Below are 72,089 nucleotides of genomic sequence, written 5' to 3'. Positions count from 1 at the left end.
GACTGTGTATTCGTGAACACCTGTGATGAACCATAATGGGGAGCAGATTTGACAGGTACTAAAGATTAGCTGACTTGGGAGCTATGGGATGCGTCAGGACTTGGCCATTCTACCTAGAAGTCTAGACCACATAGATTATTTGATCACTTTATTTATTTCCGCTGCGAGTTGTACCTTAATTTATATTAAGTTCTTGTTGGTTAATTTGTAATAAACATGTAATCGCTAAAGTTTTATTTAAAGTACTTTGGTTTGTTTTACTTTGTTACTCACTACCTCGGGAAACCGAGATGATAATGCTCTCATTTACTTGGGATGTCTAGCTAAAGGCTCCTGAATAAATGAGGGTGTTACAATACTAGCTTCAACTATAACTTTATCACCAGCTCAGAGTTGTGCTAATTCCAGCTATAACATCGAGCCATAATCTCAAGGTTATACTAGTTTTAGCTATAACTCTAGCCATATTTGTCAAACAATTTGGACTAACACACGACCAAAACCAAGTTAAATCAAAATGATTTATAATCAAGAGACAATTCATAATTGCTATTTAATTGAACAATTAATCCAAAACAAAGGAGACTTGATATCTTAAAGAATTGCTTTAATATCCCGACCAAAGAAACCATTTCCCCTACTCGAGATATAAAGCAAGTGTCCAAAATGATTCGTAATTGTAAAACAATTCATAATCATAATCAATTTAGTGTTTAGACAAAATACAACAAAACCAAGGCCAAGCAAATCGATTTTCAAATAAAATCAATAGGTTTTGATAGAAAACAGGCGGACACGACCATAATATGACCGGCTCCTAACTGGCCTTGGCCTGCCCAACTCGGAACCGGAAAGAACACAGCCAAACCATTCTAATTAAATCGGAAACCGAGCTAAAACATGTTGAACGTGCTATAATGTTAAACATAATGGTTCGCTTTGAAATAAACCGGTTTTTAAAACCTTAAACCGGTTCCCTGACCATTAGGGTCCAATTAACTTGGAACCGGTCCCTTTACCATAAAAAACAGCTCAAAACTAGTCGAAATAATTTTGACAATTATTATCATGCTAAACCGATTTGTTCAACCCTTTAAACCAATCAATTAAGCCACGTTTTGCGACTCTTAGATTATGGTTTTGGCCTCCCTTCATCTTATTTCATTTGAGTCTTGCCTTAATAATATTAGGGCTCATCATCAATAATGAAATAGCATCTTAGGATTTTAGAAAAACGATTTTAGGGCAAAAAATATACTCTAATTCAAAATTAGAGTTTATATAAAATCCAATTTCATAATTTACAGTATTAAATTCGCAAATTGAAACTACCCTAAATAAGTTTTTAATAGATCTACAAATATTCATATTCATCATATCAATTGAATCTCCCATAATCAATTATGGGGCAAGATTCAAGTCGATTTAAATAATACTACGCGACAAAGGCTCTGATACCACTGTAGGGTTTTGAACACCCTATGAGCCCGGATCTAATCACAAGTAATATACAAATTGACATAGGAAATAAGATGAATCACATACCTCTTAGCGCAGCGGAATAATAACGATAATAAGAAGTATATTTGATGAAGAAATCGGAAACCCCAAACGAATAATAAGCACCCCAGATGTGATGTCTCTACCAGTATCCACACAGGTACGATGCTCCACCTAGTATGCTAGTACTTGAAGGGAAGAAATCTAACTTAGAGAAAACTCTCTCTCTCTCTCTCTCTCTCTCTCTCTCTCTCTCTCTTAGTGTATCAGACAAAAGAATAAAACCCTAATTAGGGTTGTCACACAAACCCTCTTTATATAGATGAGATACATAAGTTAGTTTCCTAAACCCTATCAGATAAGCGCAACTGAACCTAATTATTATTAGAGCCCGGTTAGTATTAATTATAAGTCGGACCTATAATTATACTAATCCCGTACCTTTTTGTGTGTGACCCAATAGGCCCACTTAAGACTAACAGATATATAAACCATCTTTACGCGTCAAACTAACATTGGCCTCTAGCAAGGCATATTAATTACATAGACTCATGTGAGTTAATTCGTATAAGACAGTGGACCTAACTCCTTCAAGAGAGGGGGGAATGGGACATCGGTTGACAGTGGGTCGATGGTAATGGTGATTGACGGCTGTTCGTAGGTGCCTCTGGTAAAGATAATTGCTTGCAGATTTCCATTCGTGGTCCTGATTTTGCAATTGTGAAATGTCTCATCAAAATTTTGCTTTATAGTCAAACATGTTTTCCCCTTTTCGTTTACTGATTTCTTGTTACACAATTAATTTGTTCACTCAAATTTGAAACTCATAATTAATCATGTTCTAATGATTCATATTTAGTTAGGTTTGTAAATTGTAATACAATATCAATTCGAACCTTAATTTTGTCAAATTTTTTTCTTAAAAAAAGAACATTAATTTAGATCGATTAAAAGACGGGTATTATAAAAAGTGTTAATAAAACGGAGAAATTATTTGTTATATATGCGAATTACGATCCATAGTTGTCGAATTATTAACGAATTGGTGAAACTTTGGGTGAAAGGAGGGAGAAAACTCTTTTAAATTACTAGTTTTAAATCCATGCGAATTGCACGAGATTGCTTTTTAAATTTTGTTATTAAAAAGATGTACAAAATAATAACCATATTTAAGATTTTTATATTTTATTATAAATAACTATTATGTTTTGATTAGTCATTTGCGGATATACATTATTATTACCTAATACGAAGATTATCAGTGTGTGGTTTGGATCATGTACTGATGTACACAAATATTATTATAAGACGGTTTTACAATAAGATTATGTGAGATCGACTCATATAATTGAGTAGTTTCTTAAAATTATTATTATTGTTATTATTATTTTTTGTTAAAGTGGGTAGTTATAATATATCACATAGTCTTTAACCCGTGCAAATTGCACGGGTATGCTGTTTTAAATTTTGTTAGTATAAAATTATTAATATCAGGATAAGTTTTATAATGATTATCTCCTAGAGTTAATTATACTTAGAATTATCTTTAAAAACAAATTTTTAAAATAAATAAAATGATAAATTATTTCTACCGTTTGTTAAATAATTTTCAATTATACATTGAGTTATTAAGTTATATTTAAGTTTTTAGATTTGAAAATTATAATTTTTATTTGTAATTAGTGTAAATAATGTGTTAGGGTCAATTTGTCGAGTAGTTCTTATAGTATGATACATCTTATTGCTATCTAAATTTGAGTTTTTACTCAGACAGTTTTATATAAACTAGACTTTTATATCAAACAGAATTATTCGGATGAAAATAAGTAAATAATACAAAATTAGTAAAATAGCACGGGTCTAGATAGTTGTAAACCCGTGTAGATTGGTAAACCTGTCTTTCATTTAGTCAAACTCGTGCACGTTCGTAGGACTCATGCACAAATAAAATGAAAATTATGACCCGTGCACGTTTAAAATAAAAAACTTTGACCCCTGTTTCATTTATTTCAGACTGTTAAGTAGTGAAATATGATAATAATGAAAGTTGTGACCCGTTCACGTTTAAAATAAAAACTTTGACCCCTATTTCATTTATTTTATATTGTTAAGTAATGAGATAAGACAATAATGAAAGTTGTGACTCGTTCACGTTTAAAACGATTTAGTTGGATTGTTAAATTTTTGAACTCGCGATATTATTTTATAAATATACTCGTATGTTAATTAAAAAGTAAACTGTAGTGTTGAATATTTCAGAAATTTTATTAAAATATAAGACAAACTATCAATAATATTATGTGTAATAAGAATCGTATACATCATCATTTATATTCACCTTACCTAAAAAGACAATTTAAATAATTGACAAATTACTATTTCAGGTTAATATATTTTCTGCTTGGCTCGTAAAGATCACTATCATAATTATCGAGTTGAGGTTGAACAATTCTGAGAGAGCAAGATTGAAATCATCTAGAGTAATTAATTTGAGACATAAACACGGTTCCTTAAATTTAGGGAAGGCAAAGGACCTTTGAATTGTTGACTTTTAACCACAGAGTGACACCTAAGCTCTGTGGTTGTTGGTTTAATAAAGAAGATTTTTTAAGATGAAGGGTAATTGTGGAATATTAAGGCAAAGTGTGTAGGATAGTAATTTTGTGTGCGGGATTTAGCAAGTACGATTTTTTTTGCGTTCTATAAAATTTATAAATTACATTTTATTTTTCTGACGTCAAAACTCAAAAATTTCTGATCTTATATGTAATTTTTTTGAGTTATAATATAAATTTTTGAATTTAATGTTCAAATAAATGAACTCAAATTTTTTATAATAAAACTCATAATTTTTAGTACAAAACTCAAAAATTTTGTCTTAATGGTCAGAAACTATACAATCTGGCTGAAAATAATAATAAGAAAATTACCTCATATACATATCCATAATACATAAATTAATCTGGTTGAAAATAAAAGGGACATGCTAAATCCCGCACACAATTTTACTAAATTTCGCACATTTTTTTTTCAACTTATTCCGAATTTAACCCTCTCATTTCTTACCCTAATTTCTCACTCTCTTACCTAGGAGAAATTAAAAAAAAAAAAAAAAAACTCCAACACCCTCCCCCCACCCCTGCCACCGCCGGCCACCCATCACCGCCCCTATACCCACGCCGATCTCCCCGTCCCATATTCGCGCCGACCACTCTCTTCCCACCATGTTCGTCACCTCGACTGAGCTGCAATCATCATTCAATCCACCTTCAACCGCAACGAAAGTGTTGGATCGACGACGAGGCTGGTATGGAATTGATGGCGAGGGAGGCAGGAGGTCGGCACCGAGCCATCGAGGGCAGGCGGTCAGTGCTAGTGGAGGGTGATTGGGCTGTGGGGAAGGGGATCGTGGTTGAGAATTGTGGGTGTTTGATTTTTTTTTCTTTTTTTACTAAAGGGTAGTGGTCGAAAAATTAGGTAAAATGTGTTGGATTGAGTAAAATGACGTGTTGAATTTTGCAATTGCGAAATAAAATTGCAAAGTAACCAAAATCAAGCACAGATCAAATTTTAAATTATTTGTTTCTCCATTTATATAATTTTTTGATTTAGTTTTAGATTTTGTAAGACATTGTGGCACTAAAACATTTGAAAAAGATAGGAAGAAATGCAATTAATTAAGAAATGAGGACACAGAAACAACATAAAAAGGATTAGTTTACCGTTTAAGTCCCTCCCGACGAAAATATCAAGTCTATTTCTCTTTCACTTAAACTGAATCGCACAATTTACAAAGGTCAAAATCAAACACCACCACCATCACCACCAGTCCACCACCACTATTACTACTAACACTAAAACATAAAACCCTAATTTGCGGCAAAAATGGCGGACACCACATTGTCGGGATTGCAAGATCATCTTAAATTAGCTAGGGAGTATGCTGTTGAAGGACTTTACGATACCTCCGTCATCTTCTTCGATGGCGCCCTTGCTCAGATCAACAAGTACATTTCTGATCTCATTTCTTAATTGTTTATTGTTGATTCGTGTTTCCGTTTCTGATAATGTAGTAGGATTGCGGGATTGTATGCGCTATTGATTAGTTATAGGATGATTTAGTATTAGGGTTTGTTGATTTGAGATTCTTGACTGTAATGTTGTTAATTTGGCGTTGGAGGATGGATTTTGAGTCAAAAGAGCTTCCTGCAGCTGATTTTTGAGGTTTGGGAGCTACTTGGGATATGTTTACTTACGCATTTTGTTCAAGTTGCTTATATGGTGCCGGATCTTAATGCAAAACCGCGGACCCTGCCCAATCCCTTAAGATCCTCTCTGCTGACATGGATTTCGATGCTCCTTTATAAGGATTAGTTTTGCTGAAATAGTTCGGCTGTGGGAATGTAGGATATACTTGTTCTTTCCAGGGATTCCACATCTGTGTATTTGAAATATACTTCCACTTGAGGGTACGAGAGAGAATCCCAAATGTAATTGGCATTCAACCAATGCAATTTTTAATGAAGACCCTCTATACTACATAAGCTTTACGAAACACTGATGTTTGGCCCATTGTTGAAGACTCGAAAAGAAAAAGAAAGACATAAGCTTCGCGTGTGATGCCTTGAGATGTTCTAGGTCCATAAATATTAGTCAAATGAATTCACTACATTTTTGTTTTGGGGTACGAAATAACCCACAAATTACTCTCTTATGAGTATTGGCCTCAAGTTCCTCTCTCATATGTTTTTCTCATCTAAGATCTTGTACCAAAATAAAATGCAGTGAATTGGAGTTAGTACAAGGTTAGCTATGCTTCGTTGTTGTGAGTCTCATCGATATTGTTGCATTTTTTGCCAATACATTTTAGAGCTCAAATTTAATGATAGAAGTTAGTAAGGGAGTGTTAAAAGAGAAAACTTGAAGAGACTTATGATGGAGTCCTAGCTTTAACAAAATTGATAATTAAAATGGAAACATTTGTATGTAATGATGCATCATTTAAAGAAATTATCTAATCCATTTTAACTTTAATCACGGAAAATTCACGTGGTACCACTTCCGCACAAAATTTCCATGGTACTCGAAATTTTAAGGTTGTGATTATGGTTTCCTCTAATGTTAAAATTTTCATGCCCATTGTGACCCAATCATCACTTCCGTCAAGTTTTGCGGTTTTGTTGTTGATTTGCCATCTATTAATATGTGAGTAATTTTAGAGGGAAAATAAGTTACTTATCTAATAATAAAAATTTGTTTTGTACACATGGTAGCATTTCCTTTTGTCCACGTGGTGCCCCTAATGTTTTTTATTCTGTATATTAAACAAACCACAGGGATTTCTCATACACAATGGGTACCACAGGGAACGTGTCAAACAACAGGGGTACCATTGAATTTTCTGTTTTAGTTATACCATGTTGAAATCCCAGATTATCAATCCTATTTCCTCGAGGCAATCGAGTTACTTGTATTGCTTGTTCACTCTTTATTGCATTTTTAATAGTTATAATGATACAAGATGGTTGAAGTCATAGGATGTTTTCTTAAAATATCTTCAGGCACATAAATACTCTTGACGACCCGTTAATTCGTTCAAAGTGGATGAACGTTAAGAAAGCTATCACTGAGGAAAGTGAAGTTGTAAAGCAGTTGGATGCAGAAAGAAGGTCATTCAAGGATACTCCTGTGGGTCGACGTCCTCCTTCACCACCAATATCCTCCAAGTCTTCATTTGTCTTTCAGCCTTTGGATGAGTATCCATCCTCTTCTGCTAATCCCATGGATGATCCTGATGTCTGGAGGCCACCAAGTCGTGATACAAATAGAAGGTCAACTAGGTCTGGTCAAGCGGCCACGAGAAAGTCACCTCAAGATGGAGCTTGGGCTCGTGGTCCTGCTAAACCTGGTACAACAGGTCGTGGTACAAAAACAAGTAATTCTTCAAAGTCTGGGTCTGGAACCCGTTCATCAGCTAGCGGACGGAAAGGTGCTGGATCTTCAAAATCAGGCAAAGGAGATGCTGCAGTAAGTCACTGTTGGACTATTTATGTTATCCCTCGTCTTTCCTGTTAATGTGCATGAATGTCTTGCTGTTTTTTATTTTTATCCGTGCTTGGTAACTGATTTACATTTGTATTTTGGTTTTGTAAATCATTTTAATAACCAACATTTGTGTGGAAATGGAACTCTATTTTCTGTTCAGTATCTTAAGGTGAGTTTCATGCTGTCATTTGAAATACATCCTTATCATGCTTCTTTGTAAGCTTCATCAGCCATGCTGTACGGCTTGATTAACTTTCTTAGCTCTTTCCTTTTACCTTTGTCTATTTCTCGTATTGCTCCTACTAGTCCTGGTCTTGAAAATTTGATTCAATCTTCCCATTGCATCAGTTTACGGCTTTACAGCTGCTTGGTTGTGAAAGTATTGATTGGTCCTTCACTCCTTCCATCATTTCTTGAGTGAGTGTAAAAATCAGTATTAAGGATTGTAAGTCATAATGGGATCTAGGACTTCTACTGCGTGTTTTCTCCCACTAGCACACAGACTTGAAGTAAACTATGATACATAGTACAATATCTCTTATACGAGAGAAAACTTAAGGTGCCTCAGCAGATGCCACAAGGCCTCGGTCAGAACCAAACTTGTATTCTCCCTACACAATTGGCAAAGGAAACTCACTGCTTTGGGAGTTATTGATGTTGTCGTGTGGTGATATTATCCTTCCTTTTTCACAAGTAACTCTGGTATAAATAATGGTAAAGGGAGAGGCAATACGGGTCAATGGAAGTCTTAGTTCAAGAACTACACTTTGTTTAAATTTCTAACTTTTGTGTCCCTAGAGTTTTCCCCCTATTATTGTTTGTAACTAATAACTTCCACTCTTCCCTTGTAATCCCAATGCCCTATTCTTCGCATCCATTCAACTTCTCTGAATCTCGTCTTGCCCCACCTTTTTTGGGCAGTTCCCTGTTAAATCATCCCTTCTCCCTCTTTTAGTTCACTTTCTACTATTTTCTCATTTATTTTGCTATTTGATTCCTAATTTGTAAACTTGCTAGAGTGGTGATTCTGAAGATGGAAAGACGAAAAGGGGTCAGTACGAGGGCCCTGATGCAGATTTGGCTGCTATGCTTGAGAGGGATGTCTTGGATTCTACTCCTGGTGTAAGATGGGAAGATGTTGCAGGGCTGACGGAGGCAAAGAGACTACTTGAGGAAGCGGTTGTACTCCCACTATGGATGCCAGAATATTTCCAGGTATTCATTCTTTGGTTGTGTATTGCTTGTACAAAAGAGTCAACAAATTACCTCCCTGCTCAATAAAAAGGAGAAATTGAGTGAAGAACTACTCATTATCTGGTTCAAATTAACAATTGAAATTGTGAGAACATAATTAGCTCGGTCACTGCTTAGATATTAGAGGGTTTAAAGGTCACCATGTCTGTATTTTTAGGCTCTATAGTTCACATTTTGGCTGCAACAACCATTTCCTCTGTTCCGAGAAAAACTGAGATTTACTACCTTGGAAATTAGTGTTCCTGAAGGTGAGAATATTACCATGCTATTAATCCCACATTTAATTGTAAATTTTGTGCTTAGTAAAGTCCTTTTATGACCTTATATGGTCATGCCAATGCGATTCAAAGATTCTTATTCTAAGATTCTAATTTAAAGAGAGAAATGATAAGTTAGACTAAATAAGTCTCAATGACTTTATCACTAAGCTCGGTGGGATGGGAATACTCTAGGTGGCATATATTACTCGGGTTATGCACCCCGTAACATTTGTTTTTGGATTTTTAGTATCTGGATACTAAAATGAGATTACGTTACCCTTTATTTTTTTTATTTCAAACTCAGAGAAGTTACTTCTTCGCTTTTCTACCCAACTCTTGTGCAAAAGTGTTGCAGGTTTTGCTGCACCTTACTTACAAAAAACATCAATTGTAAGACAATACACAAACATGCTAGTTCTTCATTTTCTCAATAGTTTACATTTAGTTTTGGGGTGTAATTTGAAGGAAGAAGACATTCATCCTCCATTTTTATTATCCAAGTTTATTACTTTCCTCTTAATAGGTATAATTCTCATCTTTTATTTACAATTACTTCATTAGTTTACATTTATTGTTCTTTACTTAATGTTTTCATAGAGAATGACTTTGATCAAACTGTAGGTATCCGATTTCACTGCAAGTGATTGAAGTTCTACCGTGAAAGTCTCTCTAGTGTCAGGAGTCCATAGAAATACCACTATGTTGGCACGAATTACACTCTGATTACCGGGAATTGGGTACATAGGGGATAATGTTGAGAAGAGAATAGGAATAATGTTGGCTTTCTTTCCATGCATTCCTGTTGGCTTTCATCCCATGTCTGCGATTTTGTTTTTCTTATAATCGTGGTATGCTGTAAGTGAAGCCTTATTGAAACTTTAATTTCTGTGATATTATTACAGGGAATTAAGATACCCTGGAAACTGGTTTTAATGTGTGGGATTATTTTTTGTATTATAATCGTGGATATGCTGTAAGTGAACCCTTACTAAAACGTGAATTTCTTAAATATTATTACAGGGAATTAGGAGACCTTGGAAAGGGGTTTTAATGTTTGGGCCGCCTGGTACTGGAAAGACACTTTTGGCAAAAGCTGTTGCCACTGAATGTGGGACAACTTTCTTCAACGTGTCTTCTGCTACATTGGCTTCAAAATGGCGTGGAGAGAGTGAGCGCATGGTTCGTGTCCTGTTTGAGCTTGCTAGAGCTTACGCTCCTAGTACAATCTTTATTGATGAAATCGATTCTCTCTGCAATGCTCGAGGGTATGTCTATTGTTTCTTCTCAGATTTGCATGTGCCGAATGCCTGAACTTTCAGATCTTAATTCAAGTACTTTTTTTTCTCATATTTGGTGTGAAAGTTAATTTTGCTTTCTTTTTTTCTTATTTATGAGACTGACTGGTTTCCATTTCAAAAGGAGTCGAAGATTAACTATTCATTGCTTTGGAATGAGTAAATGGCTCACTAAAACTTCATGTTTCTTCTTTATTCTGAAGTAGTAGTCCTTGATGCAAATTCCGGCAAAGATTCTATTATGTATCATCCAGAATCAGTCTCTATGCGCTTTTATCACAACAAAAAGCATTCTGTATATCTGACAATCCGACCCTTTGAGGCATAAGGGTAATGTTGTTATTGCTGTCTTAATGTATGAGACTACTCATGTAGATACATATAGTCTCATTAATGGCCATTGGTTAATTTTGTGTCCCCTTCCTCCCAAATGCTTTTGTGTATGTCTCTACACTGTTACTTTTGTAGTTCTTATTCCTTTTTACCTCCAGCCCCATGATGCATAGGTGTGGTGCATAGTTACTCTCCTTATTCTTTCCATTTGAAAATAAATGTCTGAATTTGGCTTAGCATTTGACTGCTTATAATACTCTTTTCAGGGCTTCAGGTGAACATGAATCATCCAGGAGAGTTAAATCTGAGCTGCTTGTTCAAGTTGATGGTGTAAATGTCAGTTCTTCTGGTGAAGATCGTAAGATTGTAATGGTGTTGGCAGCTACAAATTTCCCTTGGGATATTGATGAGGCACTGAGGTACAGTATTACTTAAGCTTTTCATATTGTATAGCTCTCAGCTCTGAAATCAACAGTGTAGCTTATGCGTATGTTCCCTCAAGGTTTAGTTTTCCTAACTTGTGTACCTTTTTAATTGCTGTTGATGTAATTCAGGAGACGATTGGAAAAACGTATTTACATTCCTCTCCCAAGTTTTGAGAGTCGCAAAGAGCTTATAAAGATAAATTTGAGAACTGTTGAGGTGAGATTTAGATCTTTGTTTAGATTTTGCAATTGATTATGTTTATTATACATTTTATCATATACAAGTGGATGTCGTTATGTGATACAATATCATCATAAAACTACCAGCACTTCCAAAAGGGGGGAATAGAGAATACTTTGTGATGGACTAATTGTGAGAACTACAGTAGTGGTGAGGACTCCTGTCTCTGCTGGGTAGTATGTGATACACTCATCCTTTACACAATACTATATTTTAATTAAATGTCGTGATAGAATATACTCAAAGACAGAGTGTTCCGTTATTGTCAGGAAGGGAGCAGATCCGGTGACCCATGTATTAATACGAGTAGTATAAAATTAAAAGAAAAATCTTTATCATTTGATGCTCTCCTCATTAAATCTATCACCACCTCGCCACAACCATACATCCACCATGCTATCTTTGGACTTCGGTGAATTCCCCGATCATCAGGCGAATTCCCAATCATCAATAATATTGTTGGTGTTAGAATCAAGATGCATAGTTTGGCAACCATGTTTCCTAATTGTACTTCCTTACATCACGTGAGAAAAACAAATAATTTTCATAATCCCTTGAAAAAGAGTTTACTCCTTCCCTTCTACGGTGTCATTAGGTTTAGGAACCAATGGCAGCGCTAATGGAGAAATCCAAAAAAGGGTTTAGGGTAATTTCTATTGGCGTTGGTAATTCATACCCTGAACCCTTTTATCGTAACCTTGTATGAGACTGAGATATTGACGCTGGTTGAGTTAAGATATGTGGCCGGCATCCTGACATCACTCTCATCCTTGGTTAGCACCGCCTAAAGCACGACTATTGTTTGTCGTTATCTTGAGTGAAAAGGGAAGAGGTCATAATTTTATTCAGGATGTTGGCGTTTTGGAAAGAGGGAGGAGGAAATATCAGGTGCGTTGATGGTGTGACTGGTTTTAATGAACTGACGACAGGAGAAAGTTTAGTTGGCTGTGTAGAGAGGAAGATTGGTTGATGATATGTTTCCACGCGTCAAGAATTCAATCTAAACTTTTTGAAGTTGTCTTATAGTTGGAGCCAAGTTGCTTCCACTTGGATCATGATAACATGAGAGCATAATTTTGTTCTCATTTTGTATATGGACATCGCCTTTATGATTTCTGTTTGTATATTGATGTCACCCACAATATATCTTTTTTTGTATATGGGCGTCACCCCTTGGTGTCTTTAAGAACACTGCTATTTTTGTAGTTGTCGTATAGTTGGAGTCAAGTTGCTTCCGTTTGGATCATGATAGCGTGACATCAACTATATGCCTTTTTGTATATCGGTGTTGCCCACAATGTGTGTATTTTATATATGGGCGTCACCCCTTGGTGTCATTAAGAAGACTACTTTTCTTACTTATGAAAAGGAAGTTGAGCGAAATGAAATGAGAGGAATAAGGACTAAGGAGTTGGAATGGAGGCCACAGCTGTGGGGCGGTCGGGAGGCAAAATAGGGTTTAGTTGTGTACTTGTGTCTTAATAAGAAATGCTGACACGTCGAGTCGTCTCTTAGGTGAGGAAGTCTGACCCCAGAATTAATCGAGGGGTACTCATGCACTTCAGCCATGTAAACTAGGATGTATGTGCTGTGCTGATTCTATTGAAGTAGCATATTTCTTTTTCCAGATTGATTATGTTGAGCTTGTATTTAATTTATGTTGCATAGTTTGTAGCCCTAGTCCCTGCATTCAAACAAGCTGGGTACATTTTCTTTTGGAATAGAGTTATAGGTATATCAAGTACTAGTGTGGTTGTCGGCCATCTTTGGAAGTACATTACTTTTATGCCCTTGTGAAATGCATAGATATAACTTGTTGGAACGGCCCAAATAGAATATGGATATAACCTGCTGGAACAAAGGGAGTTACTATGTGAAAGGAAGACTTTATGCTATAGAAAGTTTAGAAAGTTTAGAAACTTAAAATATCGAAAACACATTCTCGAAAACACATTCTAAGCCTTTAGTTATCCGGATACAAAAAGCCACGGAATATAGTAAATGGGTAGGGACGTAGAGTTTCATACTGTTATGTTTGAGAAATGGGAATTATTTTAATGAGATATTTGGCATCTACTTGATTATAGATGTCGCCTGATGTGGACATCGAGGAAGTGGCTCGAAGGACAGAAGGCTACAGTGGAGACGATCTGACCAACGTTTGCAGGGATGCTTCCCTGAATGGTATGAGGCGTAAAATTGCGGGCAAGACGAGAGACGAGATTAAAAGCATGTCTAAGGACGAAATTTCAAATGACCCGGTCGCAATGTGCGACTTTGAAGAAGCATTGCGGAAAGTTCAGCCGAGTGTCTCGGCTACTGATATTGAGCGCCATGAGAAATGGCTTTCTGAATTTGGTTCAGCTTAGAATGGGCAGTTAAGTTTCTGCTATCAACAGGCTTCTTCTGGGGCTAGTTTTGTAATTTTTCCAGTATCGGAACATGTTGGAAAGTTCAGCAAGTGTGATGGTTGAGTGGGGTTTTTTTTTTTTTTTTTTTTTTTAATCTTTCGAAGAAAAATTGTAATCACATGTATCAATGGCAATGCATCAGTTTCCTGTTTACACCTGCAGCAAAAATGCATTATGTATTATTTGCGTTATTTACTGTATAATTCCGACTGTCAATCTTCCAGCTATTGGTACTCGTAGGCTTATACATTATTTCCTCCTGTTCATACGTCGGACTTTTTCACTTTTTCCATTTATTTCAGATTCACTACATTTTTATACGCATGTTTCAGTACAGGTATTTTTCCTTTTCTTGTTTTTCTGAATAAAAGATCAATTTCATCAATCAATCAATACTATATATTAAATCCAGAAATCAAGGGACTTCAATGTAATTAAAGAAAGTTATACTCCCTCCTATTCACTATATTCTTCCCTATTTCCTTTTTCGGATTATTCGAGTTTTCTTTCATATTTCTTTTTTTGGGTTGATTTGTGTGGTCCAAATTGAATTGCAGGTCAAGTAGGGTGTTTTGTGTGATCCAAATTAACTTTCTTATTTCTTGTGCAAAAAGAAAAGGGGGAGAATATAGTGAATAAGAGGGAGTACAAACTAATTATACTATATAGTTTTAAATCAATAGCATCGTGTGATGGACTCGATTAAGGGATCTCAATGTAAATATTATATAGTTTAGGTTAAAATTAAATTATATAGAAGTTAGGTAATTTTCCTAAACATGGTCAATGATCTTAAAATAAAATAATTAATTAAGATGGTTAATGATCTTAAAATAAAATAATTAATTAAGATGGTCAATTTCAAGGAGACTAAAAGAAAGAATATGCCTCGTAATTTTCCTAAATATTTATAGAAGACTAGAAGATGGTCAATTTCCTTAAAATAAAATAATTAATTAGTATAAACATGCACACTTATGGTATTAATTATTATGATCATAAAATTATATATTAAATTTAAAATCTATGAAATTCTATTAAACTTTATAGTTTATTAGATTTATAGAGATGTTAATTATTTAACATACAAAAATATAATAAGTAGGTTATAAATAATTCAAGTTACTATTCTTTCGATTTGATTTAATGCATATATGTAATATATTTATATAAATATATAATCCTCTTAAAATTGCATGCCTAAGTAGTAAAAGTAATTTCATCAGTAAAGAAAAGAATTGTAGTAACGTTGGATATAATTATATGATAGTAATCACTCATTTGAATAGTAAAAGTAACAATATTATCAACAAGATTAGTGAGAGTGGTAGAAACAACGAGAGTAGCGAAATAATCAATATTAATGCGGTAATAGTGAAAGTAACAATAATTACGCCGGGAGTAGTGAAATTATCAATATTAATGCGGCAGTAGTGACAGTAACAATAATTACGGCGGGAGTAGTGAAAGTAACAATGATACGGTCAAGTAGTGAAATGTTATTACTATTGTTTCATTAATAAGAGTAAAGTATTAATAGCGGGAGTAGTGAATTTGTCTAAAAAATTATTTCATCGTAATTTTAGAATATGTCATAAAAAATATATTAATGATAAATTTATGGGTTAAGTAGAGGTAGCCCGGGCGAAGCCGGGTACCAATACTAGTATTATATATTAATTTCAGAAACTAAGGGACTTCAATGTAATTAAATAAATCTATACAAATTAATTATACTATATAGTTTTAAATCAATATCACTGTGTGATAGATCTGATCAAGGGACTTTAATGTAAATATAATATAGTTTTGGTTGAAGTATAAATTTAGATAACATCCGAATATGGTAATTTTCCTTAAATAAACACGCCCCACTTATGGTATTATTTAATATAAATATGTTAATTATTTTAACATAAACAAATATAATATAAGTATATTATATTTTGGAAACTACTAAAATGTAAATACATCAAGCTAGATTTCCAAAAAATATAAAATTCCATAATTATTTCGATTTGATTAATGTAACGCATACATGTAATATATTTAATGCAGTAATAGAATTAACATTGGATATAGTAATATGATAGTAATCACTCATTAGATGCTTAAATAGTAAAAGTAATTTTGTTAGTAGTGAAAAGAATTGTAGTAACATTAGATATAGTCAAAGTAACAATATTGGCAGCGAGCGGGAGTAGTGAAAGTAACAGGAGTAACAACATGAGTAGTGAAATTATCAATATTTATGTACAAGTAGTGAAAGTAACAATACAATACGAAGAACAAAAGAAAGTATATATGAACAATTAACTAACCAATCGATTTAAGTAAAATATATATTAATAGCGGGAGTAGTGAATTTGTCTCATAATTTATTTCATTGTAAATTTAAGATATACTCCGTATCATAGAAAAATATATTAATGATAAATTTATGAGTTATGTAACTTTAAAGCAGTTTTAGTTAATTGAAAATAAATTTTAATGATAAATAAAGGTAGCCCGGGCGAAGCTGGGCACCCATACTAGTACTATATATTAAATCCAGAAACCAAGGGACTTCAATGTAAATAAAGGAAGTTATAAAAATTAATTTTACTATATAGTTTTAAATCACTAGCATCGTGTGATGAACCCGATTAAGGGATCTCAATGCAAATATTATATAGTTTGGGTTAAAATTAAATTATATAGAAACTTGATAATTTTCCTAAACATTTGTAAGAGACTAAAACATGGTCAATTTTCTTAAAATAAAATAATTAATTAAGATGGTCAATTTCAAGGAGACTAAAAGAAAGAAGATGCTTGATAATTTTCCTAAATATTTATAGAAGACTAGAAGATGGTAGAAACATGCACACTTATGGTATTAATTATTATCATCATAAAATTATATATTAAATTTAAAAACTATGCAATTTTATTAAACTTTATAGTTTATTAGATGTATAGAGATGTTAATTATTTAACATGCAAAAATATAATATAAGTAGGTTATAAATAATTTAAGTTAGATTCCACAATATATAATATTGCATAATTCTTTCAATTTGATTTAATGCAATATGTAATATATTTATATAAATATACAATCCTCTTAAAATTGCATGCCTAAGTAGTAAAAGTAATTTCGTGAATAGTAAAAGTAACAATATTATCAGCGAGATTAGTAAAAGTGGTAGAAACAATAACAGGAGTAGTGAAATAATCAAATATTAATGCGACAATACTGAAAGTAATAATAATTACGGCGGGAGTAGTGGAATTATCAATATCAATGCGGCAGTAGTGACAGTAACAATAATTACGGCGGAAGTAGTGAAAGTAACAATGATTACGGGCAAGTAGTGAAATGTTATTACTATTGTTTCATTAATAAGAGTAAAATACTAATAGCGGGAGTAGTGAATTTATCTCAAAATTTATTTCATCGTAATTTTAGAATATATCATAGAAAAATATATTAATGATAAATTTATGGATTATGCAACTTTAAGTAATTTTATTTAATGAAAAAAAAGCAATTAATGGTAAGTAGAGGTAGCCCGGGCGAAGCCGGGCACCAATACTAGTACTATATCAATTTCAGAAACCAAGGGACTTCAATGTAATTAAATAAATCTATACAAATTAATTATACTATATAGTTTTAAATCAATAGTACTCTGCGATGGACCTGAATAAGGTACTTCAATGTAAATATTAGATAGTTTTGGTTGAAGTATAAATTTAGAGAACACTGAAATATGGTGATTTTCCTTAATAAACATGCTCCACTTATGATATTAATTAGTATAAAGATGTTAATTATTTTAACACAAACAAATATAATATAATATATTATATTTTGGAAACTATTAAAAGGTAAATAAATCAAGCTATATTTTCAAAAAATATAATATTTCATAATTATTTCGACTTAATTAATTTAATTCATATAAGTAATATATTTAATGCATATATATAATATATTTATTTCGAGTAGTGAGAGTAATAAAAGTAACCTTGGATATAGTACTCACTCACTTAGCGGATACTTAAAGAGTAAAAACAATTTTATTAGTAGTGAAAAGAATTGTAGTAATATTGGATATAGTAATATGATAGTAATCACACATTTGAATAGTCAAAGTAACAATATTAGCAGCGAGCGGGAGTAGTGAAAGTAACAGAAGTAACAACGGGAGCAGTGAAATTATCAATATTAATGTACGAGTAGTGAAAGTAACAATAACTACGGCGGGAGTAGTGAAAGTAAAAATAATAATAACGATGTAATAAAAGTAACAATACTAAGAACAAAAGAAAGTATATATGAACAATTAGCTAAGCAAGCGATTTAAGTAAAATATTAATAGCGAGAGCAGTGGATTTGTCTCAAACTTTATTTCATTATAATTTTAAGATATACTTCGTATCATAGAAAAATATATTAATGATAAATTTATGAGTTATAGAACTTTAAAGTAGATGCTAAATAGAGGTAGCTTGGGTTAAGTCGGGCACCCATACTAGTATATATATATATATATATATATATATATATATATATATATATATATATATATATATATATATATATATATATATATATATATATATATATATATATATACTAGTTGTCCCTCCGCGCGCGTTGCGCGCGGAGTTCCAAGGACCATCTCCGTATTCTTTGAAAACATTTAGCTTAAATATTAACATACGATTAAACTAATAAGCCCAAAGTTTTGGAAGTTACATACCCAAGTATTACAGATTTCTAAAAGGTGCTAGTAACACCGCAAAAAAACATCTTGATCTGGATGTAATATGGGAGGGCGATTCAGTTAATTATTTAAGTCTAGTCTTAGTACGCAAAATATTAAGGTTACAGGCCATTACTATTAGTCATTCTATATATGCCTGTGCTGATTCTGATACTGCTCTCCCTTCATTTATGGAAGAGGTGTAGAGGCATGTAGTTCAGAACCATTCCAATGGTGTACACTGAATTGCAATGGTTCTGAAAATCTTCCTCAGAAGAGGCATGTAGTTCATGAAAATACATTTGACATAACCAGGAGCAACAAGAACATCTTCTTCTTGATCACCCCTGTCCTTTCCCTTCATAATATCTTCCAACTCATTGCACTTCAGCCTATACAGTCGGCTGCAACGCTCTAAATAGCCGCATCTTTCAAAGGTCAAGTCTTCAACAAGAACACCCCACTTCTTACTCAGACTGCGCACAGCCTTCTCAGCAGCAATTTCACAAGACTCCTCAATTGTGTCAGCATGCCCACTAACATATGTCAAGATTAAAAACTTTGTTGATCGCAACCGCCTAATGTCTGTCTCCACTGACACATAGACACTGTTCTCAGACATATCTAACATATGATAAACGGGCTCAGGAAAGTTCAGGACAGAAGTGATTTGTTTTAGCAATGGATGATATGGAATGGTTATCCGATTAGCCGTCACAGGCAACACCTATATACAAGGTAAACACATGAGTGAAACTTTTGATGTGAAGTAAAATAGGCAACAGACCAAAACTTATCATCAATTCTGTCTTATGTCTGTAGTATTTGTACCACCATTATCAGTATTATTATTATTATTATGATGAAACAACCAATCTTAAAGGCAGAAATCTAAAATAAGAATAACAAATGAGTAGGAGTGTTGAAGGCACAAAGTTGAAGAGATTATCGAGCAAGATCAGGCCACATAACAAACTTTGAAGCAGAAGTTCAACATGATTTTGATATTTCGCCTATCAAACTTTAACGGACCTAAAGCCACATAACAAACTTTAACAAACTAACACTAACGAAGCAGAAGTCCACAATCAATGTGTACTCCTCTCGCTAAATAACTATCCAGAACGTAAACTAAAGACTTAAGAAACTCAAAAATTATAAGTATTTGAGGTAGACCTAGTTGTTTCAAACAATCAGAGGTTAAACATGTAGATTACAACTACAAAGAAGCATTTAACAAATCATCTTCAACATAAAGAGCCGTTAAAAAATTTACCATAAATATCACGTTAACAAGGTATAATAACTGAGAGAAAGATAGACCTTAGGGATCGACATGTGGATTTCAGGCTCATGAAAAGCCATTGATGATGCTTGTGTCTATACCAGAACTATGTAACGACGATACCGTATATTTAGAAAATAATATATGGTAATTGCACATTCTTATTTGTGACGGAGGGTATCCGTCACAAACAAGAGACGGGTACCATATTGTCTCACAAAAAACCCATAGGGGGTGAGAGAAGGAGCACATGGGGTGGGTGCCCACCTTGTCCCCTCTACCCATTTCCACTCACAATATACCCGTCGAAGATCCGACCGGGTCACAAGGAGACCTCTCAGTATATAAGAAGTAAGCATTGCACATAGGATTCGAAGATTTAAGAAAGATTTGTAGGAAAGCAAAATACACACGCATGAGAAGAAGCAAGGTGTTGTAACATATTTGAGGATAGGGAAAAACCAAGTGTAAAGTGTGCTTAGATTTGTGTGTACCTTTTAACTATTTAGGATTGTGTAAGTACGGATACTTATGAAAACCGTACTATTGTGAGACGACACCACCAAGGATTGGAGCGCTAGATAGACCTGCAATATTCACGAAAAGAGGCCGCAGCGGTCGGAGGACCGGGTCTTGGCGAGTCAACATACCCCACACGGCGGTTGGTGGCAAAACAATATCCAAACGTTGAAATAGTTTCGGAGCCTCACCCACTATGCGATCAATCCTATTCTGTAATCCTTGAACTATATACGCGTTGCTGCTCATTTTGGATTGGCACGACTGACCTACAATAACTTCTCCCTAATAGAACTACACGGTCAACTTTAAGCAAGCCAACTCAGTATAAAAAACAACATTAACAACAACCAAATCAAACAGAAGTGGACCACTGTACACACTATGCAATGTCCATTCAAACAACAATCTGTGACATTTATAAGAGTTGTAGACACCAATTAAGCACACACGACACAACCCGTTAGATGAATTACCGAAAAACCAAAAGGGACAACCCTAAAAGTAACAATAACCAAATATACATCTTATCATTTAGGACATATAGGTACAAACAGCAAATCAGTTAAACAACAAATTTGCGCCGAACAATCAAATGACTTTTGATTTTCTCGAACATGTATCGAAAATCCGAAAAACAAAATAATAAGAACCCTATATAAGAAACTCAGAGACGTGTCGCTGCCCATCTTGAATAGGCACTCATTCACCCACAATGAGATAATACGAACCCTATATAAGAAACTAAGAAATGTGTCGCTGGCCATCTTGGATAGGCACGATTCACAGATCTAAAACCACGCAACAAATTTAATCAAGTATCAAGTTATCATTTACCCAAAGAGAAATCTTCAATCTCTCGAAAATTGCATCTCAAAAGGACACACAAACACAGATCTAAAACCGCACAAGAAATTTAATCCAGTATCAAGTTATCATTTACACAAAGAGAGCAATGAGCCTCTGAAAAGCCGAGACTCAATTTATATAAGCGTAAACATATAAGCAAATAAAAATCTGGAAAAAGGGAGATGAGCTTCAGAAAATATAGAAATCTGGAAAAACGGAGATGAGCTTCAGAAAATAAATCTGGAAAAAGAGAGATGAGCTTCAGAAAACCTGTAATCAAATGATTTTGTAGACGAAGAATCGCTTACAGATGAGCGAAGAACAACCTGTAGCAGGATAAAGACGGCGATGAGTAAGAAAGCCAGGAACAAATTGAGAGCTCAGGAAGAAATGGAAAAGAAGCTAAGGAAAAAATGTAAAGAAGTGAAGGAACAGTTGTTACACTGTAGAGCACGCGAGGAGTACGAAAAACACTGGCCTACTGTAGCATTTCAGAATGTTTTCCAATGTTCTTACATTTATAAGGGTTTTAGATATATATATATAGAAATAGGATCTCGTGCGAACTATAAGTTCGGTGCGAACTTACGAACTAATTATCAGCGCTTGGATCAAATTAATCAAAGTTTCACTTCTCCAATTATCCTCTTCCTTCAAACGTAATCCCCAAATCTCTAACCTCCCTCACCTTTATCCACCACCACCTGTCTTCACCGTCGGCCACCAATTCCACCGTCGCCGGAGCTCCGTGACCCAATCATCTCACCGGCGCAACACCAAGCACTTAACACTAGCTCTCATGCCGGCATTAAACACTTACAAGAGCACCGAGCACCGTCGATGTTGACATTCTCGATGAGAACTATTTTAGAATCAAAATCTGTCATCAGACCCGTCTCCTCTTCCCAATTTCGAACTCAGTATCGTTTTCCGACCAACAATCTCCTTCGAAAATGACATATATAAAGAAAAATCGATACTTAAGTCTCAAATCTACAAAAAATAGCGAATAATTGTCGAAAACTAAGCTGGTCAGGTTTGTTGAATGAGTTGAATCTGATTGGGTTTGACGGAATAGGATGGTCAGCACGTCGACCGAGCTGTAGTGACGAGGTGGCGCGAGTCTAAGCAGCAATGGTGTTGTAGGTACTGTTGCTTGATGTTTATCGGAGTTTTCGGTTGTGGTGGAGAGAGGAGAGGCGTTGGGAGTGGTGGTTTCGTGGTAGTGATACAAAATGGGGGTGACGAAGAGGATGAGTGGCTGGTGTGGTCCGTGGTCGTTGGTGACTGTGGTGTTTGCCTTAGTGGTAGGAAGTGGTCAGTCTAGTGTTAGTCGTTGGTAAAGTTGGTCAGTCTTGGTGGTAGTAGTCATAGGGGTTGGCGGTGGTGTTGGTATGGCGGCAGTAGGCAGTTGTAATTTATGGTTAGGTGGTGGTTGCATAAAATATGACCTCGGATACACAAGGTTATCCTAATAGGTACACAAGCTAAAACTATTGGGTACACAGATTATGTGGTAGTCGTGGGGATGAAGTTGGAGAGCTATAAGTGTTTCCAGTGTTGGGGATTTGGGTTCATTCTCGGAAAAATTGACAACGATGTTCTAGTCGTCCGCCGACGAAATTAAATCGTGAACAATGTCGAGGTATACCATTTTATGGCTCTAAATTTCCCGACAACTTTATACTTAGCTATCTGTGTCTTACCTTTGCCAATAACATCTGATATTGTTTCATTTTCTTATAATGTATACTGTGAGAGTGGCGGTCTTGTGGCACTAGCATAATGCGCTGCATCCTGTCTGATATGGCCATGTATTGGAACCTGACCAATTTTTAATAGTGAAATTCACCTGAAGCAGTGCTTTCCTTTTGCGAACCTTTTGTCTTATGCTTTCTTTTAGCAGCAAACTAATTTAACTCGTACCTGAAACTAATTAATTTACTGTGCTCTAGCTAAGCACCAAAACAAATCTGAATGCAGAAGAACCTGTACCAAAATAACCCTCCACCCTGTATCATAATAACTCGTTTGCTCAGTATACTTCTGTATCATAATAACTCGTTTGCTCAGTATACTTACTATCCTGTCATTCATGTTATAAAACTTTGTGAAATTTTTGTTTCGTTTCTATTTAAAAGTATACGGGACCAACTCGTAAAGGCTGCTGCATGCTTTTTCCGGAGTTCTGATTATGTTACATTTTGACAGGATTAATGTGATTTTCGCCTCCAAATTAGACATCGTGGAACTCTAGTACTTATCGTTGTTTCTTGGACGATCATGAATAAAGCAGAGCTCAGGTGATACGACAATGGTGAAGCGTAGTTCGTTTAATAGCTAATCATTCATTTAACTTCAGGGAAATTAATTAGTTTCATGTACGAGTTAAACACTATTTCTTTCTTATAATGTAATCCTAGGAAAATAGCAAAGAACTTATTTGTGGCTTTCAAGCTTAGAAACAGCCCATATTTGATCAATCTGTAGGGAAGGCCATCCTTGTTTTCGTCAAATATAGCATACGAGCAAAACATTGTGTTTCCGCGGAGCATTACATACCTTCACATTTTATTCAGATGTTCATTGATTATTATTCCCTAAGCAAAAATAGCGAGCAATATTTAATTAAATTAGTTAACAATTCATTTAAGTCAGGCCGGTCACCTTCTTCGCCACTAAACTAAGAACTCATTTACCTAGTTAGATACACATATCTCACAAGCTAGATATGCTCCTTTAAATTACTAGATACATGTCTTTAAATTGCTAGATACACTCCTTTAAATTGCTAGATATACACATCTATGACAAACTAGATACACTCCTTTAAATGGCTAGATACACTTAGTTATCTTGCTAGATACACATATCTGGCAATCTAGATACACTCATATACCTTGCTAGATAATTTTTTAATAATATCCCAAACCTATTATTTTATAGGTTTGAAGCTGTTGATTTTACCTTAAATTGTTGTTGTTTTGCAGGTACTTCGAAAAAAGTTGGACTTAGGACAAGCTATGCCTATCCCTGATGGCATACTTATCAATGGACATCCTAAAAATATTGTCTTCACCGGTGAAGCAGGTAACTAACCATGTTTTGCTGGGTTTCTGGTAAAATGGTCCTGTGATAAGTTGCGGTTAGACCTGAGAAGGTCATCGCGTTCAAGTTTAGATTAGGTTATTTAGAGTGCAGTCTTGTTGTGCCATTTTATGAACATGTCAATTTGTGTAATTTTCCGAGTCAGTTGACCCGCGTCAGGTCATTTTAAAGAATGTTTCAGATCATTGTTATTAAGAACTTGTATATTAAGATTAATTGGGCCATTGTTATTAAGATCAGTTTTTCACTTCTATTCTAATCTAAACTAAATCTCAATTTTTAGTTGGGTTGTTATTTAGTTTTTGTATGGATTAATTGAGTCCCTATTTTGGCAATTGAAGTATTTTGTCGAAGTTGTGTGAAATTGATTGAGTTTGTATGGATTAATTGAGTCCCTTTATAGAAGCGTAGAGTGTTTTGACTACACTGCACAGCTTGTGATGATTACCAAGTTAGGGATTTTGAGTATGAAATTCTCACCTCACAACTTCTTCTTGGTGCTGTTTCTTTGTTTTGTTTGTCATATAAAATTAATAGAAAAGGGATCAGGAAGTTTTTATTTGTTGATCGATATCGAGGCCACACATCCAGGTTCATGGACATATACATTCAGAAGATTAAGGTAGTTGCTCAGCATTCATTTTTATCATCTTTTCAGTTTTTCTGCACTTTTGGTTAATGTTCGTTATAAGTGATCATTTGACGTGATTCACGTACCAATTTTCATTGTGAGTCATCCGGAAATAGTCTCATGTTAATTGATTGGTAGGTTGTGTGCTTACTATACCTTACTTCGCTTTATGGGCAGTCTTGAGGAATACAATAATGTTGTTGGTTGCTTGTATTCCATGTTTCAGTAATTCATGTTGATGGTGCATATGCTTAAGTGTACATTGGTTAATATGTGTATGTGGACTAAGTAATATGTGTATCTGGGTAATAGTAGGCTTCGAATCAAAAGCGTTTGTGGTCGTTCAGGTGGTAACCACGTTGAAAATGACGTTATTGTTCGGTTATTCTTTTGTCATTGACTGCAGCTGTTGATGTTTTCTGGTCTCAATTCTGAATAAATTATTCATTTCATGTGAAGATTGCACTTTAATTTATCTATACGTAAATGATACTTAATTTCTGCAGTTGAGCGGTATAATATTGATGTTTGTGTGAGTACTTTCAATTTATTTGTTGAAATTTAATTTAATTGTTTGCTGGTTCAATGCAAGCTCATTGATGTCAATAAGTAGATGAGAATGTTGGTACTTCATATTCATCTGTGAACAACCACATTTTACATTTGTTTTTCTTTGAGGAAGGTAAGTCTTCAGGGGAATATTAGATTCATGTCAGTCGATCCAACTCTGGTTTCGAGTTCTCGTTGTAGAAATCACATTGAGTTAGCATGGTGACTGTTTGAAATACTTGGAATTGTATACTGAAAGTTGTAGAAAACCTTTGCACTAGTATTTGAACTCGACTTTTTTTTAATGTGAGGAAATAAAGGTAATTAACGACACCAAACTACAGGTATGAGTAAAGAGTTTAGTAAAGAGCTGAGTTAGTTTAATTTTGACAACACATGAGAGACAAGAAGCTAAAGCATATTCCAATGATATATCATCTTACTGCGTTCCAATGATATATCATCTTACTGCGGGAGGTAGGTATTTTACAGAAAGAGAACACTTTTCAGTATTATTTTGCAGGCATTTTCTTGAATTAAGAGGTTTCTAATATATCTGTTTTTAAAAAAAGTGGAGCAGGTTGCTGGAGGAAACTGAAGATGAGGCGAGTGTCTTTCATGTGCTCTTGTTTCATTTATTATAATGGTTATCCATGCGAAAATAAGAGTTCTGAATTTTGATTTGAGTGGTATAGTTGGTCGAGTTGATAAAGAAAGGATCTGTCAAACAAGGAGATATGGGTAAGGTGCTTTGCGAAGATCTCAGTCAACACTGCAAGAAGACCAAGTAAGATCATTATTCGTTAGTGCTCCCTTGTATAATAATGTGAAGTAGTGTAGGCGTGTAGCTGGCTTTAATAAGGATTACCCAAATGTTTCGTGGTTGTCGAGTCTGTTGAATGTGAAGACCAAGGCTAATAATTTACTCCATTCTTATGGTAGCGACTCGGAAAGTGAATGACTTTGACATCGAGGACTCAAACTATGAACTCTGAAGAGGTTGGATACCAAGTTTCGCAGGAAGAACTCTTATTGCAGTGACAAATACGGAGTAATTGTTAATCTAACGGTTCCCTAGATGAAGCCATCTGTTAGTAAAGAACTTAGGAGGTATGGACATGGCTCGAGAATTAGAACTGGAGAAAGTTGATCGCACCCTGAAGAACCTTGAGTGCCTTCCCTAGAGTTCGTTTTGAGTAGCCCTTGAGACAATGGTTATGTATAACCTTGAGAGGATTGATTAAACTTCATGATTGAGTTCATTTAATTGATTATTCCAATGGAGATGATAATACCATCATTTTCCACACTTTTAATTGACACCCACCAGGATTTATGCATCTTGGGGCGGATGTCGAAGCATAGGATCTGCAAACTCAACTAAGACAAGGGCTACATATTCCTATTTTGGGTTCACTATCTATGTGCAATAAAGTCCAAGTCAATGTTGATGCTTCTTGGACAGATAGGTTGTTCACAGGTATTGGTTGGGTTTGTCAACTGCCTGACGGCAGCAAGTCTGAGTTATGTTTATCCACCCTTGCACAAAGTCCCGACCAGGCAGAAGGGAGGGGTATTTTGGAGATCCTCAGATGGGCTTGGAGCATGAAGTTTTTACATATCCATATTGCTTCTGATTGTACTACGATTCTTACTCAGATCGTTGAAGGACAACCATCTAATCAGCTTACTCAGATAATTGTTGGTGACATTTTGGAATTTGCGAAGTCTTTTCATTGTTTATCAGTTTCATATGTTGATCGTTCATGTAATGTAGTAGTCCATAGGTTAGCAAATGTGGCTAGGTGTTATGTATTTTCACTTGTCAAAAAAAAAAAAAAATTGATACCCACCAAAAGGATATGGATTTGGGGGGTTGTATATTCATATATAAATGATTTTACGAAGGTTTTTAACATAATTAATATTTGATTCTTGTATTCTTACTACGAAATGATAATTGAAATAGGTACTTATGGGCTGAGTCGTACTTGGACCAACTCATAAATGTTGTGTATCGAGTGGTATAAATACATTTTCCACAGGAAATGAACGATCTGCTTTGGTTACGTTAATATTTGGAGGAGAAATCTTGGTTATCTTGAATGAAATCAATTCATTTTGATATGAACCTTATTTATGGGCATAAAAAGTCGACTATCTCCTCCACTTGGGTGCACTGTGGTGGTTCCTACAGTTTTAAACATTGATAATATGTTGTGCAACTTGTTGTATGCACGACTTTTCCTTTTGTTTGCTAGCTACACTCTTTTAAATTAATAAATACATATTTGAAACTAGTTAGATACACTCCTTTAAGTTGTTGGATACACTCCTCTAAGTTACTAGATACATTCTTTTTGCTTGCTCGATACACTCGTGTAAATTAGTAGATACACTTATTTAAGTTACTAGATACTCTCCTTTTGTTTGCTATATACCGTCCTTTGAATTAGTAGATACATATTTTAGCTAGTTAGATATATTCCTTTTAGTTTCTAGATACATACTTTTAGCTAGCTAGATATATTCTTTTAAGTTGCTAGATACATTCATTTAAGTTGATAGAGAAACTCTCTTAAATTAGTAGATACACTTTTGTATGTTACTAGATACATACTTTCAAATTGGTAGATATACTCGGTTAAATTACTAGATACATACCTTTAGCTAGCTAGATACAATACTTTATGTTACTAGATACATATCTCCATGTTGCTAGATACAAATTATCAACAATAATCAAAGCACTTTTTATATTTTAATAGAGGGGTTAGTGTTAGCAATAGATGGCATTAAATTGATGGCATGATTTGAAAGTATCAGCCCATGGATCCGACAGACATTTGATTCGGACCATGAGCATCCCCTCTTGTAACGTTATGTGATGGCATGATTTGAAACTCAGATCCAACCTAGTCGCCCATGAAACAAACCCTCAAGGATTTAACCAAGTCGCAATTGACTCAGATCACGAGCGACTAGTTAAATCTAGGATCGCATATATCTAACTCGCTCGTCCCTTGGCCATCCCAATCAAAAATCCTTCCCAATAGCGAATTCCACCACAAAAGAAAAATGTTTGAATCTAAGTGCAGCTTTGGTAAATAGTGGTATTGGGAGAATTAGAGTACCAAGTCAACAACATCCCGTTTGAAACTTGCGAAATATCTAGCTTTACTCCTCAACAAATGAGGTTTAAGTTTATCAACATCGAGACAATTGCACAGTTTCAAGAAGAAATCTTCAAAGACCATCTTCCAAACATCTACTAATTCTAGAAGGAATATTCTCAGATAGGCGTTGGGGTGTTAATAATGAAGATGAGAGGGTGGTCCGTCGGATATTAAGTTAGGTCCGGTTTCACGGAGGGATAAGTCCGGTCGCTCACGCCGTGAACTCGTGCTCTCCGGCATAGGTGAGATCGAGCCCTGGGAGGACGCCTGATGGTGATGGAAGGAAAGAGAAACAAAGGTGGTGGGGTGTGCTTGTTATGCGTGGAGTGGGATTTATAATTTGGACCACTAATATAAGGATGACATTGGTAGTTAAATGCACGTTCGCACTGTATTTTTTAGTTCGCACAGACCCCGACCTATATATATATATATATATATATATATATATATATATATAGGCGAATCCTATGTGAGACCGTTAATTATGGCGAGGCGGCCGGCCTCACCAAATTCCTTCATTAATCCTTCATTATATGGACTAACTTCCTATTATTCAATGGGCTGAAAATTTAGGGGTCACTCCAAATCTTTTCATTTAGCCCAAAATACTTTCTCTCACTAAAATATTATATCATATAATAGCCCAATCACGAAATATCTCTCTAAAAATATAACAAACAAAATTTTTTTCTGAAAATTTTCTTCATCAAGCAAACTCGTCTTCAACGGAAATTCTTCAACAAGCGAGCTCATCAATTTGTTCATCTTAGGGCTTGTTCATCGATTGTTCGTGAATTCCATCAAAACAACATTCAACAACGTTGATTCAATTAATTTCAGAAGAAAAATCGAATAATTTACAGGTAATTTCATAATTTTCATCAAAATTGAGTATATTCATACAATTCTGTCAATTCACTCATAAATTCATGATATCAGGTTCGAATTTGATCAAATTGAACGATTTTTGTAAATAAAACGTTCGAATTTGATCAATATTTTGAGCGATTTCCTTTTTCTCAATTGCTATGCTATGGAGATTGTTCCTGGATTTCGTATTACTTACTAAATTGTTTTTGACGATTTTGCAGCTCTAATTGCTATGGAGATTTTAGATATCACAATGACTGATGATAATAGTGTTATTGAATCAGGTATATCGTTTTTTATGTAATTTTGTAAAAATCTCATGTTCTATCATTCAATTTGCATGTCAAAATTTCTGCTCGATTATTATGCAATATATGGATTGATATTGTATCTCTGTGAATCTTAGAACCTAATTGTGTGACTTTAAGAGTTGGTTGAATTGTTAGTGTAACAGTTATCAATTGAGTGGATTTTGTTGTTTGGTGAATCTCAGACCTTATTTTGTGAATCTCAGACCTAGTTTAGTGAAACTTAGAGCTTGTTTTGTGAAACTTATCATAAGTGGTTACAATCACCTTTTCTACTCTTTTACTTATTTTGTGAATCTCAGACCTAGTTTAGTGAATCTTAGACCTTATTTTGTGAATCTCAGACCTTACTCAGTGAATCTTAGAAAAATTAATTAAAACATAATATTCAGAAAACTTAAAAATCTTGTAATTTGTCATCACATAAAAATTCGCATGCTCATGGCTTTCGAATTAACTAAACAACAACATTCAAAAATAAAATAAAATGAAAAGCTGAAAAATTAAGCAAGATATGATTTAGTTTATCAATCACCCCTATTTGTTCGAGGCAATGCACATAGAGCAATATTGATATAGCTATAGGTGCAAAGATTCATCTCGCATCGAAAGAGTGATCTTCCCGCATGTTTAGATGAATATGGGACTCTTCTACATACTGGAGTGTAGTTAAAATATTTTGAATCAAGCCTTGATGCTACCCATAGAAAGGGCCCCGAACTCGGGAATAAGTAGCCACCATTCGGATCTAGTACGCCCAAATTGCTCAAACTTCTCCTGCAACTTAAAAGCCTGTTTGCGACCATTGTCATTTGTGCCAAATTGAATTAGTACTAATCCCATAAAATGACAAGTCCGCCGCACATAACAGGGGACCAAAGACTCTATCTCATAACCTTGGCTCATTAAACAATCTGCCAATTTAGAGAGGTCAGGACAAACATACTTCCCTTTTTTATCCATATAACCTGGAACATTCGCCAAAACACAAGTATAGGGAAATACAAATAAATGAGACATTGTGTGCAATAGGGATTTTTGAAATGTTTTTACAGAAGAGAGGAGAGGTTATTGGTATATACTATTATGTTTCAGAAATTAGATATTTATAGGCCTGGTATTTGGCACAACTCACAACAAAGTGCTGTTCACATTACCCATATATTAAATTTTTTGATTGTTCAATTTCCTTTTCTTGGGAATGGAAGTGTTATTAACAAATCAACAAAATATCCTCATACATACAACCTGACCTTTTCTTAAAAGTGAATTCATAATCTTCACCAGAAAATTTTAAATTATTTGAACTAATAATCTGATACTTTATTTAGTGAATCTCAGACTTTATTTGGTGAATCTCAGCCTTTATTTAATGAATCTTGGGCCTTACTTTGTGAATCTCTGTTGTTAAACGTTACTAATGCAATTTATTTATTTCTTATTGTGTGAATCAGAGACCCTAGTTTGTGAAACTAGAAGGTTATTTTGTGAAAGTTAAAAACTGAACTAATAATCTGAACCAAAAAGTGAACTTGTGAATCTCAGTCATTGTATTTGTGAATCCTAGAGCTCCTTTTGTGAACCCTTTAGAGGAATGACCTATTCTCTCTCTTCTCTTCCTTGCTCAGATAATATCCTCAGACTTTATTTGTGAATCACAGACCTTATTTAGTGAATCTTAAACCTTGTTTTGTGAATGTGAGATGTGACTTTGTGAACCTTTTATCTTCTTAGGTATTGATTCAAATGTCAACAACAACTCACAGTGTAGTGTGACGCCTCGTGTCGGTTGTGGTGAGGTTCCTTGCTCTAATGTTGGTTCTTGTCAGGATGGTGAGGGTTCTACTGCTGTGTTAACAACCCCTACAATGCCAACTATTTCCACACCTACTACTTTGGTAACTTACACACCGGGTGGCACTGAGCAATGGATAACTAGGATTGAAGAGAAGTTTACACCCGTGCTTGGCAAAACATTTGTGGACTTAGAGTCCGCAATGTTGTTCTATAAAATTTATGCTATTGCTTGTGGGTTTGAAGCAAGGAAGTCTTCAACTAAGAGGTTTAAAGATGGGACTATTCGAACAAAATGCATGGTTTGTCATCGTCAAGGTTTTAATAACAGAAAAATCGTCCTCCAAAAGTGATGCAAAAACAACAACTCAAAACCGGTGACAAAACAAAAGCTGGTGCAATAAGTGCAAATAGAAAAACAAAAACTGCTAAAACCAGTATGAAAAAGGGTGGAGTTGCAGGTGCAGGTGAAGCTGAGAGTTCCAATAAGCAAAGTGGTACAAGAATAACTAAAATTAAAAGGTGGGGTTGTGGAGCAATGATAAAATTCATGTACCATGAAAAGATGTACAAAATTGAACAATTCCGTGAGGGTCACAATCACCAAAGGCGCTTTGTCAAAAATAGGGAATTTGAGAAACTTGCTCTTAATATAAATCAACTGAACGAATATCATAAGCAATTGATTATACAAAATTCGAGATTGAATGTCGGGGCTAGTTTAACATACAAATTATGCAAGGAACAAGCAGAGGGTTTCGAAAATGTTGGAGCTACCCTTACGCAGTTCAAGAATTTCCAAAGGGAAGTAAAGTGTCTACTTAGTGACTGTGGGGTAATATCCGAATAAGACCCTCAAAAATAGGACTATAACGTAAATTTAACATGTGAAATATGGTCATAAACGAAATACAAAACAGAAACGACAAAGATAAAGAATCAACCTCGGGTCCTTTGTAGTGCGGCGTAAAGAACAGAAATCAACAGAGATTTCCTCCTAATTGTTGCACCCAAGACCGTATGAGACTATGCCCTTGTGCTAGAAATGCTTTCTAATTGACTTGCAATATTGAGAAAGCTCTTGTGAGGTTTTACGATGTGAGATCTAGGAATTTCAGAGAAAATTGCCCTGAAACCCTAATTGTTTCTTCACTAATGATGATTAGGTTAAGCAAGAGGAGAAGCTCTCCTTTTGTTCTCCTAATCTCGGCCAAACCGAGAGGGGCCTTGGGAAGTGGGCTTCCACTTCCTTTTTGAATTAGCTCATGGTCCGGTTCGTAAATCGCTAAAATGTATATGACGCGGTTTTGTTATAAATCGTCATCGGTTATCGGTTATTAAAGCATCAACTAATAATACGGATTAGTTGAAACATTAATACATGTCCGACAAAGACGATATTGTATAATTATATTCAATATACATTTAATTAAATATAAAACGCTTATATTCAATTTACGAATTAACTGCTTAATTCGCCTTAGCCATTATTATTTAATCCGTATTAAATAACATATCTCAACATCACATTTTGACTTATTATTAGTCAAATGACTCGGACTAACTGGTTAGTCAAAATTGGCATCAACATGACTGTATTTTCATACTGTCACATCTCTCAAACGTATCCTATAGGTGTGACTTTTAGGGACCAGTTGATCACCGCCATCTGTATGACAATAACGTCAAACTTATCTAGCAAGCCAACCGTTATTGATAAACGTGGATCAACTGATAATAATACCAAAAGTATGCCCTTTGACCCTTTTAGAGATTTATAAGTCCTTGCACTAACTGTTAAGGACACCAACCCCAACAAGCTCCCACTTGTCCGTACAAGTGTATGTGCAATGACGTTATCCGCACTAACTGGAGGACACAGCTCCAACAAACTCCCACTTGTCCGTACAAGTGTATGTGCGATAACCGATTCTCATATTCATTTAAAATTTCTCCCACTCAATGTAAAACAATTTGCAGATCCAGATCCGCAAAGGTCGTATTTTTACAATCGATCTGGATCAAGAGTGGTTTCCCCGACTAGAGAGTAACTTAACCGATAAAACGAATCCGTATCCGAGCATGGCCATGCATTTCGATTCTGACTCCTCGAGTGGCCCTGAGAAATATCGAGTACCCGATAAAGGCTGAATATTTCCTTCAACTCGACTCCTTCCGATCTAAGCACAAAGATGAAATGACCCGAAAAAATCTACTTGGCCCCCTGTTACGGATGACCGTGAGAAAGAAACCAAAGTCACCCAAAATCTGCCGTAGTCTCAAGAGACAGTCGATAGTCAAAAGAATCGACTCTTAGGATCACCATGGAGGTCCTATCCACGACCGGACACCGAATGTTATAAAACATTTAGGACTCCACGTCGATGTCACAATTGTGTCCTACGAAATATCCGTATAACTCGCTTCTGTGATTGGTCAGTCAACCGGTTGACTTATGGCTCGTTGAACCCACCATCAACCAACGTCACAAAATAATTGCCAGAATTATCAGCTCATGTGGGCAATTAAGGACTAATAATATAATGTTTGTTCAGTTCACTTTGTGGTGTTCAAAATTGTCGTACAATTCCACATGAAAAACAAAATATATAAATATCAAAACGATGATGTTGTATAGAGTACAAAAGAGAATGAATCTAATCCATAAAAGAGTACTACAACTTAGGAACACGTTTAATTCCCATGGAATTAACGTGCCCTTCATGCTTATCTTGTCGTAATGGTTTAGTGAGAGGATCTGCTATATTATCATCTCAGTAGCAATCTTTTCTATCACTACTTCCTTTTGCTCCACGTAATCTCGGATTAGATGAGCTTTCCGTTGTACATGTCTAGACTTGTTGCTAGACTTTGGCTCCTTAGCTTGGAAGATGGCACCACTATTGTCGCAATAGATGGTGATTGGGTCATTCGAACTAGGCACCACAGATAGCCCATGTAAGAATTGACGCATCCATATCGCTTCCTTTGTAGCTTCAGACGCGGCATAGTACTCGGACTCAGTCGTAGAATCTGCTGTAACAGTTTGTTTCGAACTCTTCCACCGATCATAGCGCCATTAAGAGTAAAAACGAATCCAGACTGAGATTTCGAGTCATCTCGATCCGTTTGGAAGCTAGCATCTGCGTGACCGGTTGCGCATAGCTTTTGGGGGCCTCCATAAGTCAATGCCCAATCTTTAGTCCTCCGTAGGTACTTAAGAATGTTCTTGACAGCCAGCCAATGTGATTCACCTGGATGCTGTTGGAATCGACTTGTCATACTCAATGCATATGCCACGTCCGGACGTGTTCATATCATGGCATACATGATTGATCCTATAGCCGAGGCATAAGGAATCCGTGTCATGCGCTCTTTTTCTTCCGGTGTCTCTGGTGCCTGAGACTTGCTCAAATGCACCCCTGGAGCCATAGGAAGAAAACCCTTCTTGGAGTTAGTCATGCTGAATCTCTCTAGGACTTTGTCTATGTAAGACTCCTGACTGAGAGATAACATCCGTCGTGATCTATCTCGGTAGATACGGATGCCCAGAATTCTTTGTGCCTCACCCAGATCTTTCATCTGGAAATGGTTTTTCAACCATACTTTCACCGAAGTTAAGAGAGGTATGTCATTCCCAATCAGGAGTATGTCGTCAACATACAATATTAGGAAGACAATCTTGCTCCCACTCGACTTGATATATAGACATGGTTCCTCGACCGATCGAGTGAATCCATTTTCTTTTATCACTTGGTCGAAGCGATGATTCTAACTCCTCGATGCTTGCTTAAGTCCATAAATGGAACGCTTAAGCTTGCACACTTTCTTAGGATGTTCTGGATCGATGAAACCTTCGGGTTGTACCATGTACAACTCTTCCTCCAAAAAACCGTTTAAGAAGGCGGTTTTCACATCCATTTGCCAAATTTCATAGTCATGAAAAGCGGCAATCGCTAAGATAATCCGAATGGAACGCAGCATGACTACGGGTGCAAAAATCTCATCGTAGTGCAAGCCTGGCACTTGGGTGAAACCTTTAGCAACTAGTCGTGCTTTGTAGATATCTTGTTGACCTTCCACAGAATGCTTTATCTTGTAAAGCCATTTGCATTGAAGGGGACGAACCTTAGCAGGTAAGTCAACAAGATCCCACACGTTGTTCTCATACATAGAGTCCATCTCGGATTTCATGGCCTCAAGCCATAGCTTTGAGTCAGAACTAGTCATGGCACCTTTATAGGTTGCGGGTTCACTACTCGTTAAGAGTAGAACGTCATCTATGTCATGTTCCTCGACCATACCAATGTATCTGTCCGGAGGAATAGAGACTCTTCCCGACCTCCTAGGTTCCCCAGGAATATTCACCGCAGCCGGGATTGAAGGAATTGGTTCCTCCAATGGTTGCTCGGTATTTGGTTCAGGAATCTCCGACAGGTCGAAGGTTCTATCACTCTTTGCATTCTCGAGAAATTCCTTCTCTAAGAATGTCGCACTAGCCGCAACAAAAACACGTTGTTCGGTTGGCGAATAAAAGTAATGACCAAGTGTTCCCTTAGGATAACCTATAAAGTATGTCTTGACCGATCGCGGGCCGAGCTTATCCTCGTGTCTCCACTTGACATAAGTCTCGCAGCCCCAAACCCGTATAAAGGACAAGTTAGGGACCGTTCCCTTCCATAGTTCATATGGAGTCTTGTCAACACTTTAGACAGACTTCGGTTAAGTATTAGAGCAAATGTGAAGAGCATAACCCCACAATGAGTCAGGCAACACGGTGTGACTCATCATGGATCGAACCATATCGAGTAGTGTTCGATTTCTCCGTTCGGACACTCCATTCAATTGAGGTGTTCCAGGTGGAGTTAACTGTAGTGCAATTCCACAGTCCTTTAGGTGTTGATCAAACTCGTGAGAAAGATACTCGCCACCACGATCTGAACGTAGTGTTTTAATCTTTCTACCCAATAGGTTCTGTACCCTATTCTGGTATTCCTTGAATTTCTCAAAGGATTCACTTTTGTGCTTCATTAAGTAGACATAGCCATATCTACTTAAATCGTCCGTGAAAGTGATGAAATACCTATAGCCTTCTCGTGCGGTGATTGACATGGGACCACATACATTCGTGTGTATGAGTCCTAATAGGTCAGCAGCGCGCATTCCAACACCTTTGAAGGAAATCCGAGTCATCTTACCGATGAGACATGATTCACACGTGCCAAATGATTGAAAATCAAAGGCCGAGATAGCTCCATTTTTGATGAGCCGTTTTACGCGTTTCTCATTAATGTGTCCCATACAGCGGTGCCATAGATACGTTTGATCTTTGTCACCAACCTTTAACTTTTTATTCATTACGTGTAATATTTCGGTGGTCCGATCTAAAACATAAATTCCGTTCATGGAGACCGCCTTGCCATAAATCATATCGTGTAAAGAGAAAATGCAAGTATTATTCTCTATTACAAATGAAAAACCAAGTTTGTCAAGTGCAGAAACCGAAATAATGTTTTTCGAAAGACTAGGTACATAATAGCAAATCATATAATGACAACTCAAATCCGCTTAGGAAGTCGGATCACATATGTCCCCTTTGAGACGGCAGCCACTCGTGCTCCATTCCCGACACGCAGTCCACCTCACCCTTTACGAGGGGTTCGATGTTTCGGAGCCCCCGCACATGATTACACAGATGAGAACCACAACCAGGATCTAGTACCCAAGTTCCGTAACTTGCGTGGTTAATCTCAATCATATGAATAAAAGTAAAAGAGAGAGAAGACATACCAACAGGTTTAACGCGACCCGCTTTTATGTCCTCATGATAAACAGGACATGTACGCCTCCAATGCCCAGTCTTGTGGCAATGATGGCATTCCATGTTTTCGGTTTTGCTCTTTGTCGCGCCTGATGAGGTGCTCGACTCACCAGGCCCACTCTTTTCTGGACCCGACTTCTTGAACTTCGGTTTACCTCATCATAGGTTTGCCGAGCTTTGCCCTTACCTTTCCCCTTGTTTGTCACAACAAGAACATCCTGTTTCAAGCTCCCACTGAACTTCATGTCCTTCTCGGTCTGTACGAGAAGGGAGTGCAGTTCATGGGGACTTTTCTTCAAATCATTCATATAGTAATTCGCTCTAAATTGCGAAAAACCATCGTGGAGTGAGTGAAGCATGCGGTCGATCACAATGTTCTCGCTGATCTTACAATCAAAGGTCTCCGACTTCTCAACATTCTCAATCATGCTGAGAATGTGTGGGCTAACTGGTTGGCCCTTACAAGTCTCGCATCAAAGAAGCGAGTGGTATGCTCATAGGTCACGATTCTCGGTGCTTTCGAGAATTCCTTTGTGAGCGTGGTGAAAATCTTGTTCGCACCATGGGCTATGAAGCGTTTCCGCAAATTGGGTTCCATTGCAAAAATGAGTACGTTTTTAATCGCACCCGCTTCCATACGAAATCATTAAACTTGGTGATTTCAAAGAGCTCTCAGCCGTGGGACCTGGGTTTGCCGGGATGGGCTCTAATAGATATTTGAGCTTCCGTCCGGCGCGCATTCCGTAATGCCGCCTCCCAGTCCGCGAAGTTTGATCCATCATTCTTCGATCGAGTAGACCGATTCATCCGATTCATGAAGATCCGAAGCCGGGACTCACGGTCCAATGTGGCACTTGGCATTGGGTTATCAGTAGAACCAGCCATTTGTTATTAGCAGTTTAAAAGTTCGTGATCTACACTGAAAAAGAAAGAAAAACAAGAACGAAATAAGCAACTCATCGAGGTGATTTAAGTCTATTTTAAAATTCATTTTAACATGTAGACTTTCGCACTTGCATAATTGATCTCCCTCAAGAATGATACAAGTGATCCCAAGACTCAATTTCTGTATATTGATAAGCCAACTGTTTAGCTAATTCTTCCGTAAGAACTCTTGGTCGATAGATTTCCGTAAATCCTATCTATAGTCCACCATAATCACAGGATCGTACGAGTGACCATAGTGTTGAGATAAAATAGGTCAATCGGTTCCAACTTACCCGACGTAGAAGGGGTCATATTATGCCTATCGACGAAGAAGGGACTCATTGGAGTTTGACCTATAAAGACCATTCTCAATTTTGGTTTATACGAGGAAGATCCCATCAACAAAATTATAATTCATTTTAAGTGAACGAATAACTAGCGTCTGCGTGAATGAATCAATTTAGGTGATGGCTTAGCATAAAACGTGTGACATGATAATGTCAAAGAAAACTAACTCGTGACCTCTATATGTGTCAGTTTTCATGCAATAATTAGGTGGTTTGGTTTTTAGGCGGAATATGATGCATATAATCGTTGCGGAAAAATAAATAAAAGAATGCAATACGTAAATAAAAATTCCTAGTGTGGCCTATCCTAATCAAAAAGAACATAAAACAACTTTGGAATCCACCGTTGGACCCGAGAAGCTTGTCTTGATGTTCCATCTTGATCCATGTAGCGGGAGTGAGCATCCGGTCTCCATCTTTGGTCTTCTCAAAAATTACAATTAAAATTACAAAATATAAACCTATTTACATTCTAATTAAAAACTGTAATTACAAGTGAAAAATCCAAAACGGAGATACAAGATCTCAAAATACAACCAAGACCGTGTTCCATCATTACGGTAACACGTTCTACTAAGGCCATACTAAGTTACAACCGTTTGTAAAATAAATAAATACGTAATATAAAGCATTCACGGCATTCAAATCAACGATAAAAGAAAATGCATCAACTAAAACAAATTCATTCGTGACATAATTCCGTAATTATGTTAAATTTATCCAAACCACCTTTTAATGATTAAAATTCATGTGATAAAACCGCTTCTATCAATTTAATTTTAATCCATTACAATCCGTTACTTTAAATACGCTTTAAAATAACTTAATGGTACGTGTGTGAACCGTTTCACAATCATAGCGAGTGTACAATATCCGTATAAAGTACATATTTTGGCCAAAAGAAAATTTAAAGCAAAAAGAATAAATTTTCAAAGCTGTCAGAACAAAAATCCCTCGATCCAGGGACACAGGTGCTCGATCGAGGAACAAAAGGGCTCGATCGACTGAACTGCTAGTCGATCGAGAGGTTGCCAAACAGAAAGTACTCGATCGACAGTACTGGAGGTCGATCGAGGGCTTTTATCAGCAAATCTGCTCGATCGAGTACGAGGACTTCTCGATCGAGCAGTGGGGTTTTGAAAGTGGTCGATCGAGTACAGCAAGGACTCGATCGAGTAAAAACTAGACAGAAAAACCACTCGATCGATTAAAACATGCTCGATCGAGTACAAAAATTTCTGGAAATGCAAAACCCTCGTGAAACAGTTTGACAAAACAAAACCTACTGCAATTTTGATCAAAACCGCATCAAAACAATTTTACAATTTGACAAAACTTGACATATTGTTATAATCTCCGTATAAAACAACAATATGCACAAAAACAAATCGAAAATAAGATGAAACAACCGTGTAAAACATGTCACGGTTTCAAAAAATTTCTGCCGTGTATACAAGGCACGGTTTTTGAGACAAATACAATCGTTTCAAAATCGTTTTATGAAAAATCACAAAGAAAATTTACGTGGCCTGGCTCTGATACCATTTGTGGGGTAATATCCGAATAAGACCCTCAAAAATAGGACTATAACGTAAATTTAACATGTGAAATATGGTCATAAACGAAATACAAAACAGAAACGACAAAGATAAAGAATCAACCTCGGGTCCTTTGTAGTGCGGCGTAAAGAACAGAAATCAACAGAGATTTCCTCCTAATTGTTGCACCCAAGACCGTCTGAGACTATGCCCTTGTGCTAGAAATGCTTTCTAATTGACTTGCAATATTGAGAAAGCTCTTGTGAGGTTTTACGATGTGAGATCTAGGAATTTCAGAGAAAGTTGCCCTGAAACCCTAATTGTTTCTTCACTAATGATGATTAGGTTAAGCAAGAGGAGAAGCTCTCCTTTTGTTCTCCTAATCTCGGCCAAACCAAGAGGGGCCTTGGGAAGTGGGCTTCCACTTCCTTTTGAATTAGCTCATGGTCCTGTTCAGAAATCGCTAAAATGTATATGACGCGGTTTTGTTATAAATCGTCATCGGTTATCGGTTATTAAAGCATCAACTAATAATACGGATTAGTTGAAACATTAATACATGTCCGACAAAGACGATATTGTATAATTATATTCAATATACATTTAATTAAATATAAAACGCTTATATTCAATTTACGAATTAACTGCTTAATTCGCCTTAGCCATTATTATTTAATCCGTATTAAATAACATATCTCAACATCACATTTTGACTTATTATTAGTCAAATGACTCGGACTAACTGGTTAGTCAAAATTGGCATCAACATGACTGTATTTTCATACTGTCACATCTCTCAAACGTATCCTATAGGTGTGACTTTTAGGGACCAGTTGATCACCGCCATCTGTATGACAATAACGTCAAACTTATCTAGCAAGCCAACCGTTATTGATAAACGTGGATCAACTGATAATAATACCAAAAGTATGCCCTTTGACCCTTTTAGAGATTTATAAGTCCTTGCACTAACTGTTAAGGACACCAACCCCAACAGTGACAAGGATGGACATATGTTCATCTCTCGTTTAGAAACCCTCCGAGAAACAAAAGGGTTGGTATTTTCATATGAAACAGATGCTGACAGTGCCTTGACAAGAATTTTTTGGACAAATGCGGATTCCATCAGATGTTACACATTGTTTGGTGATGCTATTTCATTCGATCCAACCTATGGAACAAACAAATATAACATGAAATTTGCACCTTTCACTGGCATTGACAATCACAAAAAATCAATAACATTTGGATGCGTGCTTTTAGATCATGAAGACGATGACTCATTTATTTGGGCGTTTCAGCAGTTTCTCAAAGCAATGGGTGGCAAAGAACCCAATTACATCATCAGTGACCAAGATGCCTAATAATAAATGCGCCTTCAGTGTGTTTGGAATATCTTACTTTTGTGAATCTGGTTATTTATTTGGTGAATCTTGAAGTTTAATTTGTGAATCATAGAGCGTGTTTTGTGAAAGTTAGATCTTGATTTGTAAAACACAAAGCTAATATTCTTAAACATGGTCATAACTTGTTGAAATTGCCTATTTTGTTATTTCTCTTATCTTGTGAATCTGAGACCTTGTTTTGTGAATCTCAGACCTTAACTTGTGAATCTCAGTCCTTGTGTTGTGAATCTCAGACCTTGTTCAGTGAATCTTTGGGCTTGTTATGTGAAACTTGGTTGTGGTTTTAAATCATCTATTTTACTCTTAATTTTGTGAATCTCAGACCTTGTTCAGTGAATCTTTGGGCTTGTTATGTGAAACTTGGTCGTGGTTTAAAATCATCTATCAGTCTCATAATTTTGTGAATCTCATACCTTATCTTGTGAAATGTCAGACCTTGTTCAGTGAATCTTAGGTCTTGTTTTGTGAAACTTGGCCGTGGTTTAAAATCATCTATTTTCCTCTTAATTTTGTGAATCTCAGACGTTATGTTGTGAATCTCAGACCTTGTTCGATGAATCTCGGTGCTTGTTATGTGAAACTTGGTCGTGGTTTAAAATAATCTATTTTGCTCTTAATTTTCTCGAATCTCGAGACCTTATCTTGTGAATCTCAGACTTTGTTCACTGAATCTTTGGGCTTGTTATATGACACACAAAGCTAATATTCTTAAACTTGTTTTGTGAGACCTTGTTTTGAAATTGCCTATATTGTTATTTCTCTTATCTTGTGAATCCGAGACCTTGTTTTGTGAATGTTAGAGCTTGATTTGTGACAAAAGATCTCTGACAATAGATAATGTGGATTTTGTGACTTGCAGCCGTGTTCAAAAAAGCAAGACATCGCTTTTGCATGTGGCACATTATGAAGAAAGTAACAGACAAGGTTGAGAGCACAATTTGCAAAGAGACCGATTTCTTAAGTCGTCTCGAACAATGTTGTCCGGAGCGAGGACTTGGAGCCCGAGGAATTTGAAGAGAATTGGGCTAAAGTCATTAGCGAGTTTTCGTTAGAAGAGAATAAATGGTTGATCGACAAGTTCGCGAACGAGATCAATGGATACCCGCTTATTTCAAGAATGTCCCGATGGGCAACATTTTAAAAACCACACAAAGATCAGAGAGTTCGAATAGCTTCTTCAAGAGATTTGAAAATAAATATGGGACTCTTTTAGAATTTTGGATGAGATTTGAGAGTGCCATGGACCAACAAAGGCACAATCTAAAGCTTCTCGAAGCACAAAGCCACAACTCAATGCCTGAAACCCTATTCGGGTCAAACTGGGAGGCCCATGCAGTGAAGGTCTATACACATGAAGTGTTCTTTGATTTCCAAAAGGAGGTTAAATTTTCGGTAAATGCGTGTAGTGTTTGTGGATACACCCCACCAGATCCAGTAACTAACTTTGAAGTTTCAATTGTTGAGGACGCGAACAAGCGAAAGAGATATGCAGTTGAGTACAATCGGAGAACAATGGATGTTCGTTGTGCATGTAAATTGTTTGAAAGGAAAGGTATCTTATGCAACCACATCATTTGGATTTGCTCGGGGAAGTTTAAGGAAATTCCTGAGAAATACATTTTGCGTAGGTGGAGTAAGAATGCACTCAGAAACCCGGTTTATGATTTGAATGGAAATCTACTGGAAAACAATGATCTTACTGGTAATAGTAAGTTTGAGATGTCTCAGGTGTGGTCTGAGATTTACGCAACTGTTGGTATGCTTATAAGAAAAGAAGAAGAGTCAGATATGAGAGACTTTGCCAAGCTAATAAAAGAATTCCGAGAGAAGTTGGAGCCAAACCCAAAGCCTTTGACCAAAGAACAAGAATTGGAGGCCCTTCTCAACTGCAAGGCTCCAAAAGAAATCAAGATCTTACCACCTAAAGTCTCTAGAAATAAAGGTAGTGGTAAAAGGATGGTGAGCAGCAAAAATAAGGCAATTATGAAGGCAAAAAAACCAAAAAGGTTGTGTGCTAAGTGTAAACGCATGTCACACCATGATAAAAGAAATTGTCCAAATGAGTTTGCAGAGCATCCTCCTGAGAATCAAGTATGTATAATTCTACTCTTGTCTTTCCATTTTAGTGTTGCTTGAAAACGCAACTTTTCTCAAAAAAAAGTATCTAATAAAGCTTTGATTCTTCACATAGGGAGACACATCGGAAGAAGAGGAAGAAGAGGAAGAGGTTGAGAATGAAGAATGATGTAATGAGGAAGAAGAGGAATATGATTGAAGAAGACAAGTTTTAAGCTTGTTTTATTTTTGTCAACGTTGTGAATCCTTATTTTATGAAACTGGAACGTAAAATTGTGAAACTTGGTTCTGAATCTAGCATCAAGCGTTTTTATCATTTCAGACCTTGTTCAGTTAATCTTAGGGCTTATTCTGTGAAACTTGGTCGTGGTTTAAAACCATCTATTTTGCTCTTAAATTTGTGAATCTTGGACCTTATATTGTGAATCTTGGACCTTATATTGTGAATCTCAGACCTTATATTGTGAATCTCAGACCTTGTTCAGTGAATCAGAGGCCTTGTTCTGTGACACTTGGTCTCAGACCTTATATTGTGAATCTCAGACCTTGTTCAGTGAATCTTAGGGCTTGTTCTGTGAAACTTGGTCGTGGTTTAAAATCAACTATTTTGTTTGTTAAATTTGTGAATCTCGGACCTTATATTGTGAATCTCGGACCAAGTTCGGTGAATCTCAGACCAAGTTCAGTGAATCTTAGGGCTTATTCTGTGAAACTTGGTCGTGGTTTAAAACCATCTATTTTGCTCTTAAATTTGTGAATCTTGGACCTTATTTTGTGAATCTCAAACCTGCTATTGTGAATCTCAGACCTTGTTCAGTGAATCTTAGGGCTTGTTCTGTGACACTTGGTCTTAGAGCTTATATTGTGAATCTCAGACCTTGTTCAGTGAATATGAGGACTTGTTATGTGACTCTTGATCTCAGACCTTATATTGTGAATCTCAGACCTTGTTCAGTGAATCTTAGGGCTTGTTCTGTGAAACTTGGTCGTGGTTTAAAATCATCTATTTTGCTGTTAAATTCGTGAATCTCAGACCTTATATTGTGAATCTCAGACCAAGTTCAGTGAATCTTAGGGCTTGTTCTGTGAAACTTGTTCATGGTTTAAAATAATCTATTTTGCTCTTAATTTTGTGAATCTCAGACCTTATCTTGTGAATCTCATACCTTTTGCTCAACTCATTGACAATGTCAATATCAAACTTCGTCGTGGTTTAAAATCATCTACTTTACAACTATCAAAATATCTTTACAAGAGTTGATGAAGGCAACAATCTTTACAACTATCAAATATCTTTACAAGAGTTGAAATATCTTGCCTCGAACCATTTTTGCTCAACTCAATGTCAATGTCAATGTCAATGTCAAATTAACTATCAAAATATCTTTACAAGAGTTGATGTAGGCAACAATCTTTACAGGAGCCTCGACCCACTTTTGCATATTATGACTTCACGGACAATTGTCTTCCTTAATTAAACACCTATACAACCAAAAACAAGTACAATCGACTTATTTACGAAAAATTTGCCAAAGTTATGAAGAAATGAACTTCACATCATTTTTAAGACAATGAAGTGTACCTTTGTAGTATTTTTATCCCATCTAAGTAGTTCCAATACGATCGATTTTCGATATTGTGACAAATTCTGCCAAGAGAAACATATATTAATGAAGTATATAGACAACGAACCTATCTTTATTTGGAGAATATCAAACCTTGTTTTGTGATTCTCAGATCTTGTTCAGTGAATCTCAGACCTTGCTGATAATGACCATGTTTCACCAAAAAAGCTCTGAGATTCACTGCACAATGTCTGGCGTTCACAAGATAAGGTCCAGGATTCACAAAATAAGGTCCAAGATTCACAAAACAAGTTCCAGGATTCACAAAAATAAGTTCACAAAATAAGCTCCAATATTCACAAAACAAGGTCCATCATTCACAAAATAAGGTCTAGGATTAACAAAACAAGTTCTAGGATTCACAAAAAAAGTAAAATGAAACATGAAAAGAAAAAGGAAAGGAAAATGATTCTTACCTGATCCATAACAAAGCCACGTGGTCCAAGGGTCTGTAAAGCCTCCCTTGTGACTTCCATCCATGGAGTGGACACCATAGCGTCACTTAAATAATGAGGAAATGCAATTAGTCAATATCTCTCACAATATAACTTTTATATTGTAAAATCAAATAAAAATCATATAACTTTTATATCGTAAAATCAAATCAAAGCAAAATCATTACAATTTATTTTGTGCCGATTTTGATCTGCATACATAATCCAACAATTGCTGGTCACTGTAAGGAAGTGGTCGAGAGCCACTGCCACAATATGAGCATATAAACATCATTTAATCAACTAAAGTACTAAAGGTTTTGCAAGAAAATATGATAATATTAAAAGAAGAAGGTTCTTACAGCGGTACACGACTCCATTCTAGTGCATCTTTTTTCACTCTATCTCTTAATACGTTCTTACCACATGTAATAATCTGATAGCACACCCTCAGTGCAAAACGCTTCACCTGAACTTCCTATAAATGCAAAAAGGGGAATAATAATGTGTTGCCTACTTATAAAAATTTATATTTATCAATGTACAAACAGAGTTGAAAAAGTAATCTTACAGTATATATGGTTATTGGACAATCACTTTTGTTTCCTTTGTAATTCTCCAATATGTTCAATAAATAGATGCCATTATCTATTTCATCAGAACGTAAGTTTGATTTTGGGATAAACACTTCGGGCGTCCACAGAATACTTCTCGGTCTTTGGCACCTTTGGTTTAAGAAGCCGGATGAGCTTTTCTTTCTGTATGTACAAAAGAGAAATCAGTCTTTCTTAGCTACTCGACCTTGTTCAAAGTGAATCTTAGGGCTTGTTACTGAATCTTAGGCCTTGTTCTCAGAAACTTGGTCGTGGTTTAAAATCTTCTATTTTGCTCTTAATTTTATGAATCTCACACCTTATCTTGTGAATCTCGGACCTTGTACAGGTGAATCTTAGGGCTTGTTCTGTGAAAATCTGGTCGTGGTTTAAAATCATCTATTTTGCTCTTAATTTTATGAATCTCAGACCTTATCTTGTGAATCTTAGGCCTTGTTCAGTGAATCTTAGGGCTTGTTCTGTGAAAATTTGGTCGTGGTTTAAAATAAAATCATCTACTTTGCTCATAATTTTGTGAATCTCAGGCCTTATCTTGTGAATCTCAGGCCTTGTTCAGTGAATCTTAGGGCTTGTTATGTGAAACTTGGGCGTAGTTTAAAAACATCTATTTTGGGCTTAATTTTGTGAATCTCACACCTTATCTTGTGAATCTCATACCTTGTTCAGTGAATCTTAGGGCTTGTTTTTGTGAAACATAAGTGTAGGCTTCACAAAATAAAGTCATACATTCACAAAGTCATTTCCTAGTAGAATCACAATAACACACATTTCCCTAAGCAAAATGGAAACAATAGACGTACCAAAGCTTGGATAAAACAGGAATAATCAACATATCTGCCTTTCATAGGATGGATGATTTGCACTTTGCTACTTTTAGTTCTGAGGTCGATACAAATCAAGAAAGGTGCGCAGGAGGCGGAGACTATTGGAGCGAAAACCTGAAAAGGGACAAAAAGTTAATCAATTAAAAAAGACAAAAATGCAAAGAATAAAAAAGTAAAAAATGAACTTAAGTTGAAATATAAGCAGACCAAAATAAAAGACTTACTAGTTGAACTGCAAAACATCAACATTGGAGAGACACTGGAACAAAAAAATAAGATCGATATGAATAACGATTAGAAGTGAACATCATGTAAAATACACTCAGAGAATTGGATAAAGTACAGGGTAATAAGACTAACACTTTCATTTCTATACGGCACAAATAAACGAGAAGGGGAAGTCCGGGATTTGAACATCTCATTACTATTTAAGATCTCACAATACACATCTATGACATGAGATGATATCCGATCGACTTCAGGCACACTCTTCAACTGGCTCCTAGTCAAAGTCTGACATTCACTTTGGAAAAGAAGCTCCGTTTCATCATATGATTCGCCAAGTATAAAATCTAATACTTGTTTCTCATCTTGATTCAATTCCTTAAAAACATTAAGATTCCTTTGCAAATAGGGCGATCGGATAACTTCACTGAACTACAACCCTCCTCTTACCACGACCCGGAACATCCTCTTCAATTGGTAAGGGAGATAAGGGACATGGGATTGTAGCGAGTCGGGGTTTTGCAAGGAACACGGGCAATCGACTTTGCCAAATGACGTGGCGATCGACGAATATAGACATTACTTGACGGATCGTTCTTGACGGATGTTTTATCAATTGTTGAAACAAGTGGAGTATCCGGTAGGCAAATAACATCACGAGTTGTCTTGATTACCACGTAGTAGGAGGAGTAGCTGTTATCTCAATAATTGTAGGCTCGGTGACGTCCTTATCGGAAGAACATCATCCAGAGCGGCGTGAGAGGATGTGTTCCCTACCAAAGGAGTGGGCTCGGTGAAAGGAGGGATGACATCCACAAGGAGGGATGACACAAAGAACATATGTGTCAGGCTCAGGCTCAGGTTGAGACAACAAATGGTCATCATCTGCTAGAAGCCTAAAGGATGGGAATTCTGCATTTGGTGGTGGTGAATGATGTCGCACAATTGGTTGCAAAGCTTCACCCAAAGCATCCAATCTAGCCAACAAATCAGCCTCAGACCACCCATACAAATTATCCACATTCTCCCCAGCTTTCTTCACATTCTCCCCACCTTTCTCCACATTCTCATGAATATCGTCAACCACTTTCTCAGCGATGTTCTCATCCACAATGTCCGACACCTTTTCCTCATTCTTCACATCGTTGACATTTTCAAAGATCATCCTCTTGTTGAGATAACTTAAAACCTTCTGCTATGCCGTCTCTCACAAAATGCAACTAGTTTCTTCACCGTTGTTGTTGAAGGCGCTTTGAGGAGCTTGACTAACAAGTGATTTGAAATCCGAAAAAGCTTGAGCCACTGCCTTTGGGGAAAACGCAAGTTTATGGACAAACTCACCAAAGTGCCTTCATTCCCGGTAGCGGTAATTTTTCAAATCCTTCGGATGCTTTATCTTGAATTGTTGACTTGGAAGACTGACCAAGCTCAATCTTTGGAGGAGGAGGACACAACTGTGGAATATGATGGTTGAATAACATTGGAGGCTCAATAGAACCCCTGCCAAAAATTTTCTTTTCCGAATTTTTGTCATTCAGTTCCTGCTTAACTCTCTTGGTTATAGCTTCTTTAGTCCAAGTTGAGAGCGTTGGAAACTGCCGAGAAACAAGGCGTGCTTTGAAGACAAATCGGTCAACATAAATGAAAACCAAGACCATAATAGGTCCACCAAACCAATTTTCTTTGATTTTCGGTCCGCCACTCCTTCTTTTGCCAAGACTCAACTTGGCCAGCCAATTTGCGTTTGATGAAATTGCACCATTGAATCGGAGATCAACTCAGTGTTTGCCACACTTTTAAGAAGTCTCAAACTAGCCCGATTGCCTACAACACCGCCTAGAAAAACATTGAAGATATAAATGATGAAAGTGCGTTTGAAATCATCTCCACCATCTTTTTGTGTAGAGAGCTTTTCCATAATGTGTTTGAGCTCAATGGAACTACAATTGTATTGACTTTTGAAATCCTCCAAAAGAGACACATAAGAAGGGGACTTATCTCCAATTTTTGCTTCTTCGACAATGTTTGGACCCATTGGCAATCCCATGCACAGATGGATATCTTCCTCTAAAATAAGGAGTTTCCCATCACACAACGATCCTGTACAAAAGTGGTCATAATTAGAAACTAGCCAATCGCCAACCGACCCGAACAACATCCATTTTAAGTCGCAATAGAGAACCAAATCCCATTTCTTGTATAGCTTCAATCTGCTTATCTGATGGTGGATTCTCCTTATTGTTGAGAAAGTGGTAAAGCCCAGAAGGAGACATCCGAGTCCTCAACACAGGCAGTCTCTCTTTGTAAATTTTTGTCTTTTTTTTAGGTGGCTTAGGGATTGGTTCGGTAGCTTCAAGAGGTGCTTCAATAGAGTGGTGCAAGTAGCTTCAAGATGCGTCCTCGAACGTCGCTTCATCCTGGCTTGGCTTGATTCCTACAACTCGGTAAAACCTATTATTCACAAAGCAAAAGGAAATAAGTTCACAAAATAAAGAAACTTGGTCAGTAAGGTTTAGATTCTCAGACCTTGTTTTTGTGAATCTCAGACATTGTTCAGTGAATCTAAGGGCTTGTTTTGTGAAACTTGGTCATTATAAGTGGTTAAAATCATCTATATTGCTCATACCTTTAATTGGTGAATTCACATACCTTGTTTTGTGAATCTCAGACCTTGTTCAGTGAATCTAAGGGCTTGTTTTGTGAAACTTGGTCATTATTAGTAGTTAAAGTCATCTATTTTGCTCATAACTTTATTTGGTGAATTCACAGACCTTGTTTTGTGAATCTCAGACCTTATTCAGTGAATCTACGTCCTTATTCAGGCCTTCACAAAATAAGTTCACAAAATAAGTTTCAGGATTCACAAAATAATTTCCAGGATTCACATAATAAGTTGCAAGATTCACAAAACAAAATCCACAATTCACAAAATAAGGTCACAAAATAAGTTGGTCATTATAAGTGCATGTAAGAATATGTAAGAAAACAAATACAAAATTAAATAGAAAGTCAGAAGTAAAGAACATTGCATAATACATAGAAAAGTGATCCATGCAAATATTTAAAACAAAAGTACAACATTACATGATAATTTATGTTATCCAAAATGTTAAACTAAGACGTACGTAATTATACAGAAGGTTGACACTACTACGAAATTATACAAAATAACAAAAGGGCAAAGTTAAAACCTTAAAGTGCAAAGCCCTAGTTACACAGATAGTACATTACAAACAAGGGACAACTCTAGGCTATGTATACATCATCATCGAGGGTAAGTCAAGAAAATATATATCGATGACGAGTGAGTAGTAAGTCGGAGCAATGCCAATAGCTATATCTCGTTCTTCACTCGGCGTAGCTCTTAAAACAAGCAATGACTCATTAACTGCATCAAGTGCAAAAGATCATCAAGAGCATTGAGATGAGTACTCTGAGATGGAATTTTTGCTTGCATATAATGTACTAAGAATTTGGCAATCATATTGTCCGTCATGAAACATTTGCATGTTTGAAAGACTATGCTAGGACCCCTACGAATAGTCCGAACACCATTCATATCATTTATGTCTACGAAAGCCAATATGAGAAGGTGACCCCAGTGCACTTTTGTGTATCAGAAATAGTTGAGCCCAATTTCGACAAACGAGCGCCATATTTTCTTTATCTTCCCGATCATTAATTTTTGAGAAGATTTTTTCCATAAGACCTTCATTATTGAAAACAGAATGACATGCTTGATAGTGACGGCCAGGCACTATAACTTCCTTTAACGGCGAAAAAGAGAAATCCATAGCTGTTTGTTTTTCAGTGACATAAAGTGCGCGAAATGACTTTTGATCTTCGTCAAGAACATTAACAACACAACCATTGCACCAAGGTGTCATACTTGTCTATGAAACAAGTGAAATACAAATATTAGATAAACAAAAGAAATGTGAAAATACAAAACACAAATTCCTAGGTAGTTGGACTAACAAGCTGGGAAAATAAACAAAGGTGAACGAGATTCTCAGACCTAGAAAGCACAAATTCCTCACAAAATTAAATCTAGGAAGCACAAAAACCGGGAAAATAAAAAGGTTTAGATTGTCAGACCTTGTTTGGTGAATCTCAGACATTGTTTACTGAATATCAGACCTTTTCTTCTTAATTTGTTTCTCTGCTTCTTTGTAATCTCAGACATTATTCAATGAACACTCAAGCAAGAACAACAGAAGACAAAGTAGCTAGTGTAATGTATGCAAAACTCTGTAATTATGCAAACCTTTGAATAATCGCAGACCTTATTCAATGAGAACTCAAGCAACAACAAAAGTAAGATGAAGTTTGAAGATAATATAACAATAAGCTACTGGTTTCACAAATTTACCTCCTAGATTCACAAAATAAGTTCTAGGTTTCACAAAAGCAGGTAAACCAAATCTTAACAAACAGATGACAAAAATTAAGGCCAAGTTTGAAGATAATATAACAATAAGCTACTGGTTTCACAAATTTACCTTCTAGATTCACAAAATAAGTTCTAGGTTTCACAAAAGCAGGTAAACGAATCTTAACAAACAGATGACAAACATTAAGTCCAAGTGAAAAATGAACAATAAAAATGAAACTTCAATCCAAAGAAGTTTATAACCTAAAATTTAACTAATTAATGAAGTTTATAACCTAAACCTTAAGCAGGTAAACATGAAATCGGCAATAACTAACAATGAACAATAACAATGAAACTTCAATTCAAAGAATATTTAAGCGATAAGAATGCATAAAAAATCGATGAAAATCGAATGAAGGAAAATAGTGAAACAAGAGCAAAACTCCTTATTTAACCTAATTAATGAAGTTTATAACCTAAAAATTAACTAAATAAGCAAAAAAATAAAATCTAGTAAAGAAATAGAAAGGAACATACGAAAATGCGGAGAAATCGATGCAATTGATTTTATGCGTTCCTCTTGTGTTCGATTATGCTCACAAAGCAATCAAAAACCTGCATAATAACAACAATAATTTGACGAACTAAATAAATTTGGAAATTAAACCTGAAAAATACGAATGAAAGGAAGATGAATCGAAACTTAAATTAGTAGATCGAAAATACCTAATTTGTGATGATAATGCAGTACAAAACCTCAGCTCACTGATAACGGAGGTCGAAAGCTAAACATAATGGCGGTAGGAAAAGCTCAGTGATAATGGCGGACGGGGAGCTCAGTGATAATGGAGGACGAAGATGATTTGAAGAGAGAGAAAGAGTGTGCGTCTGTTTGTTCGAAATGAATGGTATTCAATGAAATGTGCGTGTGTTGGTTGGAATTAAATAGGGGACACGTGGCATCATCTTATGAGTCTATAATATTTAGATCCAATGGTATAGAATGAGTTCAAATAGCCTCACCCTAAGAAGGGTGCCTCACGAGATTCAATTTCTATATATATATATATATATATATATATATATATATATATAATTAGGATCACATGAGTCCACCCTATCTTTTTGAGTCCGTGAGTACATGATACAATATCACACGTTATACTACACAATATCGCAGCTTACGGTTTCACACGTTATACTAAACAATATCACAACTGAAAAAAAAAAGTTTTTGAAAAAAAATTTCGAAAAAAAAATCGTAATATTGTTTTGTAATACAATATCACATGTTATACTAAACAATATCACAACATACATTAAAAAAAAAAAAAAAAAACTTTTTCGAAAAAAAAAATTTGAAAAAAAATAAAATCGTGATATTATTTTGTAATACAATATCACACGTTATACTAAACAATATCACTAAAAAAAAAAAATTCGGAAAAAAAAAATTGAAAAAAAAAATTTCGAAAAAAAAAAATTGAAAAAAAAAATTGAAAAAAAAAATTTTGAAAAAAAATTCGTGATTTTGTTTTGTATAGTGCGTGATATTGTTTTATGGACTCATGGACTCAAATATATAGGTGGACTCACCGGATCTTGCCTCTCTCTCTCTCTCTCTCTCTATATATATATATATATATATATATATATATATATATATATATATATATATATATATATATATATATATATATATATATATATATATATATATATATATATAGAATTAGGTTCAAGTGAGTCCTCTACTCTTAGATGAGTCCCTAAGTCCTATTTCTAACCCTTAGATCATAGAAATTGGATGGCTAAGATTAAAACAAAAAAAGAAGGGAGATATAAAAACAAGCAAACCCTAATCCATCCTCACTCACTCATTCATTCTCTCTGCCTCCTTATCTCTCTAACTCCCTCCTCTCTCCTTTTCTCCCTCCTCTTTCCTCTTCTCCCTACCTCGGCCACCACGAGTACCACCACCACCCGCCACTACTCCCTATTCTCAAATACATCACTCCCTCTTCTCTAATATTTCCGGCCACCAACACCCGACAATATCAATGCCGCCACCTGCTGCCGACGCCGCCCCCACGCTGACTCCGTCCCCAAATGCAACCCACACTGCCACCAGACCCATGCTCTTTTCACATCTCTGTTTTTCGTCTTTTTTTTTTGTTTCAGATTTCGATTTTTTTTTGTGGTTGTTGGTGTTGTTTATTGTTGGCGGTGGTGGTGCTAATGTGTGGTTGGATATGCGGTGGTTCTGCCGCCTCTCTCCCTTCTCCTTTCTCTTTTTTTTTTCTTTTACTTTCAGATGTTAGTGGTGGTGAGTGGCGGCTCTTTTTTTTCCTCTTTTTTTTAAGATTTGATGGTGGTGATTAACGGTGTCGTGGTGGTTGTTGGTGGGTCAGGCCGCCGCACCACGTTCCTCCTTTCCTTTCTCTTTTTTTTTTGTTGTTGGGATTTGTCTTGGTGGTAGAAAAGGGGTGGTGGTGGTTTTTTTTATGCGGCTGCCTTTTTTTTTTCTTCTTCCAGATCTAGTGCGGTGCATGGTGGTGGTTGCAGGGGGTCGTGTTGGTTGTTTGGTGAAGGTTGTGGTGGCTTAGGTGGACCACAAAGGAGTGGTCGTTGTTAGTGGCGGCGACGGTGGTTATCGGTACCATGGCTCGTTAAGCATTGAAGTTACAAACGTATACCATTACAATTTCACTCCTGGACCATTAAAGTTGCAAACTTAAATTAAAGAAATTATAAATTTTTACATTATTACAAACTCTTATAGTGAAAAGGCTAAAAAAAATTAAAGTTTTACTCGTATATCATTAAAATTTCACTCCTTCAACACTAAAGTTTCATTCGTATATCAGTGAAAATTAAATAAAAAATAGTCACAATTATATTTTACAAACTCTTGTACTGAAAATGAGCTAAAAAATAATAAAGTTTCACTCGTATACTATTAAAGTTCCGCTCGTTGAACATTAAATTTCGTTCGTAAATCAATGAAATTAAATGGCCTAAATCAATTACATCATTACATAAATTCAATTTTTATTTATTAAAATGGCCTAAAAAAATTAAAGTTTCACTTTTAAGCTTTAAAGTTGAACTCGTATACTATTAAAGTTACATTCAAAAATCAGTTAAATTAAATTAATATTAATCATAATCACATCATTTCATAAATTCAAATTTTTATATTAAAAATGGCCTAAAAAAATTAAAGTTTCACTTCTAAGCATTAAAGTTTCACTCGTAAAACATTCAAGTTATATTTAAAAATACATAAATTTAATTTTTTATTTACAAAATGACTTTAAAAAATTAAAGTTTCAATCATAAATAATTAAATTTGCTCTCACATATTAAAGTTTCACTTTTAAAACATTAAAGTTTCATTTCAAAAATTGATTAGAAGTCTCAAATCTCAACCATCAATCTAAAAGATCTAATGGCTTAGATTAGGACTTAGGGACTCAATTATTTAGGTGGACTCATTTGAACTTGCCTATATATATATATATATATATATATATATATATATATATATATATATATATATATATATATATATATATATATATATATATAGAGTGGTTCTTCTAAGGCCACTACATCTAATAAGGCCCTAAGTCCTTATAAGAGCCCTTGGATGGAAGGGATGGAGGGATGAGATTACATCTCATTGAAGGGTCACAATTCTCCCTCCCTAATCTCCTTCCCTAATTGTGTATAACTCTACCTAATTTTGTACAACTCTATCAACATTCTAATCTCCCAACTCACTTCCTCATTATTCATTCATTCACACTTCTCTCATACACTCATTCTCTCTCATCTTTCTCTCATTCTCTCAAAAAACAAAAAAACCCAAATCAACCAAAAAAAACCAACAAAAAAAAAACCAAAAAAAAAGAAACAACAACAATTTCATCGACAACCATTCACCACCACCATAACAAACCACCTTTCAACAACCATTCACCACCACCATAACAAACCACCTTTCCACAACCATTCACCACCACCAGACCCACAACAACCGCACCATCGACCATCGACCTCTTCCCACTGCCGCACCATCGACCTCTGCCCACCACCCACACGAAAACCTCCCTCCCTCCACAGACCCGCCACCACCCAACACCACTCTCCTCGCCACCCTCCTCTCCTACTGCCCTATACCACTCCACCACTCTCCTCGCCGCCCTCCTCTCCCACTGCCAACCGCCACGGTGGTTTCAAGGGTGGCCATTTCCCGCGACATCAACAACCACAACCAACCCGACATCCCTCTTTCTCTCCCATTTCCCGCCACCTACAGCCACCCTCACGGCCACCAAGAACCACCACTCGACTCCTCTCACCACCCTCGACCTAGATCTGTCCATACCCATACCCAAACCAACCCGCAACCCCTTCAAAAATGAAGCCCTAAACCGGGTCACAAAAGTCCTCATATTCGTTCAAATTTCAAGTTTCAAATTTCAGATTTGTTTTTTTTTTTTTTTTTTTTTTTAAAAAAAAAATTCGGTTGGTTTTTTGTTTTATTATTGTTATTTGGTTTTTATTATTGTTATTTGGTTTTTATTATTGGTATTTGGTTATTTGTTATTATTGTTATTTGGTTTTTATTATTGTTATTCAAATTTTTTGTTTATTGTTTATTGTTTATTGTTCTTTGTTTTTTGTTTTATTTGTATTTTTGTTTTTTGTTTTATTTACGGTTTTTGTTAGATTTACGGGTTTTTTGTTAGATTTATGCATATAATTTGTTATTCTCATGAGTCATTCACCAACATTTTATTTTTGTATATAATTTGTTAATTTAATTGGGTTATACGACTAAAGTTATACAATTTAGGACTTAAAACACCAAAGTTATATATTGTTATTGAAGTATTTTTGGACTAAAGTTATACATCTTGTCTATTAAAGTTATACACTGCGTGCATTAGAGTTATACACACGATATTTAAATTTGGTTATTTTTTATTGTTATTTGGTTTATTTCAGATTTCGGGTTTGGTTGGGTTGTTGGTTTTATTATTGTTATTTGGTTTTTTGTTTTTGTTATTATGAGTTTTTTTGGTTTTTGTTATTATTTTTTTTTTTCATATTTTTCATATTTATTGTTTGATTTTTTTACTATTTACGACTAAAGTTATACATTTTATGACTAAAGTTATACATTTTATGACTAAAGTTATACATTTTATGACCAAAGTTATACAAAAAAAGACTAAAGTTATACAAAAATTGGACTAAAGTTATACAAAAAATTGGACTAAAATTATACAAAAATGAACCAAAGTTATACAAAAATGAACCAAAGTTATACAAAAATGAACCAAAGTTATACAAAAACGGACCAAAGTTATACAAAAATGGACTAAAGTTATACAAGTATGGACTAAAGTTATACAAAAAAGGACAGAAGTTATACAAAAATAGACCAAAGTTATAAAAAAAAAGACTAAAGTTATACAAAAATTGGACCAGAGTTATACAAAAATGCACCAGAGTTATACAAAAAATTGGACTAAAGTTATACAAAAAATGAACCAAAGTTATACAAAAATGAACCAAAGTTATACAAAAATGAACCACAGTTATACAAAAATGAACCAAAGTTATTCAAAAATCGACCAGAGTTATACAAAAATGCACTAAAGTTATACAAAAATTGGACTAAAGTCATACAACAATGGACTAAAGTTATACAAAAAATTGGACTAAAGTTATACAAAATTGAACCAAAGTTATACAAAAATGAACCAAAGTTATACAAAAATGGACCAGAGTTATACAAAAATGCACTAGAGTTATACAAAAACTTGGACTAAAGTTATACAAAAAATGAACCAAAGTTATACAAAAATGAACCAAAGTTATATAAAAATGGACCAGAGTTATACAAAAATGCACCAGAGTTATACACAAATGCACCAGAGTTATACAAAAGTTAGTCCATTTTTGTATAACTTTAGTCCATTTTTGTATAACTTTGGTTCATTTTTGTATAACTGTGGTTCATTTTTGTATAACTCTGGTTCATTTTTGTATAACTTTGGTTCATTTTTGTATAACTTTGGTTCATTTTTGTATAACTTTGGTTCATTTTTTGTATAACTTTAGTCCAATTTTTTGTATAACTTTAGTCTTTTTTTGTATAACTTTGGTCTATTTTTGTATAACTTTGGTTCATTTTCGTATAACTTTGGTTCATTTTTGTATAACTTTAGTCCATTTTTGTATAACTTTGGTGCATTTTTGTATAACTCTGGTGCATTTTTGTATAACTTTGGTTCATTTTTGTATAACTTTGGTTCATTTTCGTATAACTTTAGTCCAATTTTTTGTATAACTTTGCTGCATTTTTGTATAACTCTGGTCTTTTTTTGTATAACTTTGGTCTATTTTTGTATAACTTTGGTTTATGTTTGTATAACTTTAGTCCATTTTTGTATAACTTTGGTTCATTTTTGTACAACTTTGGTCCATTTTTGTATAACTTTAATCTATATTTGTATAACTTTAGCCCATATTTGTATAACTTTAATCTATATTTGTATAACTTTAGTCTATTTTTGTATAACTTTGGTTCATTTTTGTATAACTTTGGTTCATTTTTGTATAACTTTGGTTCATTTTTGTATAACTTTGGTTCATTTTTGTATAACTTTAGTCCATATTTGTATAACTTTTGTCCATTTTTGTATAACTTTAGTCAATTTTTGTATAACTTCATACTTTTTTTGTATAACTTTAGTCCATTTTTGTATAACTTTAGTCAATTATAAGATTAAAATCAACAAATTATAAAAAATTTTATATGGCTAAGATTAAAACAACAAATTTTATGAAAAATAATTTAGTAGATCTTAGATGAAAAAAAAGTATCTCATAAAAAAAAAAACGAGATTTAAAACCCGAAATCTTAAAAAAAAGTATAACAAAAAGAGATTTGAGAAAATGAATAAAAAAGGAGAAGTAACAAAATAAAAGAAAATAAAAGACAACAACAAAAAATGAATGGAAAAAACAACTCAAAACATGAAAATAAACACCAAACGAAAAAAAAAAAAAAAACCGAGGCGAAAAAAAAAAAAAAAAGGTGGCGGCGGTGCGGTGGCGGCGGTGTGGTGGCGGCGGCGGTGGGTGGTGAGTTGGTGTCGGGTGGGATAGTGGTGGGTGGTGGTGAATGAGGAAGAGAAGAATGAATGATTTATTTGGGTTTTTTGATTTAATTGGAGCTTTTGGGTTTTTTGATTTAATTGGATTTTTTGGGTTTTATTTATTTATTTGGGTTTTGGGTTTTTTATTTATTTGGATTTTTTGGGTTTTTATTTTTTGGGGTTTTAGAGAGAAGATGAGTTGTGTGATATGTGAGAGAAGTGGATGAGAGGAAAAGAAGTTATAGTGAATTAGTGATTAATTAGAAGGATTAGTGAAGGAGGAGAGAATGAGTGATATTAGTCCATAAACACACTTTTGGAGGTTGATCTTGGCCATCCATCTCCCTCCATCCAATGGCTCACAATAGGACTTATGGACTTAATATATCTAAGGACCTTAGTTGATCTCTTCTCTATATATATATATATATATATATATATATATATATATATATATATATATGATTTGGGATCCGGTGAGAACCACCAAGATAATGAGAACCGTGAGAACCACTCACATTCCTATGATTAGACGAATTAGACGGAAGAGAAACTCATCTAACCTATCAAACATTCGCGATTCAAAGACCCCCAACCCTCCAAAACCCCAGTAACTCAAATCTTTTTTTGCAATTTTCCTTTCTCACTCATCTGTTTTTCTCTCTCTACTACCATCATTCTCTTCGCACACCACACTCAGTGTTCATTCTTCATCTCCCTTCGATTATCAAGCTGTCCTACGACGATCAACCACCATTGCAAAGTTTTTCAGCACATTACTCCGCAATCTTCAAGCTTGTTTCCTTCTTCGTTCTCTCATTTCATCTACGATCCTCTTTATTAAGGTAATTTCTCAATTTCTCAATTTCCCCTTTTTCTTTCTTTCTCCTCAATTTCTATAATTTTCATGCTTCAAATTAGTTTGTCAGGTTTTTCATTCCTGATTTGTTCTGCTGTTTTTTTTGTCCAATGTCATTTAAATGTTGATTAATAACCTATTAATCGATTCAATTTAGTAGTTAATCATTGATCGATATTCGTGTCCTTTTGATCATTATCTATTCGATGCTCTCACATTCGCTTTTTAAATTAGGGTTGAACTCGTTCATCACTTATCGATTAAGAGGTATAATAAAGCCATGGAGTTCAACAACGAGGTGGAAGCGAAATTGCGGGAATCGTTGGCGCATCATTTGCCATGGAATACTGAGCGTCGTAGATTGGAGTTAAAAATTACCGATTTGGATGATTTAGTATCCGAATTAAAGTTTAGCAAGAATGTCGAGGCGAGGGCGGTGAAGAAGCATAATCAGGCCTTGGAGTATAATCAGGAGGTGGAGGCGAAACTGGAGGACTTGAGGAGGGGATTTAATGAGGAGAAGGGAAAATTACTGGGAAAATTGACTGAGACGGAGGCGGAATTGGCGAATTTGAAAGAAAAATTGAAAGGAGATAAAGTACTGGAGATTGGTGGGAATTCAAAAGCAGGTATTTGGAATTTTGAAAGCTTTGTTCTTTTAGTTAATTTGGTTTGCTAATTGCCAACATTGTTTGCTGTTTTGCTCGCATAGTCGCATGATTCGAACTTTTCTAATTCTGTCTGTAGTTATTCCTCTGGGATTTTGATCTGTTAAAGAGGCCTGATTAGAGCATTTAGCCTTGAATTTTACGCGAACAAGCAATGATACTCCTATTATTTTAGATAACTTTGTGAAACCATTTTGATGCATAGCAAATGACTAATGTTTCTGGAAGTATGAGAACAATTGATCATAGTTCTGGTTTTGTTCTGAATCATGCTTTTTCTTTCCTGCTTTTCCCGTTTGATTCTCTGAAAAACGAATTGACCAGAAGCATTACCAAAACTGTTGAGAATAGCAAATATTTTTGGGAGATGGACAAGGAGAGATTTATTTTGGAATAAAAACATATAGGACAATTAAATACGGAGTACTACTTTGAGGTAGCAAAATCAGGCAAAGTAACGGATTAAGGTGGGGTATTTGTTGTCGTTGATACAGTGGTATTTCTTTGCTTGTTAAGTTGTGGTAACTTGTAAATGGTAATTGATAAATCGTAGTTTGAGATGTGACCAAATTGTCTATCCTGGTTATAAGAAATGAACCCGTTTACTGTTTTTTTTTGTCCCCTTCTCTCCAATTCAGATCCAGCTTTTGAAAGTCGTATCAATGATGTAAAATGCCCTTTGAAGGCAGTCACGAAATGTGATGAGACTGCTAAGGCGACAGCCCTTTCTGAGGAGAAGCTTGTAAGAGAATTTGGTCACATCTCAAACTAAGATTCTATGATAAACTGTAGTTTGAGATGTGACCAAATCTCTCCTCGTTGTTGAACTCCATGGCTTCATGAAATAAGGTTCTATGTTCATGAAATAAGGTTCTATGTGCATGAAATAAGTGTTAAATTGGCATAAATAAAATTATATGTGCATGAAATAAGGTTATATATGCATGAAATAAGGTTCTATATGCATGAAATAAGGTTCTATGTGCATGAAAAAGTTGTTCAGTTACAGTTGGTTATATTATGATACTAATTACTTTTGGTTAAGGACGTTAATTTTATGGGCATGAAATAAGATTCTATGTGCATGAAATAAGGTTCTATGTGCATGAAATAAAATTATATGCGCATGAAATAAGTGTTCTATGTGCACGAAATAAAATTATATGTGCATGAAATAAGGTTCTATGTGCATGAAAAAAGGTTCTATGTGCATTAAAAAATTCTTCAGTTGCATTAGTTGGTTATATTATGATACTAATTACTGTTAGTTAAGGACATTAATTTTATATGGGCATGAATAGATCCTATGTGCATGAAATAAGGTTCTATATACATAAAATAAGGGAAATGACGGTGGAAGAGATTTAATGTATTTACCGGTCTTTTTATGTAACTACAAGGCATTTTAGTGTATCTCTTACATATCTTACTATGTGAGAAACATTTCAGTGTCCTTATATAAGTTATTTAGGCTGCCATAATATGAAACGCCCGTCTCATAATCGTATTTGTATGGCGTATTTTAAAGGCTATTAGCTCAATGGTAGAGCAATGTGCAAATTGTGCACAAAGGTATGGGTTCGAGTCCCATATAGCCTATTAAATCGCAAATCCAACGATAGGAACACATAATCTAATCCTTTTTTCTTGTATTCAAGGCACCTAGTAAAAGAATGACTAAGCATTTAAAAAAAAGGAATCCTAGACTTAAGTTTGAGTTTGCTGATATTTATGCGCAATCATTCCACATCCTTAGTTTTTCGTTATTTAGGGGGGCATAATCATATGATACGCCCGTTATTACATACTCGTATTTGTTTAGCGTATTTTAAAGGCTATTAGCTCAATGGTAGAGCAATGTGCAAATTTTGCACAAAGGTATGGGTTCGAGTCCCATATAGCCTATTAGATGCATGAAAAAGCAACCTATGTGCATTAAACAACCTTGTACATGCATGAAAAAGTGTCCAATTTCCTCATCTTTTTTTGTCTTTAGATCCTTGATAAGAAATGGAAATAGGATTACCAATTACATTATTTCATTCTTAGAATAAAAGAAAGATTTGGTATTTCATAGCCAATATGGGAGTCGAACCCACATCTTGTGCATTGCACAATGCTCTTCCATTTGAGCTAATTGACTTTCAAAATAAGTAACACGCCGAAGAAAGAAGAGCTTAAGCTTGAGTTAGAGGACTATTTCATCAGCATGCATTTTACTCAAAAGCGACTAGCTCATAACTACTACCAAGGAAACGGAGACAAAGAAAATATTTTGGATTCCCTGAAACTATTTAAGAAGCTAAAAATCATTAATCAGATAATGAAAAGAGTAGCTTCTCTAAGATAAAATATGTCGGCTTTGATAATATAGCTGCTACGTGGTGATTACATATGAGTACCAAGCAATCAAATCTTAAGAGTGTTCTGTACTCTGCAATCGCAATAACTTTCCAAACTAAATACTGTACCCCCTCCCCTTCCCTACCGAGGACTTTACCACAGGCAAGAGTCTTTGGGAAAACATTCGGGATACAAGCTATATGTGCGGCGTGCCTCTAAAAACAGTTCTGGTTGCGTAAAACAACCAAAAGAACCATCAATGTACATTACTGTAAATCAGATGCCGAACAAAGCCCCACAGTTAGGATATAGTGTACCTGAATGAATCTATGAGTTTGTTCACCATACAAATGATCATACACCTCAAATCTCCCTATGATACTTCTGATGCCGTATTGAAGTCTCATAAGATATCAAGAATTAATAGGGCTGCTTCATGATCCCAGGCTTGCAAAATACAGTGGCCTGGATTATCAATACGACAAAGAATTAACAAATAGAGCTTGGTTGGAGAACCCTTCAGTTATCCATCTATGCATCATAAAAAACAATCAACCACCAGTTCTAGCTTATTCTAAACGGCCAAACTTACACACTCTCGATTCAATAGCTTCAACCTGCAAGCATATAACCTTAATGGACTATCCTAACTCCGTCAATTAAAAATTTTCTTTGACCAATGTGAACTAATGCTTATATAGAAGCAAGTATAGATCACCGGGAAATTACTTAACTGCAACATCATACCCTTAAGTGATAGTCCAAAGTAAACTCGAGCAATGATATGCTTTCAACTTTCGTACTTCTTATCAATTGCAACACCATACCCACTAACTGATAGTCCAAAGTAAACTCGAGCAATGATAGACTTTCAAAATTCATTCTTACCCCGCAATTTGCAAGACCCCTTAGGCACTACTAGGGTCAACAACATTGCTTATTTTAATTCATCAACTCAAATTCTACAAATAATTACTACCCACAAGATATCTTGGAAAAAATCAGATACCCGTTTAAGCTTTTTGCGCTTTAGGTATTAAAAAATTCTTAACTTGGAAAATTGAAAACCGGGGATAATTTTATCAAGTATGTTAGAAATCAGAAATCAATAATAATAATTGAGGAGGTAAAAGAAATAATACCACAGGATTGGCAAGGAACAATCAATTGCCTCAATTTGGGTAAAAATTGAATCAATCATATAAATTTTACATAAAATCATCATGCTATTGTTATAACACGGAAATGATATCTTCAAATTAAAAAATTGAATAAATTTAAACAGGAAACTTACCTTTGTCAATGGTGGTGAAGGAGGAGTGCGGCGGTGCTCGATGACTGTGAAGAAGGAGAAACGCGCTGGTCGGCGATGGAGAATCCGGTGATGTACGGTGGTCGACGACGGAGAATCTGGGGATATGCGGTGGTCGGCGACGGAGAATTTGGTGATGTGCGGTTATGGAATGAGGAGGCAGAGAGGGAGAAGAGATAGAAACGTTTGGTTTGTGATACAGTCGTCTGTATTATTATTATATCCAATAGTGGTTCTCATTATACTAGTGGTTCTCACCCTGATCCCGACCCATATATATATATATATATATATATATATATATATATATATATATATATATATATATATATATATATATATATATATATATATATATATATATATATATATATATATATATATATAGGGGCGGGTTCGTCTGAATCGCCTTAACGTCTTAACCGTATTTAACTAGCTTAATTAGGCAGTTTTTTTTTTTTTTAGATACACTTTATCTACTTTCCATATACACCTCTTATTCAAATACATCTTATAACATATCTAGATACACTTTTTCTACACTAAAATTTTTACTTATTTTTTTTGGGAGTTTTAAGACCAACTCCAAGATACATTTTTTACTATTTGCGGATACATTTTATGTTATTAGCGGATACACTTTTTGTAAATTGTTACAAATTTTAACACTAACTCTCGGAGATACGTTTTTTTTTTGCGGATACATTTTATATTTTTTGCGGATACACATGACATTAAAGCCAGATACACATTATAATACTTTTGGATACACAAGTTCATACTTCCGGATACACATCGTATTAATACCAGATACGCATGATTATACTGCCGGATACACATGTATCCCGTATTAATACGGTGTGTATCTGGGTGGATATTTTGTGTATCCACTGCCCACCATCACCACTGCCCCCATCACCGCCGCCACTGCCACACACTCCCGCCACCAGCTCCCCCACCACCACCGCCACTGCCCCACCACCACCACCACCACCATCGCGCCCCACCATCACCAACCAAACCACCATGAATCCGCTGACCAACACTACACCTACTTCCACCGCAACCTCCAGGCACCCCTGACCAACACCATGTCAACCTTGCGCTCACAAAACCGCCATAGATCACCACCACACCCAAACGACTTCACGACCACCGAGACTCACACCGGTGATACTATTTACAATATCAGGGAACGGAAGCGACATGACCGGCAACGTCAGACGACGACAACGACATCACGTCACCGCCATAGCCACCAGACAACGCCGCTCGCAACCATGAGTATCACTACAATTTTTTCCAGCCAACGAGATTGTTTTCTTACTCAAAATATTCCAATTAACTCAGTAAGACGATTAAAATTATGAAAGTATAATTCATTTTAAGTAGACCTGTGTTTCGAAATTTTGAAAACCAAATCGAAATTCTGTTTTCTTACTCAAAATCACATAAAAAGAATAAAAAAAAGACGTTGGTTATCAACATTCTTCAAACAACGGCCCTCCCAATCAGCAACGGAATCGGTCAAACCCGAGATTTGTAACTTCAAATTACCTAACCACGACACCAACAACAACTCAGTCGGTGACCACCGCCACTACCCCTGCACCGTCGTCAGCAGTAACGCTTATAAAATGAAACAGAAATGGTGAAATTACAAAAACGCGAAGGAGAAAGAAAGGCTAGATCTCTTACAATTAACCACCACCCCGCTACCACGGCCACCGCCTTACCTCCTAACACCACCCAATTTCGCAACCTAGCCACCTTGCAAGGCTAGATCTGCTCGCCAAGAAATGGAGGGAGCCTAGATCTAGTCGACTGTTTGAAACACATCATCATAATCGGCACACGGAGATCGATAAAAAAGGGTAAATTTGTCGAGGAATGAAGGCGATGTGATTGAGGTGGGAGATGGGACGAAATCAGTGTTGTTAGTAGATCTAACATTTGGAAAATAATTTAAACAAGATGAAACATGGAGTTTCTAGTCAGAAAATTAAATTGAGGACTTGTGGATGAGGTTCACGCCGGCGACCTGTGGTCCGGTGGTTGAGGTGATGACCAAATGTTTGGTTGGAGTGATGGCAGTTTGTAAAAAAAGAACGATGGTTGGTTATCGGAGTTTCTCTTTGGTTGGGGTGATAACTGCTTGGAAGAGGTAAAGTCGGTCGACAATAGTTGTCGGAGCTCCGGCGCCGGTGTCTCAAATGAAACGACGAGGGATGATTTGAATGGGTTGTTGTGTGGTAAAGGAGATGAGAGATAAGAAGGAAAAGAGGAATAGATAAAGAGTCTGGTTATGTGACTTGGGCCTAAAAAATGAAGTAATCAAGTTGTTTTTTTTAGTTCGTACGGTTCGCACCATAATTTGGTTCGTACGGGATCCTGATTCTATATATATATATATATATATAGTGGAGTTCATATTGTAGACACCTCGTTTCTGCACCTCCCGCAAACCACCCGGTGATGATTGGGCCGCATGTTTGATTCGCGGAACGATTTGTGACAGTTCGTAAGTTTATCGTCAAGTGTTTGCTCAAATATTAATGTCAACCTCTTAGTTGTCATCTACGTCCGGATACGGTCGTTTTGGCAGTAATTAGAGTACATTCGAGTCCGGTCAAAAACCGTCTCCATTTTCTCGATAATCTTGTTAAATCCCGAGTCGAATGTTCGAATGTTCCGGATGTTTCTATTCCATATTTCATAAATTTTATCTTTTGGCAAATAATATCCCGTAATATTCACAAGATAATCGAATTATTTCCGTCCTACCATAACTCAAACGCGAAATCTTTCTTCAAATAGAGGAAACCTCCTCGGGAATAGACGCAAAGCAGTCTTTGCGCCTCTTCCAAGGGACGCATGGCTGCGCGCCTCTTCCCAGCCCTTCTTTGCATGATTTACGTATCTTTTTTATATCTTTCCGAGATTCACTTCCAAAGAGTCTCCGAAACCCTATTCCTCCGCGTGATTAGTATAAATAGGAGCTTTCGTTCCTCATATTTCTCACGCGAGTGTCCGCCCTTCTCTTCTCCCTTTGCATTCTAGACTTCGTTCTTACTAATTGGCGCCTATGTGCTTGGACTTCCGACCACGTAAGCTCGGATCTTTCCGGGTACCAGCCTCTCCGTTGCATGACCGACCAATTTGACCAACTACACTCAATCAATTTAATTAATCAATCGTTTTCCTCTTACGAGGGCACTCTTTTTGCATTCGCGTCGAGCATTCACTAGTCGATATCTTAGTCCATCTCGTTTCGTCAACATGTAAGTCTGAGGGTGTATAATCCTCTTTTATTTATTGTATTTTTATTTTTATCGTATCACTCATGTAAGATTTATGTCGAAAACACCGTTAAAATCGATTTCTAAAACCCTTCGTTAAAACCTGTTTTTACGGATTTCCAGTAGACAGACGTCGAGAAAAGACGCAGCAACTGCTGCGCCTCTTCGAAGGAGCGCAGTTCCTGCTGCGCCTCTTCGTGAGGCTGCCGCAGTTCCTGCTTCTTTTCTTCTTCTTCGTCCTCTGTAATTCGTTGTTTGCTTGTTTGTTTTCTTTTGCTTATTTCGTTAATTCATTCGCATGATAGTTTAATAATCATAGGTATGTTTAATCATCATCATGTTCATGTTTTAATTGTCATAAATCCGACTTAAATCCTAAGTAATCCATATTTGCGGGTTTTCGTCATTAATATTCAATCCGAGTTTTAGAGATTCAATTTCGTCAATATTGAGTTTCTGGAATTTATCTTTGGTATATTTTGCATCCATATTCATTGTTAATTCGTCATATTCATCATGTTTAGTCTAATCAATTAATTAGTTTGTTTAGTTGTTTATTGATCTCATTCATTAACATCGTCCCTTCATGTAATTAATTCATTAGCATCCGTCTCATTCATGTTTTACTGTTTTTACGACCCATTCATATGTAAATAATCCATTAAATCACTTTCATCCGAGTCAACTGTCATTAATCAATCCTTAAAGTCATCAATTAATATTAACGATTTGCAGTTCCGGCTTCACAGCCAGAACTCACCCTTGGAACAGACGCAGCATCTGCTGCGCCTCTTCCAGAGGGCGCAGCTCTGCTGCGCCTCTTCCAGAGGGCGCAGCTCTGCTGCGCCTCTTCCAGAGGGCGCAGCTCTGCTGCGCCTGTTCCAGGTTGAGCTCTGTCCCTGAACTCCGTTTCTGCTTTGACCTAGTTTAATTAGCCTACGTATTAACTAACTAATATTCGTATTATCACTTTCTGGTTTGTTCGTTTATTTAATTTCTTTTATTCTTTTTCTCAAATTATCCGTTTTAAAGGTATTTTCGACATAAATCGCCTATTCCGTTGTAATTAATGTAATTTCCATTATTGCAATTCATAGTTTATTATATTTCTTCTATTGTTTATATGTTTTCACATGTAAATCAATATTAAATCCAACTTCGACCCAATTGTATGCCTAACTAATTGTTCAACCGACTTAGTCTAATTCTCACATGCTAGGATTAAAACTTGGATGTTGCATTGCATGCATATAGCCGACGATATATCGAGTACGAATAACTTCCCTAATCATTAGTAGAGGCCGCTATCGAGGCGGGCGGGATTAGGTGTTCGATCAAAAGAGCTTCCTAATACGTACCCTCACCCCTGACTCCAGATCTCCGTGAGCACCCGTGTTCATTGGCATCCACGAGAGTCATTCTAGACATAGAATGCTAAGGGTAACGATTGCTTAGTGTTCATGTCACTACTTTGTGTCTTGACATGACACGAGGTATTCGAACGGTTCCAATTTTCCATAAAAATTGGTGGCGACTCCATACAAAATGCAAACGCTTGTCCCCGTTTCTCACCAAGCGCCCCCGTGGGCGGCCCGCTGTCCACAGTTTGGCGACTCCACTGGGGACATACACTTACGTGCAGCTAGGGTGTAACTTGAACAAGGTTAGGGAATAAGTTTGTACAAGACAATTGTCGGTTTTCATAACTCGGTCTTCCTAGACCGTTTAATTCGGCCTTCCTAGGCCCAACCCAACCCATTCGACCAATCGTCCCGTCTAAACGGTCCTAATTCTTATTTGGGCCTAAGGATGGATAGCGATTGACGTCATCCATACCATGATGCTTACTCTTGTTTGTATCAAGGGCCTTCACTACTTGAGGAAATGGACTAGGAATCGGCCTTACTCTTGTTTGGCACGAGCCTCTCCACAGACTTCGGGTTTGATGGTTCGGTATGGCAACCCACCCTTTTAAACCAAAACCCTTTTAAATGCACTCAGCATCCCGTTATAATGCTTGTATAAATGTGTAAACCTTACGTGATCACCACTTCTAAACAAAACCATGACGAGCTTTCAAAAAATCAAAATCCTCATTTTCAAACAAGATTTTCGAAAAAGAAGGCCTTTAATTAGCGCAAAATCCGGTCAAAACTCTGTCCGTTTGTCAAAGTCAAAATTCGGGCCGCAAGCCCATTTCAAAAACTCACTTCGAGTCCACTCCTGCAACTACACTACAGTTGACTAGGCCACACATTTTCAAAGACCTTGTCTTTCTTCAAAACTCACTCAACACAAGTGGCACACACCCACTTCACGAGTCAAAACTTTTCTTCTTTTAGCAAGTGTGATAGAATGGTCGATCGTGTTTTGATTCGTCGCCAATCTCTTATCCAGTTTCCAAGATGCCTGGGTCAAGTGATGAAACAAACCTCCAGCAAATTCAAGAAAGTAGTGATCGAATCCTAGCCGCGCTAACCCAAATGCAAATCACTCAAGAACAAACCTATGACCGCCTTGAACTTATCGAAGGCCGTATCTTTGATGTAGAGGGAAGGTTGCCTCCCCTTAAAGGTGAAGTACTACAATTTTCTGATGACGAGTCTAAAGATGAGAATCCTGCCCTAGAGACAACCGCAGCTGAGAAAAAACTCCAATACCTAGAGGAACAATTGATGTACCTTAAGGGGGACGACATCTATAGGGAGAACAATCGCAAATATGAAGCCGTCAACTCCAAATTGCCTACCAACTTTAGCATGACGGATAGGGGTTTAAAGGACATGAGAACCCTTTGAACCACATCCGCGCCTTCAAGGACTACATGTCTATCAAAGGCATCAAACCCGAGATGTTCTTAAGGATCTTTCCTTCATCTCTTGACACCATTCCAAAGCAATGGTTCTACACTTTGGATCACAAAAAGGTCGCTACTTGGGAAGACGCCGCGATCGAATTCTCAAAACAATACGCGGATAATGCCGAGATCCAAGTCAACATGCGTACCCTAGAGGTTCTTACCCAAAATGACAAAGAAGGGTTCACCGACTTCCTAAGTAGGTGGAGGAAGACTAGTACTCAACTAGTTGAACGCCCGGATGAGGCCACTCTTGTGGAAAAGTTCGTGGATAATCTCAAGCCCATATATGCCAGTCACTTGAGATATCAAAACATCAAGACTTTCAAGGACTTAACCGTACTAGGGACACGAATTGAAGATGACATCCGCAAAGGACTCTTGTCCAAAACGGTAGGTCGAGGATATCAAGGGTCCACAAGTCGTTCCTACGGCTCTACTAGCAAGACCGACGAAGTTAACCTTCTCGAGCCATCCAAGAAAACTAGCCCACCAAGGAAATTCACAAACCTTGGGGATACATACTCCAACGCTCTAAAAAGGCTAATGAAGCAAGGTAAACTCCAACCCATTGGACCTACTCCAGAACCCGAAAAGAAGTCCAAATTCTGGGATGAAAATTCATACTGTGAATACCATAGAGGCAAAGGGCACGACACAGAAAAATGCTACAAGTTGAAACACGTGCTTCAAGATATGATTGAAGATGGTCGACTCCCAATACCACCGGGAGGTAAACCCAACAACACTGAGAATCCTCTTGGAGTTCTGGTGATTACAAGTGATGAATCTACCTTAGATTGCTCACACCTCATTTCTCCCATCGAAAATGAAATTTATGCAATCGAGAATGGAGGGAACTACTCTACCATTTCTCCAACCATCACCATGAACCTTTTGTTTGGAGAAGACAGATTCATTAGGGCCGCGCAGGATGAGATCATTACTATGATACTTCAAGACGATCGCTTCAACCCCACCGCGTTAATCACAGAAACCGACACAAAGCAGCAGAAAGGATGGAGAAAATCTATCAAATGGACCAACAACCAAGGAAGACTCTTCAAGCTCACTACTGGAGAAGGAGAGATGTTCAAAGGAGAACCAGAAGACGACGAGTTCGAGTCGGAGTCGGAGTCGGAGTCAGAGTCGGAGTCTAGAGAAGTCATTAGATAGTCTACTCCTGTTGTCATCCCCACTCCCTTCGTTTCTCCTAGCTTAGCCTCGAGTAGTCACGTAGTTCGGAAATGCCCCACCATTCTTGTTCCTTTGCCGCCACTGACCATGGATCAGTTGGCTTCTTTGTTTCAACTTTACTCAAATCTTTATATGAATAAATCAGGTTCTGCTTACTCTCTGTGTTCTTTCGAGTGCAATTCTGTTTATGATGATACTGAGGACGACCAAGACCCAGACTTGACCGAAATACCTCCCTACGTAGCCAAAGAAATATTACAGGAAGGGGAAGGGGGACCAGTCATAGAGGACACCGAACCCATCAACGTAGGAACCGAATTAGAACCCAAAGAACTTAGGATAGGGACTACCTTGAGCTCTACCGAAAGGGCCGATTTCATAGACCTCCTAAATGAATTCAAAGACGTTTTCGCTTGGTCCTACAAAGACATGCCAGGGATCGACAGGGATATCGCCGAACATAGGATTCCGATTAAGCCGGGTTTCAAACCTGTGAAACAAAAGCTTCGACGAATGAGGACGGAATGGGCTCTAAAGATTAATGAAGAGGTGGA

At 36.1% G+C, this 72,089-nt stretch overlaps 3 protein-coding genes across 3 annotated transcripts; all 3 read left to right on the top strand.

The window, feature by feature from the left end:
• The first annotated feature begins 5,233 nt into the window (after positions 1 to 5,233).
• Positions 5,234 to 13,985, top strand: LOC141599741 (katanin p60 ATPase-containing subunit A1). The gene is made up of 7 exons (XM_074419850.1): positions 5,234 to 5,507; positions 7,062 to 7,527; positions 8,563 to 8,760; positions 10,080 to 10,324; positions 10,954 to 11,106; positions 11,242 to 11,329; positions 13,441 to 13,985. The coding sequence occupies exons 1-7, from the start codon at positions 5,386 to 5,388 to the stop codon at positions 13,720 to 13,722; spliced, it is 1,554 nt and encodes a 517-aa protein (XP_074275951.1). The 5' UTR covers positions 5,234 to 5,385; the 3' UTR covers positions 13,723 to 13,985.
• A 28,903-nt stretch (positions 13,986 to 42,888) lies between these two features.
• Positions 42,889 to 43,915, top strand: LOC141601019 (uncharacterized). The gene is made up of 2 exons (XM_074421280.1): positions 42,889 to 43,740; positions 43,841 to 43,915. Exons 1-2 carry the CDS (start codon positions 42,889 to 42,891, stop codon positions 43,892 to 43,894), a joined length of 906 nt encoding a protein of 301 aa, XP_074277381.1. The 3' UTR covers positions 43,895 to 43,915.
• A 16,207-nt stretch (positions 43,916 to 60,122) lies between these two features.
• Positions 60,123 to 61,299, top strand: LOC141601018 (uncharacterized). Its single transcript, XM_074421279.1, has 2 exons — positions 60,123 to 60,488; positions 61,166 to 61,299. The coding sequence occupies exons 1-2, from the start codon at positions 60,140 to 60,142 to the stop codon at positions 61,297 to 61,299; spliced, it is 483 nt and encodes a 160-aa protein (XP_074277380.1). The 5' UTR covers positions 60,123 to 60,139.
• Positions 61,300 to 72,089: the final 10,790 nt, after the last annotated feature.

The sequence above is a fragment of the Silene latifolia genome, chromosome 9 (assembly GCF_048544455.1).
Source record: "Silene latifolia isolate original U9 population chromosome 9, ASM4854445v1, whole genome shotgun sequence".
Lineage (NCBI taxonomy): Eukaryota > Viridiplantae > Streptophyta > Magnoliopsida > Caryophyllales > Caryophyllaceae > Silene > Silene latifolia.
This window is presented reverse-complemented; position numbering and strand designations above follow the sequence as displayed.

Excerpts from the sequence above, each read along its gene's own strand:
- LOC141599741 (XM_074419850.1), top strand. The coding sequence starts at position 5,386 with ATGGCGGACACCACATTGTCGGGATTGCAAGATCATCTTAAATTAGCT. Across the intron at positions 10,325-10,953 it reads TCTCTCTGCAATGCTCGAGG|GGCTTCAGGTGAACATGAAT; the intron begins GTATGTCTATTG and ends TACTCTTTTCAG. Across the intron at positions 11,107-11,241 it reads GATATTGATGAGGCACTGAG|GAGACGATTGGAAAAACGTA; the intron begins GTACAGTATTAC and ends GATGTAATTCAG.
- LOC141601019 (XM_074421280.1), top strand. The coding sequence starts at position 42,889 with ATGGACCAACAAAGGCACAATCTAAAGCTTCTCGAAGCACAAAGCCAC. Across the intron at positions 43,741-43,840 it reads AGCATCCTCCTGAGAATCAA|GGAGACACATCGGAAGAAGA; the intron begins GTATGTATAATT and ends TTCTTCACATAG.
- LOC141601018 (XM_074421279.1), top strand. The coding sequence starts at position 60,140 with ATGGAGTTCAACAACGAGGTGGAAGCGAAATTGCGGGAATCGTTGGCG. Across the intron at positions 60,489-61,165 it reads TGGTGGGAATTCAAAAGCAG|ATCCAGCTTTTGAAAGTCGT; the intron begins GTATTTGGAATT and ends TCTCCAATTCAG.